General features: G+C 32.6%; 3 protein-coding genes and 1 long non-coding RNA gene across 5 annotated transcripts; 2 read left to right on the top strand and 2 right to left on the bottom strand.

The window, feature by feature from the left end:
* Positions 1 to 12,140: 12,140 nt before the first annotated feature.
* Positions 12,141 to 13,177, bottom strand: LOC133038534 (uncharacterized). Its single transcript, XR_009688056.1, has 2 exons — positions 12,726 to 13,177; positions 12,141 to 12,631 (listed from the first exon to the last, which is right to left on the bottom strand). It is a non-coding gene; the product is annotated as an uncharacterized LOC133038534 (long non-coding RNA).
* Positions 13,178 to 27,872: 14,695 nt separating this feature from the next.
* On the top strand, positions 27,873 to 57,527 carry LOC115717205 (uncharacterized). The gene is made up of 8 exons (XM_061116129.1): positions 27,873 to 28,051; positions 29,692 to 29,725; positions 30,575 to 30,671; positions 30,782 to 30,924; positions 31,278 to 31,426; positions 31,507 to 31,597; positions 56,615 to 56,800; positions 57,032 to 57,527. The coding sequence occupies exons 1-8, from the start codon at positions 27,873 to 27,875 to the stop codon at positions 57,314 to 57,316; spliced, it is 1,164 nt and encodes a 387-aa protein (XP_060972112.1). The 3' UTR covers positions 57,317 to 57,527.
* On the top strand, positions 48,256 to 55,022 carry LOC115716405 (myrcene synthase, chloroplastic). 2 transcript variants are annotated; one of them, XM_061115245.1, is made up of 6 exons: positions 48,273 to 48,587; positions 49,535 to 49,955; positions 50,086 to 50,304; positions 51,272 to 51,410; positions 53,535 to 53,792; positions 54,561 to 55,022. In XM_061115245.1, the coding sequence occupies exons 1-6, from the start codon at positions 48,296 to 48,298 to the stop codon at positions 54,858 to 54,860; spliced, it is 1,629 nt and encodes a 542-aa protein (XP_060971228.1). In that variant the 5' UTR covers positions 48,273 to 48,295; the 3' UTR covers positions 54,861 to 55,022. The 2 variants fall into 2 exon arrangements, with proteins under 2 accessions (XP_060971229.1, XP_060971228.1); XM_061115246.1 differs by lacking the exon at positions 53,535 to 53,792 and having other exon boundaries at positions 48,256 to 48,587.
* Positions 57,528 to 58,507: 980 nt separating the features above from the next.
* On the bottom strand, positions 58,508 to 59,203 carry LOC133038082 (uncharacterized). Its single transcript, XM_061116128.1, has one exon. It carries the CDS (start codon positions 59,201 to 59,203, stop codon positions 58,508 to 58,510), a length of 696 nt encoding a protein of 231 aa, XP_060972111.1.
* Positions 59,204 to 68,621: the final 9,418 nt, after the last annotated feature.

Raw genomic sequence — 68,621 nt, 5'->3', positions numbered from 1 at the left:
AGATATGCTTCTTTAAACTTTTAAGCATAATGAGCTCAAAATATTACTGAAACTTAATTAATAAGTAATTGTAATACATATGCTCGTTTAACATTCACATTTTGTAACTTTTTCTTTTATATATAACTAGTTTAACCTTTCCTGTTATGGATCAGGTTGATTAGATACTAGTTTATACATATTTTCAAAATTTTATGTGAAAAATTTCATCATGATATAGTTTTCTATATCTATAATAAAATTCAAAGCTATCTTCTTTTTCTAGTTGCGACCATTTTAGAAGTTTTTTTCTTCAATTCATGTCTAATAAAATTCGAAGTTATCTTCTTTTTCTAGTTGCGACCAGATTAGAAGTTTTCAATTCAATCCATGTATACAATAAAATTCGAAGTTATTTTCTTTTTCTGGTTGTGACTAGATTAGAAGGTTTACTTCTTCAATTGTAACCACTTTAATTAGTGATATTTGGGCATGCCCCCTTGCGAAGAAAAATTCTAGCTGCTGAGGTTCAACTTGCTAAGTACTGCGAGTTGTTCACTATAAAGTGTCTCCATCTATTCTATGGGTAAACAGATTAGGTCATCTTCAAGCAGATTGAGTCATCTTTATTTATGAGCAGATTTATCTACGAGCACAGTTATCTACGAGCAGATTTATCTCTGATCACAATTATCTACGAGCAGATTTATCTGTGATCATAGTTATCTACGAGCACATTTATCTATGAGTAGATTTATCTGTGATCATAGTTATCTACGAGTACAGTTATCTACAAGAAAATTTATCTATGATCATAGTTATCTACGAGTAAACTTATCTGTGATCATAGTTATCTATAAGCATAGTTATCTACGAGCACAATTATCTACGAGCAGACTTATCTATGAGCAAATTTATCTGTGATCATAGTTATCTACGAGCACAGTTATCTACGAGCAGACTTATCTATGAGTAAATTTTTCTGTGATCATAGTTATCTATGAGGACAATTATCTACGACCAGATTTATCTGTGATCATAGTTATCTACGAGCATATTGTATTTTAGAGCTATGAGCGAACAAGATTTTCTCTCATCACTTTGTCCCAATTTAGCTTTGGGAATTATATATATAAATCCTTTAACAACCATTTGAGTAGTCAATAAGTGAACAACCCAAGCACTTTTTATTATTTATGCAAATTAAATATCTTGAACGTTGTCACCATTCAACATTTCTCTCATAAACATTAATATATGTATTCATTCTGTATATATATGAATATGTATATATATGAATATATGTATATATTCTGTATATGTCCTTTTGGTGGCTAAAGACTTATATATACTTCACATATATAATTATAATATTATGTAAAATAGGCAAGAATTTAAAAATTACTTCCTGCATGCTTTGACGATGATTAGTAGAAGAAGATTCTACTAGACTCTCAATTTTAACCAATTTCATAGTTGAGATTGTGAAGATGATGAATCTGAATCTCTTCCTCTTGAATCTCTTGAAATTTCCTTCTCTCAATACGCAATTTTTCGTCAACTTAATCTAAGAAGATTATTGATTCAAGAATAAATTCAAGAAAAGAAGAGACAAAAATAATAAATGAACACCAGATAATTTTACATAGTTTTGTAGTTAAAATATACATACTCCACGAGTCTATATTATTTTTGAGTTTTGGACGTGTTTACAATTCGGCAAAGTTTCTGCCAATCGGAATCGCCTCCTCCTTTTCCCTTTGAGTGAATCCCTATTTATAGGAATAGGGTGGTGGTTACTCAATCTTGTCTTAGTGAAAAGTTATACAATTGATGGGTGGTTACTGCTCACGTTTCACATATAATTAACAAGATATTTAGATAAGTATAAATAACTGCTTTATATTTAAAATACAAAAAAGTAGTCTTTGAAGTGGTATTTGACTTGGTCACATCATGTTATTTGAGAGCAGGTGCACTGCTGCTGTGTAATACGAGTCTATTACAAGGTGATTCATCACTGACTATGTATTACGAGGTGATTCATCACTGCTGTGTATTACGAGATGATTCATTATTGTGGTAATTTGCACATGCAAGTGTACGTATCATAACAAGTAATAGACTCACCAGGAGTGAGGTCGATCCCACAAGGATTGTAGTTAAGTACTTTAAAATTAAATCTTTACTTCTATTTGGTGAATTTAAAATTAAGAGAAAATTAAATTTAAGAGCACTAAAGAGACAGTAAAATTAAAAAGCAAATAATTCAAAAGAAAAATTAATAATGATTAAAGTTAGGGCTTCGATTTCAATTGTATCTATTGATTATGGCCTAATATGATTATCTTCCTGTTACCAATTTTTATGCAATAACAAGTTTACTAAGGTAATTTATAGTTTTCTCAGATTTATAAATCTCAATTACATGCAAATTTTCTACTCCCGTGATAAATTAAACATGCAAAAGACATTAAACACAGAAACCCTATAAGCTATCTATACCATACAAGTACTCTCGTCATATATAGAAATTCAGTTCTACCTCAGTATAGCATAATTGACACTCACTTCTCAGATCTCACATCAAAATCATAGACAGTTAATTGGTGATCAGGCAATTAAAAGTAATTAAGTACGGATGAAATAGAATACATTGAAACCAAGGGAAAATAAATCATATTAAAACCATAAAATAATATCAAACAAGCTCCATCTAAACCCTAATTAAGTGTTTATCTACTCATGTTCATTGTAGCAAATTCACACATATTAATTTTTTAAAAAAGAAGAGAATAGAGAAGAAAAGAATGCTGAAAACACCGTTGAAAAAGCCTTTGCGATTGATTTTTATCTCTAATTTTCGTCCTCCTTGATTGCTTGTTAAAAACTATTGAAGTCCACTTCTTATATAGCCAAAAAATGGTAAAAAAAAGATAAAAAACGCTAAAAAAAAACCTATTTTTCTTAGGATTAGAAGGGGCGGGCCGCGGCCCATGATTTCCATTGGTTTATTTGGGCAGTGAGTTTTTTGCTACGTCGACTGATCGTATTTTGGCCATAAATATCTCGATATTGCTTAGAATTGGACGATTCAAGATGTTCCGAAAACATGAAAGAGAGATCTAGCACTTTTATGTTTTGACTTTTTTCCAAAATCTAAAGCGCCCCCTTTATTTGGGCAGTGAGTTTTCTGCTACGTCAACTGATCGTATTTTAGTCATAACTCTCTCGATATTGCTTATAATTAGATGATTCAAGATTATAATAAGAATATTATCAGGCTTGAAGTTTTAACTTTATTTTTTGCACAATTTTCTCTATTTTATAGATTATCTTTTTCTGAGATCTTTTTATTTTTTTCCATCTTATTCCTTTGATATTTTCTAATCTTCTATTTTAAATCTGCAAAATAAAAGATAAAAAACGTAAAATTGCTCCAAACAAGAGTAGAACTAAATTAAAAACACACTAAAAATTAACTTAAAAATAATACTAAAAATAACCTAACATTCATCACTGATTGAGTATTACAAGCAGCTAGCTAGCTACAAGATCTTTGTTGCAAGATGTTGAATGTTTATCGAAATAACATCTCGACAATGCTGAAATACCCCACTTCATGAACCTTGTGATCTTTATTTAGATGAGATCACCTCACAGGTTGAGTCCTGAGTTTTTTTTGACCTGTCCCACAATGTATTTATTGTGAGAATTTATTATTTATGCCACGTGTCAATTCGATATTTTCATTAAATAGTTTAAACAATAGGTATAACAATTACTTTTATTTTATGTCCATTTAAGATTTTAATTATATATTTTTTAATTTTGAATTTACATAAAATCATATTTTAATTAACTTTATTTTTAAAACAATAATTATACTTATAGAAAATTACAACATATTCAACTTATAATAGTTTTTACAATAATTAATATGTTAAAACAATTAAAATGTCATGATTTCATTTTTTTAAAAATTTTTTTTTTCTTTTATTTTCTTTCTTTATTTAAATTTAATTTAAGATTTTACTGGGGGCAAATTATGCTACTTCCGAAAGGAGTATTGAAAGAAATTGTTGCTGTTTGCAGAGGCTTCTTATGGAAGGGTACATCTGAGTATCATCGACGGAGTTATATAGCTTGGGAAGATCTCTGTAAGACTCGAAAAGAAGGAGGATTAGGATTTCGAAATGTGATGTTATGGAACAAGGCGGCACTAGGCAAATATATTTGGGCAGTTGCATCAAAACAAGATAATCTGTGGGTCAAATGGGTACATAGCGTCTATATAAAAGGAAACAATTGGTGGGACTATACAAATTCCAATCAAAACAATTGGTATTGGAGGCAAATTGTGCAAGTTTTTAAAAGAAGAATCGGGTTACAATAGTTTGGTATGAGAGACTATTCCATCCAGTAAGGTTATCAATATTTAACTCCTAGTTTCGAGAAGCAGAGTTGGCATGGAGAAGTTTGGGGGAGATTCATCATCCCTAAGCATCGCTTCTTTGCTCGGTTAGCTATCCTTAACAGGTTACAAACTAAGGATAGATTGATCCGCTTTAATATTGTAATGGATAACAAATGTATGACATGTGAACAAGAGAGTGAGAATCATTGCCATCTTTTTTTTTGGCTGTTACTTCAGCAAGAAATGCCTTGAAGTAACAACAAGGTGGCTTGGTTGGAAGACTGCAGCAACCACTTTTCCCCAGCTGCTAAAGGCAACAGCAGGTATTTGCTACTGGTATAGCTGCTGTGATTTACCATGTTTGGAGAAGCAGAAATGAAGTTCTGTGGTGCAAAAAAATAAGCAGAATATCAGTAGTAACAATGCGAATCCAAAGGGAAGTAAAGATGAGGATTGAAGCAATACGACCAAGGAAGATGAAAGATTCAGATAAAGATTGGTTTGCACATTTGTAAATATTACATAGGAACAATTTCAGGCTTTTATTAAGTGCTGAACAAGTTGTAAAAGTTTTGATGCAATACAAATTTTTGATTTCAAAAAAAAAAAAATTTAAGATTTTAATTAATTTAAGAATTTCATGATTCTGTCATATTAAATTAATTATTTACTTTGATTATATTATTTATATTAATAATGCAAGAACTAGTAAATAATATATATTTATAGTATGATTATTCTTCAATCAAGTAATATCGAGGAGCAAACAAGATAATCTGGGGATTAAAATAGCTAGCGACCTAACGCCCAGATTGACATTGGAACTAGGCCCTACGCCCAAGTTAACGTGGAACCTGATTCACATGTTTCTGCTCCTTAAACACAAATTATGCTCCAAGCATTCTTCTATTATTTTGGTCAAAAACAGGTACGAGACCGCTCCTTAAAGTACACATTCTCTTAGTGTATTTTGGTCTTTAACTTGTATCGTTAGGTTATACATATCTCATAGATTATTCTCTACTTATCTTATTGTATTAACCTTAAGCATTTAACCAATTTCAACAACAATTATACAGTGCAATTGTTGATCTTAGGTTCTCCTTGCTCTTTAATGGCTCTCTTCATGGATTCTTTGAACCCAAAAGAGGGCTTAAGCAAGGGGATCCAATGTCCCCCCTCTTATTTGTCTTGGGAATGGAGTATTTTAGCAAGATTATGCTAAAGGCGTGGGAGGAAAAGAGGAATTTGGCTATCATGACAGGTGCAGAGACATTAAACTAAACTATCTCAGCTTTGCAGATGATGTTCTAATGTTGTGCAATGGAGACTTTAAAAGTATATACTGTTGGAATTATTTTACTAGTATCTAGATTTACTACCAAGTATGTTTCATTAACATCCTAATATGAATTCTAAAACAATGAAATAAACAGATAATAGTTTAAAAAAACCTTACATTGGGTGCAGCGGAATATTATGACTCCTTCCATTCAGATCTCTAGCTCTTGATTCCTTTCTATAGCAGAGCATAATCAAGATCTGAATCTGGATCTCCTTCTCTCATTCTTTGATGGTTGATTTTCCATAGTCTTACATACTATGATTGAGGTACTACTTGATGTGTGTGGGCACTACTCTATCACTCAAGGGAAATTCGAAAACAGAGAAGAAAGAGAGAGAGAGGGAGTGGAGGCTTCAGAATGTTTGAGTGAATGAAAATAATACAGTAATGTGTGTGTGAAACCTGAAGCCTTTTCTTTCTATTTATAGAATACCACATAGGGTTAAGGTTGAATTACTTGGAATTTAAAAATGAAAAATAAAATGAGAAAAGGGAAGCAAAGTGGCCGACCATAGCAATATGGAAACAAGCCTCTCACTTTTGCAACTTTCCTATTTTATCATTCCTAGTTTCCCATTCTCTAAAATTGCCAATTTTCTCATTCAACCACATAAATGTCAAATCTAATTATTTAATAACTATAATTAATTATTAAATAATATATTGTCATTTATTTTATTTATTAATAAAAACTAATCAAAGTTTCCCAATTAATAAATATACCCTTTAAACTCTCTATTTACTGTTTTACCCTTAATAAGTGATAAATTCACAAATAGACTTAGTCTAATCTTGAGAATTATAATTGATTAATTAAAATCAATTAAATGAGTCTTACAAGCAGTATGGTCTCAACTAGTATGGGGACCATGGGTCTATATAACCGAGCTTCCAATAAGTCGAACCGAATTTACCAAGTAAATTCCCTAACTTATTAATTCCTTATTGAATCCACTCTTAGAACTTAGAATTTCACTCTCAGTCATACAGAACGCTCTATATGTTCCACGATATAGATACGTTATTAGTTATCCATTGTTATAATCCTAATTTAATCAATGATCCTCTATATAGATGATTTACACTGTAAAGGGATTAAATTACCGTAACACCCTACAATGTATTTTATCCTTAAAACACTTAACCCTGTATAAATGATATTTCAACTAAGTGAAATGAGTACTCCGCCATTTATTTTCGTTTGGTTAAGCTCGAAGGAAATCATCCTTTACTTTCTTTTTGCCAGATTGAAGCTATGGATTCCATATTTATGTTAGCGCTCCCACTCAATTGCACTACCGTGTTCCCAAAATGTACGTATCACCCTGACCCAAAAGTAGGCTTAACTAACAAATCAAAGAACACGAATAACACTCTTGAGATTGAACCTAATCATATCAGGATTAAGATCATTTGATCTAGGATCAACAGGTGATATTGAATTGAATAGATATTACGGTAAATTCTAATATATCTAATCAAAGTTCAATATCGGTCCCTTCCGATGTATACTCCATACATCCGATACTGGTAAACTTTGCCAATGTCCTGGAAAGGACAAAACACTTTTCCAAGGTGTAAGAATACCTATCGCTGATTATACCATGTCACTAAATCCGGTGTTCGACAAATCGTGAATAAACTTTCGAACATATAATTAAGATTATATTCCACTGTGCTGACAACACTATAATCATTAACAAATTCATATGTTCTGGACTTAAATAGAATTCATACATTATATATATAATCATGAAATAAATCATGTGAACCATGCAAGATAAAATATTATTTCTGATCTTTATTAATAAGTAAATCTGATTATATTGAAATAGGTTTTATTTAGGGCACAAAACCCAACATATACCTCATGTTGCAAGGATTGAAGACCTTCTCACTTACTTTAGGGCTTTTCCTGAACATTCAAAAAACTGCTGTGTATTGTTGTGGCATGCAGGAAGAAGAAATTCACAGGGTGTTGAATATGTCTGGGTTCAGTAGGCAAAATGTACCTTTTAGATAACTTGGGGTACCCATGTGTGCCAAGAGAATCTCAACTGAAGAATGTAATGGCTTAGTGCAGAAAATGATAGCAAAGATCAAAGTGTGGAGTTCCAGGAATATTTCTTTTGCGGGTAGAGTGGTTCTCATCAATCATGTGTTGCTCACAATTCACACATATTGGTGTCAACTTCTCATTCTTCCCAAAAGAATCATTGCTGAAATTGAAAAAATCTACAGGAACTTCCTATGGAGCCAAGGAGTGGCTGATAGAGCTGGAAATGTAGCTTGGGATTCATTATGCAAGTCCAAATCTGTTGGTGGACTAGGATTCAAAAACACAGCCATATGGAATGAAGCAGCCCTTTTCAAGCATGTATGGTCAATTGCAACTAAAAAAGGCAATCTATGGATTAAATGGGTGCACAGTGTTTATATCAAGCAAGGAGATTGGTGGGAGTACAAAGCTCCCCCAACTAGCAGCTGGTATTGGAAAAAGATTGTAGAAGCAAGGGATAAAGTGAAAAGCATCATGAGCCTAAACAATTTCACAGCCGAGAAATATTCAATTTCAGGTGGATACAACCTGCTGCAACCGGTTTCAATTAAAGAAGAAGAATTGGAGAAACCTAGTTTGGTGCAGAACAAATGTTCCTAAACACAACTTCATTCTTTGGTTAGCAATATAGGACAGATTGAAAACCAAAGATAGGCTGTACATGCACAATATTATTGACAATGCAGCTTGTCTTCTCTGTTTGCAAGCTGATGAAACAGCCGAACATCTTTTCTTTTCGTGCTCTTTTTCACAAGATCTGCTCGAACAGATGAAGAAGTGGCTCAGCTGGAACATCAAAGCAACAACCTTGGTGGAGATATCAAAGAAAATCGAGAAGGGGAGACACTCAAAAACCAGAAAACAAGTGCTGTGTACAGCAATAGCAGCTCTGGTCTATATCTTATGGATTGCTCGAAATGAAAGAATGTGGAATGGAAACCAGTAAACGATTTCTACCTTGATGAAACAGATCAAATTATTGGTAAAGAATAGAGTGAGTCGGGTCTGTCCAAAAAAAGCTACAGCAAAGGATAAAAGTTGGATTGAAAACTTGTAAAGAGAAAGTTGTGAATCAATTTTAGACATACACAGTTATATATACTGTACAGTAGTATACATGGATGCCTCTTTGGTGTTCTTAGGATGTATTTGTTTGTTTTGGAGTAATGGAACTTCTGATTCATCAAAAAAAAAATTGTTGATATTAAAATATAAGGGTAGCAATTTGATCATTTAGTACATCTGAAATACCTAATAATTATCCAAATTAAGTTGCCATGGAATGTCAAATTTTGATGAGATCAACGATAATTGAGATCATTCAAGTCTTTTTTTTACTGCAAAATTTTCATGTATTTATTATCCATATATCTTTCTTTGGCAAAGAGTCATAACTATTCATTTGAATATTATCTAATAATGCATGTGTTGTTTTATTGTTCGCTATTAATAATGAAAAATTTAAGATTTCCCACCATGGTAATTACAATCTTTAAATTTTTATAGTATAAGAATTGTTCCATATATTATTCTTATACTTTACCAATAGAAATTTCGAAACAAAAAAAAATCATTTTCAAAAATTTTTAAATAGATTTTTTTTTCTTACTTATAGTCTATATGTATTTTCTTTCATTAATATTTTGGATCCGGACCCTGACCAAGACCCGGATGCCAGATGACGAACCCGACCAAGATTGGAACCCTAGACCCAGAGTTGGCCCCAGACCACGACCCCAGACCCGATCCAGATCCTCCCCAGCCCTGGCCCCGGCCGTGGGCCCGACCTCGGCCCGAGACTCTAGACCCAGACCTGGACCTATACCCAAACTCAGACTCGCACATGCACCTAGACATAGACCCCGAATGCAAACCCAGACGCCGACCTTGGACCTAGACCCTAGACCTAGACCCCTACCCGCACCTGGACATGGACCCATATGCCGACCCTAGACTCAGACCTCGGACTTGGTCCTCGGCCCCAGACCCTGGCCCGGATCTCAGATCTCGAACCTAGACCTAGACTTGGACCCTGACTCAAAATGCGAACCCAGTCCCCCTCAGAATGTGGACCTAAACCCTGACCTTAGACCTGGACCCTAGACCCATCCCCAAATCCGATGTCGGGGTCCGAGTTGGGGTTCGGGGTTGCTCTAGGGTCCGGGGTCCAAGTTCTGTGGTCTGGGCTTCGGGGTCCGATTTTGGGTCTCGGTCCAAGGTTTGGGTCTTGGTTGGGGTCGAGTCCGACTTATATAAAAGCAAAAAACAAATATGAAAGATAAAATTTCTAGAACACATTTTTATTTTTAAAATTAAAAACCAAAAGTAGTTACGGAACATATTTTTATTTTCAAAAATAAAAATAAAACAAAATTCTACTTTCACTTTTATAATTTAAAAATTAAAAAAGGGATATTGGCAAAAAAAAACCACCTGAACTTACATTTTTTAATACTTAACCACAAAAATTAATATTTTGACGGTAAAACTTGCTGAACCTAGGTCATGTTTTGCTCTTCACACTTCCATCCAAAATCCCAGTTAAGTGCCACATTGGATTACCCACGTGTACCCAAATGTACACATGACAAATGTTGTGAAAATTTGTATACGCAAGTGTACGCAATCGTAATAAGTAATAAAGTGATAAATCGAGTATCGTCTCCACAGGGATTGAAAATTGGAAATTGATTTATATAACTAATTACTCACAAATTGGTTTCAACAAAAAAAAAAAAAAAACTAAAATAAAGTGATGAGAATATGTAAAAAAAATTAACAAACACAAACTATGAAGAAAACAAGCTAGAACTATTAAATTGACCTAAAAAATACAAAATTGATATAATGGTGCAAATGAGTATTGTTGCAAATTGATGATGTCAACTAGGAATTTAAAATGTCATAATCCTTTTTCCAAAGTATTTATGTTTTGATTCTTTAATCAATTAACATATTCCTATGCCCAAGTGATTTTAAGAATACCAATTTAAGCACAATTCCTTCAAGTCATACAAGGTAAATAACATATTCCTATGCCATTTACAAATTACACTTTTCCAACACTACAAGAAATGTTACTTTTGCCAGCACATTTTTGTGCTGGCAAAAGTTGGTATTGCGCTGGTAAAATAGAATTTACCTATGATGTGTTGGTAAAAGGGGGTTGACAAATCAATGTTGGTATTAGAACTTTTACCAGCATAAAATGAAAAGCGTTGGCAAAAAAGACTTTTCCCAGCGTGTAAATGTGCTGGTAAAAGTTAGATTTTAGCCACTGCAAATATACGCTGGTAAAACTTTGATCTCTTTGCTAGCGCAGTTTGCGAAATGCGCTGGTAAAAGTTACTTTTACCAGCGCAGTAGCGAACTGTGCTGGTAAAAGTGACATTTCTTGTAGTGCAAGGTGATATTCATGCATCATTCAAGCAATTCTACTAACCCTATTTTTTCCAAAATCAAGATTAGCTTGCAACTTACTAATGGTGATCAAGCAAAAGTAAGCTATTACACAATAAACACTCTTGAATGAACAAAATTAATTCACTAAACATATATAGGAACAAAATATTAAATCACAATTTTTAGCCAACAAAATAATTCTAGCAAAAAGAAAAATTAGCTCATGCTTAATTGTGCAAAAATTACAAAATTTCAAATAAAAGAAGGATGAAAAGAAAAACCCATATTGGAGTTGTCACAATACTCCAAGCCTTCTTTGTCAAAATCCTCTTCTTCTTCCTCTTGATTTTTGCCAATCTCAAAATAAAAATACAAAGCTAAAACTCTAAATAACACTTAAATAAAACTCTCTCTTTTCACACCTAAATATAGAAAAGCATATGTATATATGCCATAGCATGCACACGTGGTACATATTTGCACATATATGATAGTCCTTCCAATCATGGGCTGCCTATTTTTTTTGGGAAATTTACATGGTATACTAACTTTTGTTAATTTTTTACAAAAATACTGCCAGGCGGTATTTTTTACTTTTTGACTGTATTTTTTTAAAAGTTTCATACTGCAGTATACTATGTTAAGTTTTCACTGGTGTTCTACTGGTGTTTTGTAGTTGTTCTACTATTGTTTTGAGTTGTTCTGCTTTGTGTTTTATAAAGACACAGTATTTTTGAAAGCTTTTCCGTGTGACAGTATTTTTGTAAAAGTTAATCTAAATTACAGTATTTTTGTAAATTTCCTTTTTTTTTTCTTTATTTTTTCATGCAAGCCCATTTGAATATTAATCACACTTTATGAATATTGTGTAGAAGATTTTTGGGCTTTGATAGTTCATGGACTTTTTTTACTCTATGACTTTTGAGACAATATGCACATAATAAAGTCCAAATTATATTTAAGCTCCTATAAAAATACACAATATTAAGAATAATACTTTTAACATGAGAAACTAAATAAAATTGATAAAATATTACAAAAATTAACTATAATTAATCTAAAAATACTATAACTAATATTTATGGAAAATTAAATAAAATAATTAAAAAGTCACTAAAATAAACTAAAAATGCTTGAGAACAAAATTAATTTAATGGACAAAAAAAGCTAAATAACTCTATTTTCATAGAGTTATCTACAAATTTTTAGTGGTCCACGTAATATTAGTTATTTAAATATTATAAAAAATAATTTAAAAATTATAAAAAATAAAATAATAATAATAAAAAATATATATTTTTTCTTTTTTTTTTCTTTCTCTTTCTTTTTTTTTTTTATCTAAAACCCTAACCTATCTTCCTTGTCCTTCTTCATCTTCTCCAGAACCACCACCACACCACCACAACCATCACTACCGCTACCACCGCCACTACACTCACCATTGAACCAAAACAAAGAAAATGTCAAAACAAAATCAACTACCACATGCTTTGAAAATCCAAAATCAAAATCAAATACCCAACCTAAAGATCGCCCTTGGTGACCTAATCGTACCCCCTGATGACGAACCCAATGGTGTAGATCCTCTAAAACTAACTACAGATCCGTCGGTGACCTAATCACACATCTTCGATTCATGACCAACCAAAGCACAAAAGAATCAGAGTTTTTAGTTTTGAGACCTAGGGAACACGATCCCATGGTCCTGTTGGACCACCTATGACTGTGGACGACTGTCTGGCTGTCAGTCCACCTGGAAAATGGAAGAGAGGGAGAAAGGGAAAGATGGCAAGGAGGAGAGAGGGGGTCGGGTTCTTGGGATTTTGGAATCAAAGAGATGGGTTTTAGGGTCCCCTGGGACCATCGCCGCCCGCAACGGCCAGTTTTCGGTCTTACCACGTCGTCAAGCAAGAGAGCAGAGAGAGGAAGGGAGTGATGGGTAGAGAGAGAGAGAGAGAGAGAGAGAGAGAGAGAGAGAGAGAGAGAGAGAGAGAGAGAGAGAGAGAGAGAGAGAGAGAGAGAGAGAGAGAGAGAGAGAGAGAGAGAGAGAGAGATTGGGTTGGGGTACTTAGGGTGTTCATATAATTTGAACTCTATTTGAGATTGGATCAAACAAATTTGGTGTAAATGGTTTAGTCAATTTGGACCGTCTATAAATTTTTGGTTCAGTCACGGTTTTAACATTTTCGGTAATAGTTCAAACTAAACTAATTCGTATAATTATTTTATATATACTTAATATATATATATATATATTGGACAAAATGTTAATATTTGAGAACAACTTGAGGTAAAATATTGAAATTGACTTGTGTGGTATAGTTCCTCCAAATAAAAAGGTCTCTAAAAGTCATTTCAGATAAGTAATTTGTATTCCCAAGGTTGTTCTCTGACAACTTTCTTGCTATCCAGAAGAAATCTCGTGGATAGGGTTAAGGTTGAATTACTTGGCATTTAAAAATGAAAAATAAAATGAGAAAAGGGAAGCAAAGTGGCCGGCCATAGCAATATGGAAACAAGCCTCTCACTTTTGCAACTTTCCTATTTTATCATTCCTAGTTTCCCATTCTCTAAAATTGCCAATTTTCTCATTTAACCACATAAATGTCAAATCTAATTATTTAATAACTATAATTAATTATTAAATAATATATTGTCATTTATTTTATTTATTAATAAAAACTAATCAAAGTTTCCCAATTAATAAATATACCCTTTAAACTCTCTATTTACTGTTTTACCCTTAATAAGTGATAAATTCACAAATAGACTTAGTCTAATCTTGAGAATTATAATTGATTAATTAAAATCAATTAAATGAGTCTTACAAGCAGTATGGTCTCAACTAGTATGGGGACCATGGGTCTATATAACCGAGCTTCCAATAAGTCGAACCGAATTTACCAAGTAAATTCCCTAACTTATTAATTCCTTATTGAATCCACTCTTAGAACTTAGAATTTCACTCTCAGTCATACAGAACGCTCTATATGTTCCACGATATAGATACGTTATTAGTTATCCATTGTTATAATCCTAATTTAATCAATGATCCTCTATATAGATGATTTACACTGTAAAGGGATTAAATTACCGTAACACCCTACAATGTATTTTATCCTTAAAACACTTAACCCTGTATAAATGATATTTCAACTAAGTGAAATGAGTACTCCGCCATTTATTTTCGTTTGGTTAAGCTCGAAGGAAATCATCCTTTACTTTCTTTTTGCCAGATTGAAGCTATAGATTCCATATTTATGTTAGCGCTCCCACTCAATTGCACTACCGTGTTCCCAAAATGTACGTATCACCCTGACCCAAAAGTAGGCTTAACTAACAAATCAAAGAACACGAATAACACTCTTGAGATTGAACCTAATCATATCAGGATTAAGATCATTTGATCTAGGATCAACAGGTGATATTGAATTGAATAGATATTACGGTAAATTCTAATATATCTAATCAAAGTTCAATATCGGTCCCTTCCGATGTATACTCCATACATCCGATACTGGTAAACTTTGCCAATGTCCTGGAAAGGACAAAACACTTTTCCAAGGTGTAAGAATACCTATCGCTGATTATACCATGTCAGTCTAAATCCAGTGTTCTGACAAATCAGGGAATAAACTTTCGAACATATAATTAAGATTATATTCCACTGTGCTGACAACACTATAATCATTAACAAATTCATATGTTCTGGACTTAAATAGAATTCATACATTATATATATAATCATGAAATAAATCATGTGAACCATGCAAGATAAAATATTATTTCTGATCTTTATTAATAAGTAAATCTGATTATATTGAAATAGGTTTTATTTAGGGCACAAAACCCAACATATACCTCATGTTGCAAGGATTGAAGACCTTCTCACTTACTTTAGGGCTTTTCCTGAACATTCAAAAAACTGCTGTGTATTGTTGTGGCATGCAAAAGAAGAAGAAATTCACAGGGTGTTGAATATGTCTGGGTTCAGTAGGCAAAATGTACCTTTTAGATAACTTGGGGTACCCATGTGTGCCAAGAGAATCTCAACTGAAGAATGTAATGGCTTAGTGCAGAAAATGATAGCAAAGATCAAAGTGTGGAGTTCCAGGAATATTTCTTTTGCGGGTAGAGTGGTTCTCATCAATCATGTGTTGCTCACAATTCACACATATTGGTGTCAACTTCTCATTCTTCCCAAAAGAATCATTGCTGAAATTGAAAAAATCTACAGGAACTTCCTATGGAGCCAAGGAGTGGCTGATAGAGCTGGAAATGTAGCTTGGGATTCATTATGCAAGTCCAAATCTGTTGGTGGACTAGGATTCAAAAACACAACCATATGGAATGAAGCAGCCCTTTTCAAGCATGTATGGTCAATTGCAACTAAAAAAGGCAATCTATGGATTAAATGGGTGCACAGTGTTTATATCAAGCAAGGAGATTGGTGGGAGTACAAAGCTCCCCCAACTAGCAGCTGGTATTGGAAAAAGATTGTAGAAGCAAGGGATAAAGTGAAAAGCATCATGAGCCTAAACAATTTCACAGCCGAGAAATATTCAATTTCAGGTGGATACAACCTGCTGCAACCGGTTTCAATTAAAGAAGAAGAATTGGAGAAACCTAGTTTGGTGCAGAACAAATGTTCCTAAACACAACTTCATTCTTTGGTTAGCAATATAGGACAGATTGAAAACCAAAGATAGGCTGTACATGCACAATATTATTGACAATGCAGCTTGTCTTCTCTGTTTGCAAGCTGATGAAACAGCCGAACATCTTTTCTTTTCGTGCTCTTTTTCACAAGATCTGCTCGAACAGATGAAGAAGTGGCTCAGCTGGAACATCAAAGCAACAACCTTGGTGGAGATATCAAAGAAAATCGAGAAGGGGAGACACTCAAAAACAGTAAAACAAGTGCCGTGTACAAGAATAGCAAACTCTCCGGGGTCTATATCTTATGGATTGCTCGAAATGAAAGAATGTGGAATGGAAACCAGTAAACGATTTCTACCTTGATGAAACAGATCAAATTATTGGTAAAGAATAGAGTGAGTCGGGTCTGTCCAAAAAAAGCTACAGCAAAGGATAAAAGTTGGATTGAAAACTTGTAAAGAGAAAGTTGTGAATCAATTTTAGACATACACAGTTATATATACTGTACAGTAGTATACATGGATGCCTCTTTGGTGTTCTTAGGATGTATTTGTTTGTTTTGGAGTAATGGAACTTCTGATTCATCAAAAAAAAAATTGTTGATATTAAAATATAAGGGTAGCAATTTGATCATTTAGTACATCTGAAATACCTAATAATTATCCAAATTAAGTTGCCATGGAATGTCAAATTTTGATGAGATCAACGATAATTGAGATCATTCAAGTCTTTTTTTTACTGCAAAATTTTCATGTATTTATTATCCATATATCTTTCTTTGGCAAAGAGTCATAACTATTCATTTGAATATTATCTAATAATGCATGTGTTGTTTTATTGTTCGCTATTAATAATGAAAAATTTAAGATTTCCCACCATGGTAATTACAATCTTTAAATTTTTATAGTATAAGAATTGTTCCATATATTATTCTTATACTTTACCAATAGAAATTTCGAAACAAAAAAAAATCATTTTCAAAAATTTTTAAATAGATTTTTTTTTCTTACTTATAGTCTATATGTATTTTCTTTCATTAATATTTTGGATCCGGACCCTGACCAAGACCCGGATGCCAGATGACGAACCCGACCAAGATTGGAACCCTAGACCCAGAGTTGGCCCCAGACCACGACCCCAGACCCGATCCAGATCCTCCCCAGCCCTGGCCCCGGCCGTGGGCCCGACCTCGGCCCGAGACTCTAGACCCAGACCTGGACCTATACCCAAACTCAGACTCGCACATGCACCTAGACATAGACCCCGAATGCAAACCCAGACGCCGACCTTGGACCTAGACCCTAGACCTAGACCCCTACCCGCACCTGGACATGGACCCATATGCCGACCCTAGACTCAGACCTCGGACTTGGTCCTCGGCCCCAGACCCTGGCCCGGATCTCAGATCTCGAACCTAGACCTAGACTTGGACCCCGACTCAAAATGCGAACCCGGGCCCCTCGAATCGTGGACCTAAACCCCGACCTAGACTGACCCTAGACCCATCCCCAACTCCGATGTCGGGGTCCGAGTTGGGGTTCGGGGTTGCTCTAGGGTCCGGGGTCCAAGTTCTGTGGTCTGGGCTTCGGGGTCCGATTTTGGGTCTCGGTCCAAGGTTTGGGTCTTGGTTGGGGTCGAGTCCGACTTATATAAAAGCAAAAAACAAATATGAAAGATAAAATTTCTAGAACACATTTTTATTTTTAAAATTAAAAACCAAAAGTAGTTACGGAACATATTTTTATTTTCAAAAATAAAAATAAAACAAAATTCTACTTTCACTTTTATAATTTAAAAATTAAAAAAGGGATATTGGCAAAAAAAAACCACCTGAACTTACATTTTTTAATACTTAACCACAAAAATTAATATTTTGACGGTAAAACTTGCTGAACCTAGGTCATGTTTTGCTCTTCACACTTCCATCCAAAATCCCAGTTAAGTGCCACATTGGATTACCCACGTGTACCCAAATGTACACATGACAAATGTTGTGAAAATTTGTATACGCAAGTGTACGCAATCGTAATAAGTAATAAAGTGATAAATCGAGTATCGTCTCCACAGGGATTGAAAATTGGAAATTGATTTATATAACTAATTACTCACAAATTGGTTTCAACAAAAAAAAAAAAAAAACTAAAATAAAGTGATGAGAATATGTAAAAAAAATTAACAAACACAAACTATGAAGAAAACAAGCTAGAACTATTAAATTGACCTAAAAAATACAAAATTGATATAATGGTGCAAATGAGTATTGTTGCAAATTGATGATGTCAACTAGGAATTTAAAATGTCATAATCCTTTTTCCAAAGTATTTATGTTTTGATTCTTTAATCAATTAACATATTCCTATGCCCAAGTGATTTTAAGAATACCAATTTAAGCACAATTCCTTCAAGTCATACAAGGTAAATAACATATTCCTATGCCATTTACAAATTACACTTTTCCAACACTACAAGAAATGTTACTTTTGCCAGCACATTTTTGTGCTGGCAAAAGTTGGTATTGCGCTGGTAAAATAGAATTTACCTATGATGTGTTGGTAAAAGGGGGTTGACAAATCAATGTTGGTATTAGAACTTTTACCAGCATAAAATGAAAAGCGCTGGCAAAAAGACTTTTCCCAGCGTGTAAATGTGCTGGTAAAAGTTAGATTTTAGCCACTGCAAATATACGCTGGTAAAACTTTGATCTCTTTGCTAGCGCAGTTTGCGAAATGCGCTGGTAAAAGTTACTTTTACCAGCGCAGTAGCGAACTGTGCTGGTAAAAGTGACATTTCTTGTAGTGCAAGGTGATATTCATGCATCATTCAAGCAATTCTACTAACCCTATTTTTTCCAAAATCAAGATTAGCTTGCAACTTACTAATGGTGATCAAGCAAAAGTAAGCTATTACACAATAAACACTCTTGAATGAACAAAATTAATTCACTAAACATATATAGGAACAAAATATTAAATCACAATTTTTAGCCAACAAAATAATTCTAGCAAAAAGAAAAATTAGCTCATGCTTAATTGTGCAAAAATTACAAAATTTCAAATAAAAGAAGGATGAAAAGAAAAACCCATATTGGAGTTGTCACAATACTCCAAGCCTTCTTTGTCAAAATCCTCTTCTTCTTCCTCTTGATTTTTGCCAATCTCAAAATAAAAATACAAAGCTAAAACTCTAAATAACACTTAAATAAAACTCTCTCTTTTCACACCTAAATATAGAAAAGCATATGTATATATGCCATAGCATGCACACGTGGTACATATTTGCACATATATGATAGTCCTTCCAATCATGGGCTGCCTATTTTTTTTGGGAAATTTACATGGTATACTAACTTTTGTTAATTTTTTACAAAAATACCGCTGTGCGGTATTTTTTACTTTTTGACCGTATTTTTTTAAAAGTTTCATACTCGTTAAAGATACTATGTTAAGTTTTCACCGGTGTTCTACCGGTGTTTTGTAGTTGTTCTACTATTGTTTTCGAGTTGTTCGCTTTGTGTTTTATAAAGACAGCGTATTTTTGAAAGCTTTTCCGTGTGACAGTATTTTTGTAAAAGTTAATCTAAATTACAGTATTTTTGTAAATTTCCTTTTTTTTTTCTTTATTTTTTCATGCAAGCCCATTTGAATATTAATCACACTTTATGAATATTGTGTAGAAGATTTTTGGGCTTTGATAGTTCATGGACTTTTTTTACTCTATGACTTTTGAGACAATATGCACATAATAAAGTCCAAATTATATTTAAGCTCCTATAAAAATACACAATATTAAGAATAATACTTTTAACATGAGAAACTAAATAAAATTGATAAAATATTACAAAAATTAACTATAATTAATCTAAAAATACTATAACTAATATTTATGGAAAATTAAATAAAATAATTAAAAAGTCACTAAAATAAACTAAAAATGCTTCGAGAACAAAATTAATTTAATGGACAAAAAAAGCTAAATAACTCTATTTTCATAGAGTTATCTACAAATTTTTAGTGGTCCACGTAATATTAGTTATTTAAATATTATAAAAAATAATTTAAAAATTATAAAAAATAAAATAATAATAATAAAAAATATATATTTTTTCTTTTTTTTTTCTTTCTCTTTCTTTTTTTTTTTTATCTAAAACCCTAACCTATCTTCCTTGTCCTTCTTCATCTTCTCCAGAACCACCACCACACCACCACAACCATCACTACCGCTACCACCGCCACTACACTCACCATTGAACCAAAACAAAGAAAATGTCAAAACAAAATCAACTACCACATGCTTTGAAAATCCAAAATCAAAATCAAATACCCAACCTAAAGATCGCCCTTGGTGACCTAATCGTACCCCCTGATGACGAACCCAATGGTGTAGATCCTCTAAAACTAACTACAGATCCGTCGGTGACCTAATCACACATCTTCGATTCATGACCAACCAAAGCACAAAAGAATCAGAGTTTTTAGTTTTGAGACCTAGGGAACACGATCCCATGGTCCTGTTGGACCACCTATGACTGTGGACGACTGTCTGGCTGTCAGTCCACCTGGAAAATGGAAGAGAGGGAGAAAGGGAAAGATGGCAAGGAGGAGAGAGGGGGTCGGGTTCTTGGGATTTTGGAATCAAAGAGATGGGTTTTAGGGTCCCCTGGGACCATCGCCGCCCGCAACGGCCAGTTTTCGGTCTTACCACGTCGTCAAGCAAGAGAGCAGAGAGAGGAAGGGAGTGATGGGTAGAGAGAGAGAGAGAGAGAGAGAGAGAGAGAGAGAGAGAGAGAGAGAGAGAGAGAGAGAGAGAGAGAGAGAGAGAGAGAGAGAGAGAGAGAGAGAGAGAGAGAGAGAGATTGGGTTGGGGTACTTAGGGTGTTCATATAATTTGAACTCTATTTGAGATTGGATCAAACAAATTTGGTGTAAATGGTTTAGTCAATTTGGACCGTCTATAAATTTTTGGTTCAGTCACGGTTTTAACATTTTCGGTAATAGTTCAAACTAAACTAATTCGTATAATTATTTTATATATACTTAATATATATATATATATATTGGACAAAATGTTAATATTTGAGAACAACTTGAGGTAAAATATTGAAATTGACTTGTGTGGTATAGTTCCTCCAAATAAAAAGGTCTCTAAAAGTCATTTCAGATAAGTAATTTGTATTCCGGAAGGTTGTTCTCGGACAACTTTCTTGCTATCCAGGAAGAAATCTCGTGGATAGGGTTAAGGTTGAATTACTTGGAATTTAAAAATGAAAAATAAAATGAGAAAAGGGAAGCAAAGTGGCCGGCCATAGCAATATGGAAACAAGCCTCTCACTTTTGCAACTTTCCTATTTTATCATTCCTAGTTTCCCATTCTCTAAAATTGCCAATTTTCTCATTTAACCACATAAATGTCAAATCTAATTATTTAATAACTATAATTAATTATTAAATAATATATTGTCATTTATTTTATTTATTAATAAAAACTAATCAAAGTTTCCCAATTAATAAATATACCCTTTAAACTCTCTATTTACTGTTTTACCCTTAATAAGTGATAAATTCACAAATAGACTTAGTCTAATCTTGAGAATTATAATTGATTAATTAAAATCAATTAAATGAGTCTTACAAGCAGTATGGTCTCAACTAGTATGGGGACCATGGGTCTATATAACCGAGCTTCCAATAAGTCGAACCGAATTTACCAAGTAAATTCCCTAACTTATTAATTCCTTATTGAATCCACTCTTAGAACTTAGAATTTCACTCTCAGTCATACAGAACGCTCTATATGTTCCACGATATAGATACGTTATTAGTTATCCATTGTTATAATCCTAATTTAATCAATGATCCTCTATATAGATGATTTACACTGTAAAGGGATTAAATTACCGTAACACCCTACAATGTATTTTATCCTTAAAACACTTAACCCTGTATAAATGATATTTCAACTAAGTGAAATGAGTACTCCGCCATTTATTTTCGTTTGGTTAAGCTCGAAGGAAATCATCCTTTACTTTCTTTTTGCCAGATTGAAGCTATAGATTCCATATTTATGTTAGCGCTCCCACTCAATTGCACTACCGTGTTCCCAAAATGTACGTATCACCCTGACCCAAAAGTAGGCTTAACTAACAAATCAAAGAACACGAATAACACTCTTGAGATTGAACCTAATCATATCAGGATTAAGATCATTTGATCTAGGATCAACAGGTGATATTGAATTGAATAGATATTACGGTAAATTCTAATATATCTAATCAAAGTTCAATATCGGTCCCTTCCGATGTATACTCCATACATCCGATACTGGTAAACTTTGCCAATGTCCTGGAAAGGACAAAACACTTTTCCAAGGTGTAAGAATACCTATCGCTGATTATACCATGTCAGTCTAAATCCAGTGTTCTGACAAATCAGGGAATAAACTTTCGAACATATAATTAAGATTATATTCCACTGTGCTGACAACACTATAATCATTAACAAATTCATATGTTCTGGACTTAAATAGAATTCATACATTATATATATAATCATGAAATAAATCATGTGAACCATGCAAGATAAAATATTATTTCTGATCTTTATTAATAAGTAAATCTGATTATATTGAAATAGGTTTTATTTAGGGCACAAAACCCAACATATACCTCATGTTGCAAGGATTGAAGACCTTCTCACTTACTTTAGGGCTTTTCCTGAACATTCAAAAAACTGCTGTGTATTGTTGTGGCATGCAGGAAGAAGAAATTCACAGGGTGTTGAATATGTCTTGGTTCAGTAGGCAAAATGTACCTTTTAGATAACTTGGGGTACCCATGTGTGCCAAGAGAATCTCAACTGAAGAATGTAATGGCTTAGTGCAGAAAATGATAGCAAAGATCAAAGTGTGGAGTTCCAGGAATATTTCTTTTGCGGGTAGAGTGGTTCTCATCAATCATGTGTTGCTCACAATTCACACATATTGGTGTCAACTTCTCATTCTTCCCAAAAGAATCATTGCTGAAATTGAAAAAATCTACAGGAACTTCCTATGGAGCCAAGGAGTGGCTGATAGAGCTGGAAATGTAGCTTGGGATTCATTATGCAAGTCCAAATCTGTTGGTGGACTAGGATTCAAAAACACAGCCATATGGAATGAAGCAGCCCTTTTCAAGCATGTATGGTCAATTGCAACTAAAAAAGGCAATCTATGGATTAAATGGGTGCACAGTGTTTATATCAAGCAAGGAGATTGGTGGGAGTACAAAGCTCCCCCAACTAGCAGCTAGTATTGGAAAAAGATTGTAGAAGCAAGGGATAAAGTGAAAAGCATCATGAGCCTAAACAATTTCACAAAGCTCGAGAAATATTCAATTTCGTGGATACAACCCGCCGCAACCGGCTTTCAATTAAAGAAGAAGAATTGGAGAAACCTAGTTTGGTGCAGAACAAATGTTCCTAAACACAACTTCATTCTTTGGTTAGCAATATAGGACAGATTGAAAACCAAAGATAGGCTGTACATGCACAATATTATTGACAATGCAGCTTGTCTTCTCTGTTTGCAAGCTGATGAAACAGCCGAACATCTTTTCTTTTCGTGCTCTTTTTCACAAGATCTGCTCGAACAGATGAAGAAGTGGCTCAGCTGGAACATCAAAGCAACAACCTTGGTGGAGATATCAAAGAAAATCGAGAAGGGGAGACACTCAAAAACCAGAAAACAAGTGCTGTGTACAGCAATAGCAGCTCTGGTCTATATCTTATGGATTGCTCGAAATGAAAGAATGTGGAATGGAAACCAGTAAACGATTTCTACCTTGATGAAACAGATCAAATTATTGGTAAAGAATAGAGTGAGTCGGGTCTGTCCAAAAAAAGCTACAGCAAAGGATAAAAGTTGGATTGAAAACTTGTAAAGAGAAAGTTGTGAATCAATTTTAGACATACACAGTTATATATACTGTACAGTAGTATACATGGATGCCTCTTTGGTGTTCTTAGGATGTATTTGTTTGTTTTGGAGTAATGGAACTTCTGATTCATCAAAAAAAAAATTGTTGATATTAAAATATAAGGGTAGCAATTTGATCATTTAGTACATCTGAAATACCTAATAATTATCCAAATTAAGTTGCCATGGAATGTCAAATTTTGATGAGATCAACGATAATTGAGATCATTCAAGTCTTTTTTTTACTGCAAAATTTTCATGTATTTATTATCCATATATCTTTCTTTGGCAAAGAGTCATAACTATTCATTTGAATATTATCTAATAATGCATGTGTTGTTTTATTGTTCGCTATTAATAATGAAAAATTTAAGATTTCCCACCATGGTAATTACAATCTTTAAATTTTTATAGTATAAGAATTGTTCCATATATTATTCTTATACTTTACCAATAGAAATTTCGAAACAAAAAAAAATCATTTTCAAAAATTTTTAAATAGATTTTTTTTTCTTACTTATAGTCTATATGTATTTTCTTTCATTAATATTTTGGATCCGGACCCTGACCAAGACCCGGATGCCAGATGACGAACCCGACCAAGATTGGAACCCTAGACCCAGAGTTGGCCCCGCACCACGACCCCGCACCCGATCCGCATCCTCCCCAGCCCTGGCCCCGGCCGTGGGCCCGACCTCGGCCCGAGACTCTAGACCCAGACCTGGACCTATACCCAAACTCAGACTCGCACATGCACCTAGACATAGACCCCGAATGCAAACCCAGACGCCGACCTTGGACCTAGACCCTAGACCTAGACCCCTACCCGCACCTGGACATGGACCCATATGCCGACCCTAGACTCAGACCTCGGACTTGGTCCCCGGCCCCGCACCCCGGCCGGATCTCGCATCTCGAACCTAGACCTAGACTTGGACCCCCGACTCAAAATGCGAACCCGGGCCCCCTCGAATGTGGACCTAAACCCCGACCTTAGACTCGGACCCTAGACCCATCCCCAAATCCGATGTCGGGGTCCGAGTTGGGGTTCGGGGTTGCTCTAGGGTCCGGGGTCCAAGTTCGTGGTCCGGCTTCGGGGTCCGATTTTGGGTCTCGGTCCAAGGTTTGGGTCTTGGTTGGGGTCGAGTCCGACTTATATAAAAGCAAAAAACAAATATGAAAGATAAAATTTCTAGAACACATTTTTATTTTTAAAATTAAAAACCAAAAGTAGTTACAGAACATATTTTTGTTTTCAAAAATAAAAATAAAACAAAATTCTACTTTCACTTTTATAATTTAAAAATTAAAAAAGGGATATTGGCAAAAAAAAAACCACCTGAACTTACATTTTTTAATACTTAACCACAAAAATTAATATTTTGACGTAAAACTTGCCGAACCTAGGTCATGTTTTGCTCTTCACACTTCCATCAAAAATCCCAGTTAAGTGCCACATTGGATTACCCACGTGTACCCAAATGTACACATGACAAATGTTGTGAAAATTTGTATACGCAAGTGTACGCAATCGTAATAAGTAATAACGTGATAAATCGAGTATCGTCTCCACAGGGATTGAAAATTGGAAAATGATTTATAAAACTAATTACTCACAAATTGGTTTCAACAAAAAAAATAAAATAAAATAAAGTGATGAGAATATGTAAAAAAAATTAACAAACACAAACTATGAAGAAAACAAGCTAGAACTATTAAATTGACCTAAAAAATGCAAAAATAATATAATGGTGCAAATGAGTATTGTTGCAAATTGATGATGTCAACTAGGAATTTAAAATGTCATAATCCTTTTTCCAAAGTATTTATGTTTTGATTCTTTAATCAATTAACATATTCCTATGCCCAAGTGATTTTAAGAATACCAATTTAAGCACAATTCCTTCAAGTCATACAAGGTAAATAACATATTCCTATGCCATTTACAAATTACACTTTTCCAACACTACAAGAAATGTTACTTTTGCCAGCACATTTTTGTGCTGGCAAAAGTTGGTATTGCGCTGGTAAAATAGAATTTACGTATGATGTGTTGGTAAAAGGGGGTTGGCAAATCAATGTTGGTATTAAAACTTTTACCAGCATAAAATGAAAAGCACTGGCAAAAAAGACTTTTCCCAGCGTGTAAATGTGCTGGTAAAAGTTAGATTTTAGCCACTGCAAATGTACGCTGGTAAAACTTTGATCTCTTTGCTAGCGCAGTTTGCGAAATGCGCTGGTAAAAGTTACTTTTACCAGCGCAGTAGCGAACTGTGCTGGTAAAAGTGACATTTCTTGTAGTGCAAGGTGATATTCATGCATCATTCAAGCAATTCTACTAACCCTATTTTTTCCAAAATCAAGATTAGCTTGCAACTTACTAATGGTGATCAAGCAAAAGTAAGCTATTACACAATAAACACTCTTGAATGAACAAAATTAATTCACTAAACATATATAGGAACAAAATATTAAATCACAATTTTTAGCCAACAAAATAATTCTAGCAAAAAGAAAAATTAGCTCATGCTTAATTGTGCAAAAATTACAAAATTTCAAATAAAAGAAGGATGAAAAGAAAAACCCATATTGGAGTTGTCACAATACTCCAAGCCTTCTTTGTCAAAATCCTCTTCTTCTTCCTCTTGATTTTTGCCAATCTCAAAATAAAAATACAAAGCTAAAACTCTAAATAACACTTAAATAAAACTCTCTCTTTTCACACCTAAATATAGAAAAGCATATGTATATATGCCATAGCATGCACACGTGGTACATATTTGCACATATATGATAGTCCTTCCAATCATGGGCTGCCTATTTTTTTTGGGAAATTTACATGGTATACTAACTTTTGTTAATTTTTTACAAAAATACTGTCAGACTGTATTTTTTACTTTTTTCTGTGTTTTTTTTATAAATTTCATACTGCAGTATACTATGTTAAGTTTTCACTGGTGTTCTACTGGTGTTTTGTAGTTGTTCTACTATTGTTTTGAGTTGTTCTGCTTTGTGTTTTATAAAGACACAGTATTTTTGAAAGCTTTTCCGTGTGACAGTATTTTTGTAAAAGTTAATCTAAATTACAGTATTTTTGTAAATTTCCTTTTTTTTTTCTTTATTTTTTCATGCAAGCCCATTTGAATATTAATCACACTTTATGAATATTGTGTAGAAGATTTTTGGGCTTTGATAGTTCATGGACTTTTTTTACTCTATGACTTTTGAGACAATATGCACATAATAAAGTCCAAATTATATTTAAGCTCCTATAAAAATACACAATATTAAGAATAATACTTTTAACATGAGAAACTAAATAAAATTGATAAAATATTACAAAAATTAACTATAATTAATCTAAAAATACTATAACTAATATTTATGGAAAATTAAATAAAATAATTAAAAAGTCACTAAAATAAACTAAAAATGCTTGAGAACAAAATTAATTTAATGGACAAAAAAAGCTAAATAACTCTATTTTCATAGAGTTATCTACAAATTTTTAGTGGTCCACGTAATATTAGTTATTTAAATATTATAAAAAATAATTTAAAAATTATAAAAAATAAAATAATAATAATAAAAAATATATATTTTTTCTTTTTTTTTTCTTTCTCTTTCTTTTTTTTTTTTATCTAAAACCCTAACCTATCTTCCTTATCCTTCTTCATCTTCTCCAGAACCACCACCACACCACCACAACCATCACTACCGCTACCACCGCCACTACACTCACCATTGAACCAAAACAAAGAAAATGTCAAAACAAAATCAACTACCACATGCTTTGAAAATCCAAAATCAAAATCAAATACCCAACCTAAAGATCGCCCTTGGTGACCTAATCGTACCCCCTGATGACGAACCCAATGGTGTAGATCCTCTAAAACTAACTACGATCCGTCTAAGTGACCTAATCACACATCTTCGATTCATGACCAACCAAAGCACAAAAGAATCAGAGTTTTTAGTTTTGAGACCTAGGGAACACGATCCCATGGTCCTGTTGGACCACCTATGACTGTGGACGACTGTCTGGCTGTCAGTCCACCTGGAAAATGGAAGAGAGGGAGAAAGGGAAAGATGGCAAGGAGGAGAGAGGGGGTCGGGTTCTTGGGATTTTGGAATCAAAGAGATGGGTTTTAGGGTCCCCTGGGACCATCGCCGCCCGCAACGGCCAGTTTTCGGTCTTACCACGTCGTCAAGCAAGAGAGCAGAGAGAGGAAGGGAGTGATGGGTAGAGAGAGAGAGAGAGAGAGAGAGAGAGAGAGAGAGAGAGAGAGAGAGAGAGAGAGAGAGAGAGAGAGAGAGAGAGAGAGGAAATGCTGATTAGGATTCCAAATAATTGTGAGAAGAAGAAGAAGAAAAATAAAATAAAATAAAATATATATTTTTTATTATTGTTTTATTTTTATAATTTTTAAATTAATTTTTTATAATATTTAAATAATTAATATTACATGTATCACTAAAAATTCACCACATGTACATTTGTGTACACGTGGGCAATCAAATGTGGTATTTAACAGAGATTTTTGGATGGAAGTGTGAAGAGCAAAACGAAACTTGGGTTCAGTATGTTTTACCGTCAAAATTTCAATTTCGTGGTTAAGTGTTAAAAATGTAAAATTCAAGTAGTTTTGCCGTCAATATCCTAATTAAAAAAATAAAATTATTACCAAACGCCACCTTAATTAGTTTAATTAAGTTTTGAAAATTTGATTAATGTATCTAACTGAATATTATTACTATCTATAAAATATGAGACATGGTAAGTATATATGAATATATATTCAAAAATAAGTTAGCTATATGAGTGGAAGACTTACTAAACTCATCTTAATTACACTAATTATATTTTCATTAATGTTTTTGCCTAACTCACCATCATCGTACATACAAGGTAAAAGTTCACAAAAATAAATATTAATATATTTTTTTTTCATATATAGCAAAAATGCATTGCATGCACAAAAAATATCACTTTTACCAGCATAGTTCGCTATTGCACTGGTAAAAGTAACTTTTACCAGCGCATTTTGCAAACTGCGCTGGCAAAAAGATCAAAGTTTTACCAGCATACATTTGCAGTGATTAAAATCTAACTTTTACCAGCGCGTTTACGCGCTATTAAAAGTCATTTTTACCAGCGCTTTTCATTTTATGCTGGAAAAAGTTCCAATACCAACATTGATTTGCCAACCCCCTTTAGTCAACACATCATAAGTAAATTCTATTTAGTACTTCTTATAATTCTAAACCAAAATCAAAATCAAGTACTTGTTACCCCATACAATGTAAGGTGATTAATTTTCTTTTATGTATATATTTTACTATGTATATTTTCAACCAATCATTTTTTAATATTCTATAAATAATAAAATTATTTACTATATTATTATATCATTAAAAAAAAAGAAACGAGCCATTTGACCGATAGTATTCGTATTTCGTTAAATAACAATTTAGACTCTGTATTTATTAAATAGATTGAATTGATACACTGAGTGTTCAATTCTAAATAATTTTTCAATATGATTAAATAATCCAAAGTTCTTATTTTGATAATATTGAAAATCACTGTTGAAAAATTGAGGTTATGCAGAGAGAGCCTCATACAAGTCGATTAAATAAGTTGGAGAAAGACATGGAAAAGATGCTAATTGGAGAGGAAAACTCTTTAGCTCAATTTGAGCTAATTGATACAATACAAAGACTTGAAATATCTTATCGTTTTGAGAATGAAATTATTTCTATTTTGAAAGAAAAATTCACCAATAATAATAACAACCCTAACCTTCTAGTTTTTTTTTTTTTTGGAGATTCTAACAACCCTAACCTTAATTATGATTTATATGCTACTGCTCTCAAATTTAGGTTTCTTCGCCAATATGGGTTTGAAGTACCTCAAGTATGTATATTAAATTTATATATATAAACAATTAATTAATTAGTAATTTTGATATAGACTAATTTGTGGCATAAATACTTAAGTTTAACATCCAGTTGCAAATAAATATCTAAGTTTAATTTTTGGCGGTAATAATACCTAAGTTATAATTTTGAAACTTCTGTAGGTATCTGGTTAAGTAAATTGCCACGTGGAAATCCCTGATTGGTCAAAGTCATTAAATTTTTATTATTTAAAAAAATTAGTTCAAATATACCAATAAAAAAATGACACGTGAATTTAATAGCTTAATATTTAACGGTTAGGTACTTACGGAGTTCCAAAAATATAACTTAGGTATTATTACCGCTAAACTTATGTATTTATGCCGCAAATTACTCTTTTGATATATATTTATCTATATATAGGTGCACTTTTAACGGGTATTACCCACATGAATGAGTATTATTAAGAAAATTTGAATTTTTATGCTTAATTTATCCAGAAAATTTCTCATTTTTACATTATATAAGCTGGGATTGTTCCATCGGCTGAAAAAACAAATTAAAAAAAATTATTCGACAAAAAAGAAAGATAAAAAAAAATTAGTTTAACTTAGATATTTTTTTATATAAATATATTTTTGAAGTAGTGTAAAATGAGATATTTTTTGATATTTTGTTTAATTAAATAGATAAATTAAGCATAAAAATTCAAATTTCTCTTTCATTATTCGTAATTGGATCCAAATCTAATAGTTTCATATTTTTAAAATTAATATTTATAGTTAAATTTGTTTAAAATATACATATATATTAAATATATAATTTTTATTATGTTATTATTGCAGAAATTTTCAATAATTTTAAGGATGATGAGAGTGGAGAGATCGAGGCAAATATAAGTAATGATATTATGGGAGCATTGGGCTTATATGAAGCTTCATTCCATGGGAAAAAGGGTGAAAGTATTTTGGAAGAAGCAAGAATTTTCACAACAAAATGTCTCAAAAAATACAGATTAATGTGTCAAGTAGTAATAGTAATAATAATAACATGACATTAATATCATTATTAGTGAATCATGCTTTGGAGATGCCACAGCTTCAATGGAGAATCCTTGATAAGAAGCTAAATGGTCTATTAATTGAAGAAATATATGAAAGAAAACAAGACATGAATCCAACTTTACTTGAGTTTGCCAAATTGGATTTCAATATGGTGCAATCAACATATCAAGAGGAGCTCAAATTACTCTCTAGGTAAATTATACATTATAAAGATAATGATTATCATTGCTATTTAGTAACAGTATTGCAGGTACGCTTGGTACCACCTTGAGGTGCGGCGCCTTGTGATTAGTTTAGTAATAATATTCCATAAAAGTTATTGCATTAAATTATATGACACCTTATACTATAGGTGCCTTTTAGCATTTCTCCTTAGGAACGATTATCAGTAGTCACTACAAATTAGAAGGTTTCTCCTGTTATTCTTACTATATGGCTTTGGGTTTATAATTACATAAATTTCTGTTTATAGTCTCTGCACACTGCAGTACAAGGTCATGAAAGGTCACCTTTGGAAGTTCAAATACAAACACAGGTAAGGAGTTGCTTGTTGCCGTGAGCTTTGGACTAGCAGCTTTTGAAGCAGTAGCTAATAGAAGATCTTCATCCCAAATGAGGCGGTGGGAAGCTTATGCAAGGCTATATAAAAAGGTTGATTTCGATATAACTTTAAATTATTACCCGATTTGAAAGTCGTCGTTAATTGCAGCTTTGCATGTTTTTCGCTTCCAGTGACCGATGAGTGGTGGTGTGAACCAGGACATGGTGATTGGTGTACTTGCCTAGAAAAATACACACTCTCTCGAGACGGTATGTACCACAAGGTATATTCTATCATGTCATATTCCTCAAAAAACAAAACAACTATTAATTTTTGTCGGTGAAAAGTGATCAAAATATTGTCTTTCCCATGCAACAAGATCAATTTGGGCGCTTGTTGCCGACCTTTCTACAGGTCATTGATTTGACAGACGATGAAGAGTCTGACTACTGGGTTGTTGTGTCCGATGTCTTCGATGGTAAACAGCTCGATTATTATACATCAAGGCCGAGTTTAAATGCTGTGACATGGAGCTCCATGGAGACTAGCATAAATAACAAGGTTTGTCTAACAACGAATATGATATTGTTGTGCACTCAAGCACCAACAAGAACACAATGCAAGAAGAAATAGGCTTAGAACATTAAACCAGAAAATCATCAAACAAAAAAAAAAATAATAAAAAGACAAAGAAGAAAATAACGAGGTTCAGTCACAAGTTTTGGATAAAACTTGGACCTAATCCCCGGGTAGAAACAACTCTATTAGTTGTGATATCTTTATTGATAAATGGCAAAGATTAAAACTTACACAAATAGAGAATCAAGGACACAAAGTACTCTAATGGTGATGCACACCAGTTACAAGAAAAGAGCTCAAAAGCTGTTGAAAAACTTGAACCAGAACAGCCTAATAACACCCTCAAAACTGAAGAGAATTCATCTCACAATAGCTCTCTTTTATCTTTTTGTATTATCCTCACTCCAACTTGATTTCTCTCTCTTTTCTGTTGTTGAATGTCTATCTATATATAGCAGTAGGTTAGTAACTACTTAACCGAAATAACTACCAACTGTCAAGGCAGTTAAATTGGTTGTTTAAGTGTTCTAAACCTCACAATTTCCGCCTGGTTTAGGACACTTTAACAACATAGTAATCCAAGCCATAAAAGTAACCAATAGAACTGAATCTAATATCCAATGAATGTGAATCTCAATGAGAGACGCTAGTTTGAGTTGATGTTGAGCAAGTCAAGACAAAGTCTAAACTTGTCTCTAGTCAAGCTCTTTGTGAAAGCATCAGCAGGGTTCTCATGAGTGTCAATCTTCCTTACAAAGACTATTTTTGATTGAATCACATCTCTAATAAAATGCATCTTGATGTCAGTGTGTTTAGTTCTCTCATGAAACATGGGATTTTTCATGAGATGCAATGCATTTTGATTATCACAGTGCACTGTTACATCCTCTGAATTAATGTTAAGTTCACTTGTCAATCCCTTGAGCCAAATTGCCTCTTTAATAGCCTCTGTTGCAGCCATATATTCTGCTTCTGTAGAAGATAGTGCAACAACCTTTTGTAGGTTGGATTTCCAAATGACACAGCCCCCATGGACAGTGAAAACAAACCCTGTTAATGACTTTCTAGTGTCTAAACACCCTGCATAATCCGAGTCAACACAGCCAGTTACCAATTCCTTGAATTTGCTAGTGCCATCATAGGTTAACCCTGTGTTCAGTGTTCCTTTTATATACCTCATTACCCACTTCAAAGCAGTCCAATGAGCATTTCCTGGATTAGCAACAAACCTGCTTGTCATGCTCATTGCATGAGCTAAATCAGGCCTTGTACACACCATTGAGTACATCAAACTCCATACACAACTAGCATATGGAATTTTAATCATTCTTTCTTTCTCTGCATCTGTAACTGGTGACTGTGTGTTAGACAGCTTAAAATGCTGAGCTAGAGGAGTTGAAACTATTTTGGAGCTGCATGTATATTTCTTCATCAAGACTCCCATGTAAGAAGGCAGTTCTTACATCCATTTGCTCAATGTGCAGTTCTTCTCTAGTAGCCTTTGCCATCATGACCCTTATTGAGGTTTGCTTAACAACAGGAGAAAAAATTTCATTGAAATCCACTCCTTCTTGCTGAGTGAACCCTTTTGCAACTAGTCTTGCTTTGAACTTGACTGGTTCAACACCAGGAATACCTTCTTTCTCCTTAAAAATCCATTTGCACCCTACCAATTTCTTTCCTTTAGGTTGCTTAACCACTATCCATGTCTTATTCTTCTTAAGTGAAGTCATCTCTTCATCAATGGCTTTCAACCATTTCAACCTGTTTCTGCCTGTAGTAGCTTCAAGATAGGTAGTAGGTTCTGAAGATTCTAACTCTTCTGCAGTGAGCAATGCATATGCTATGAAATCAGCATATCCAAACTTGCTTGGTGGTCTGGTTTCTCTTCTCACCCTGTCTCTAGGAAGTTGATAGGTGCTTAAATCAGTAGCACCTTCATTTATGTCAATTTCTGCACTGATTTCAGAATTCTCTTCTGCAATTTGAGTATCAGGTTGGTCGACCTCAAGTTGTAGACCTTGAACTGGCATAGCAGGCTGTATATCATTGGGAATTTTGGTTTTCATTGCCATTTCATCCTCTTTGAAGACAACATATCTACTTATGATGCACTTCTTGAAACCAGGTTCCATACACCAAAGTTTATAGCCTTTAACTCCATCAGGGTAACCAAGAAACATGCACTTCAGTGCTCTTGGCTGTAACTTATCTTGTTTTATGTGTGCATAGGCAGTGCACCCAAACACTCTGAGATGATCAAGTTTGGGAACATGCCTTGGCCACATTTCTTGTGGAGTTTTAAACTTGTTTGCAATAGATGGACATCTGTTAACAAGATAACAAACAGTTTTGAGGGCTTCACCCCAAAATTTTCTCTCTAAACCAGCACCAAGTAGTAGACATCTCACTCTTTCAAGTAGTGTCCTATTCATTCTCTCAGCCAAACCATTTTGTTGTGGTGTTTTGATCACTGACTTGTGTCTCATTATACCTACTCTGGCACAGAAATTTTTGAACAGATTTGAGCAATACTCCAGGCCATTATCTGTTCTTAGCATCTTCAATTTCTTCCCAGTTTGATTCTCAAGCAATGTCATACAATTGACAAAGGTTGCAAATGCTTGATCTTTGCTTTTGAGTAGATAGACCCACACTTTTCTACTATAGTCTTCTATGATGCTTATGAAGTAACTAGCCCCACCAATTGTTTCCACCTTAGAAGGACCCCATAAATCTGAGTGAACATAGGCCAGAATCTTACTTGTGTGATGTTCCCCCTTTCCAAACTTAACCCTGCAACTCTTACCAAAAGAACACATTCTTCACAAAATTCAAGTTTGCACTTCAAGCCACCCTTGAATATGTTGGGTTTTGTGCTATAAATAAAACTCATTTCAATATAATCAGATTTACTTATTAATAAAGATCAGAAATAACATTTTATGTTGCATGGTTCACATGATTTATTTCATGATTATATGTATATAATATATGAATTCTTTTTAAGTCCAGAACATATGAATTTGTTAAAGATTATAGTGTTGTCAGCACAGTGGAATATAATCTTAATTATATGTTCGAAAGTTTATTCCCTGATTTGTCAGAACACTGGATTTAGACTGACATGGTATAATCAGCGATAGGTATTCTTACACCTTGGAAAAGTGTTATGTGCTTTCCAGGACATTGGCAAAGTTTACCAGTATCGGATGTATGGAGTATACATCGGAAGGGACCGATATTGAACTTTGATTAGATATATTAAAACTTACCGTAATATCTATTCAATTCAATATCACCTGTTGATCCTAGATCAAATGACCTTAATCCTGATATGGTTAGGTTCGATCTCAAGAATACTATACATGTTCTTTGATTTGTTAGTTAAGCCTACTTTTGGGTGAGGGTGATACGTACATTTTGGGAACATGATAGTATAATTGAGTGGGAGCGCTACCATAAATATGGAATCTATAACTTCTATAGGTATTTAGAAGTGAAACGATGATATCCTTCAAGCTTGGCTAAACAGAGATAAATGGTGGAGATCTCATTTCACTTTGCTGAAATATCATTTATACGGAGCTAAGGATAAAACACATTGAAGGTGTAACGGTAACTTAGTTCCTTTTCAATGTAGATCATCTATTAGAGGGTCATTGATCACATTAGGGTTATAACAATGGATAACTAATGAAGTGTCTATATCATGGAACATATAGAGCGTTCTATATGACTGAGAGTGCAATTCCAAGTTCTAAGTGTGGATTCAACAAGGAATTAATAAGTTAGGGAATTTACTTGGTAAATTCAGTTCGACTTATTGGAAGCTCGGTTATATAGATCCATGGTCCCCATACTAGTTGAGACCATACTGCTTGTAAGACTCAGTTAATTGATTTTAATTAATCAATTATAATTCTAAAGTTAGACTATGTCTACTTTATGAATTTTCACTAAGCAATGGCGAAATGGTAAAAAAAAAGAGATTCTAGGTTTATTTATTAATTAAGAGACTTTACATGTCTAAATTAATAAATATATTAAATGGCAATATTATTTAATAATTTTTTTCAAGTTATTAAATAATTAAAATTGGCATTTAAAAGGTTAAATTGAAAAATTGGCATTTTTGAGAAAATGGGAATGGAAAATAACAAAATGGGAAAGTTGCAAAGTGAGGCCCAATTCCCTTTGTATGGCCGGCCACATGCACTAGAAATTACCATTTATAGTTTCCATTATTTTAATGCCATTCAATTCTAACATAAACCTAGAGGGTATTCTATAAATAGAAAGTGTTGACTTCAGGAAACACACAACTTTGAACATTGGTTTCTTTCAGAAAAGCCACACGCGCCTCTCTCTCTTTTCTTCTCTCTAAATTTTGAAACCCTTGTGTGATAGAGTAGTGCCCACACACATCAAGTGGTACCTCAATCATAGTATGTAAGACTATGGAAAATCAACATCAAAGAAGGAGAGAAAGAGATCCAGATTTAGATCTTGATAATGCTCTGCTACAGAAAGGAATCAGGGGCTAGAGATCTGAATAGAAGGAGTCATTATATTCCGCTGCACCCAATGTAAAGTTTTCTTAAACTCTTATGTGTTTATTTTCATTGTTTTAGAATTCATATTAGGATGTTAATAAAACATACTTAGTAGTAAATCTAGATCCTGGTAAAATAATTCCAACAGAATATACCTTGTCTGTTGAGTTCATCCATACCCCTTTGACTAACATGTCCTAATTTAAGTGCCACAACTACCTCAGAATTGTGAGTCACAACTGGTGATGCATTTCCAACAACTGTTTTACCATCAAGGTAATCGAGTCCATTGTTCAAAAGCCCTTTGATCACAACCTTTGAACCTCTGAAAATTCTGAGTATTCCATCTTCAATCTTGACTGCATATCCATTCTTGTCAAACATTCCAATGGATAACAGATTTCTCTTTAAATCTGGCACATATCTCACATGTTGCACAACCCTGGAAACACCGTCATGCATATGCATTTCTACTGAGCCAATTCCCTTAACTTCACAAGCTCTGTTATTACCAAGTAAAACGGAACCTCCATGATCTTCTGAAAAGGAACTGAATAGTTCTTTGTTGGGTGTCATGTGGAAAGAGCATCCTGAATCCAAGATCCAAGCCCCATCTGTTGTGTTATTAGACACAACTAGAACCTCAGCTGATTCATAGCCATTTTCTATGTTAGCTTCTCCATTCTTTCCAAGATTCTTTTCTCTTTTCAGTTTAGCCTTAAGTGCCAAACAATCATCACGAAAATGACCTTCTTTCTTACAATAATAGCATTGTTTACCTACTGCAGACTTAGGTTTGAACCTGTCATTTTTGTCTCTGCTATTGTTGTAAGAATTCTTGTGCCCCTTGTAATCTTTCTTCTGAAATTTTCCTTTTGCAATGAACACTCCATCACCACTGTTATCTGCTTGATCATCCTTCTTCTAAATTTCTTTTGAGGGCATCCCGAAGGTCTCTACCCCCTTGGGGGCCTACATGTTTAAAAACTGACCCGGTTCTTGCCTACCTCCTACATTTTCACTTCAGCCCTTCCATCGACCGGGGGTGGTATTGTTGGGTTTTATGCCCTAAATAAAACTCAATTTCAATGTAATCTCTATTATTCAAAATCAATAAAGAGACAGAAGTATTTTTCATTCATTTGTGTGTTATTTGGTTCATGTTATCAATTACTTGTTTATTTGACTTATAAATTCATCCAAACCCTTTTCACATTTATATTCTTGTTTATTGTGTCGTCAGGACAGTGGAAAGTAATCAAGACTATGTGATTAAAGATATTCCTAGATTTATCAGAACATAAGGATTTTACTGATATGACAATCTACAACATAGTTTACTTGCATCTTGGATAAATGCTATGTTCTTTCCAGAGCATTGGTTAAAGTAAAGCTTGGGTTGGATGCATGGAGTATGCATCGGAAGGGACCGATATTGAACTTTGATTTAGATATATTAAACTTACCGTAATATCTATTCAATTCAATATTACCTAGTTGATCCTAGATCAAATGATCTTAATCCTGATATGATTAGGTTCAATCTCAGGAGTATTGCACATGTTATTTAATTTGTTAGTTAAGCCTACTTTTGGGTCAGGGTGATATGTACATTTTGGGAACATGGTAGTGCAATTGAGTGGGAGCGCTAAACATAGATATGGAATCTATAGCTTCTATCTGGCAAATAGAAAGTAAATGATGATTTCCTTCGAGCTTGGCTAAACAGAGATAAATGGTTGAATATTCATTTCACTTCGCTGAAATATCATTTATACGGGGCTAAGTGTTTTAAGGATAAAATACATTGAAGGGTGTTACAGTAATTTAATCCCTATACAATGTAGATCATCTATATAGAGGATCATTGATCAAATTAGGATTATAACAATAGATAATTAATAGCGTGTCTATATGGTGGAACATATAGAGCGTTCTATATAGCTGAGAGTGCAATTCTGAGTTCTATGCGTGGATGCAATAAAGAATTAATAAGTCAGTGAATTTACTTGGTAAGTTCTTGATCTGCTTATTGGAAGCTCGGATATATAGGCCCATGGTCCCCACACTAGTTGAGACAATACTATTTGTAAGACTCACTTAATTGATTTTGATTAATCAATTATAATTCTAAAATTAGACTATGTCTAGTTTGTGAATTTTTCACTAAGCAAGGGCAAAATTGTAAAGAAAGAGTTTCTAGGGTATATTTGTTAATTAAAAGACTTTGGCTAGTCTAACTAATAAATATATTAAATGACAATATTATTTAATAATTAATTTTAGTTATTAAATAGTTGAAATTGGCATTTAAATGGTTGAATTTGAAAATTGACGTTTTTGAGAAAATGAGATGTAGAAATGATAAAACATCAAATTGCAAAAGTGGGGCCCAATATCCATAGCCTTGGCCGACCACTTATGTAGGATTTATCATTTAATATTTTCATTATTTTAATGCCAAATTATTCAAACCTAACTCTAGGTGGCATACTATAAATAGGTAGTGATGGCTTCAAGAAAAGATGATGCATCTAATTCCTTCAGAGAAAAACCTGAGTGCCTTCTACCTAACCCAGCCGCCACCTATCTTTCTCTCCTCTTCATTATTGAACTGAATCCCTTGAGTGAAAGAGTAGTGCCCATACACATCAAGTGGTACCTCAATCATAGTGTGGAAGATCGTGAAGAATTCAGATTCAACAGAAGGACATTCGGGCTCAAATCTTGGTGATACTCTGCGACAGAATGGATACAAGGGTTAGAGATCTGAGTGGAAGGAGACATATTATTCCGCTGCAACCACTGTAAGGTTTCTCATACTTTATATGTGTTTATTTATAATCGTTTTAGAAGTTCATATTTAGGATGTTAAACAACATACTTGTGAGTAGATCTAAGATCCTGGTAAAATAATTCCAATAGGTACTTGATCATCATCTCTACCCCTTTGGGGCGGATTCTCAAGTTAATACTGCCTATTAGGGGCATACGACCCTCCGACTTGATAACCCTTAGCTCAGGATTTGGTTGGTTGTTGGCCCGACTTTCAACTTCATCATCACCGTGACCGTTAGGGTAGTTTGGACGGTAGTCACTATTGACTTCGGGGTCTTCCCTTCTCCCCCTGGACCTACTGTTTCTCGGGCGATCATCGCCCTCTCGTGGTTGGCCGCGTTGGTCACGGGGTTGCCACTCCCTACGTTGGGGTATTCTTCCACCGTTTCTGCCACAATCACCATTGTTGTTTCTAGAGTTTCCTCCACTACTCTGCCTTAGACGGACATTGTGGGAGTCATCACGTCCCATATAATGACTGGGTAGAGCTTGTTCATCGGCAGAGAGCGGTCGATTATTTTTGCGAGGAACCCTGTTAGAGGGGTGACTCCTAGCCCTCTCTTGGTTCCTTGGGCGCTCTTCAGGACCATAGATCACCCTCTCCCGCTGGTTTCTCAGGGTACTTCCTGTGGACAAGTGTGAGGTATATGTTGATTGTGGGTGTTAGTACTCAACCCTTGAGTATATTGGTTAAAGTAGCTTCGTATTAAGTCGGCAGCCTCTTGGGTGCAACGATCTTGGTCGTCTTGGTGTCTCCTCATCTCATGAGCATGATCTTCCAACCAAGATTAGAATTCTCTCCTTTGGTTAGCAAGGCTCTCGGTCAAGGCCGCCCGAGCTTCAGTTCGCTCTTGGTGCACAGTCTGGAACTGGCCTTGCATTAAGCTTATTGCATCTCGTAACTGATCCATCTCGGGGTAAATCCCCTCGATCTCCACATGGGGTTCATTCTGTGGTCTAAAGACGCTAGGGCCCCAACTAGTTTGAGTTTGGCCTATGCCGTTATTAGGTGGGATAAAGTTTCCAGCACTACCCCTTCCAGTGGCACCGTTGGTAGCGCCGCCTTCGGCGGCGGTGGCGTTAGTGGTATGCCCAGTGGCAACAATTTGGCCAGTTGTTCCATGGCCAACAGTAGTCTGGGCATTGGCGTGAATGGTGGTTGCCCTGCCATTATCAACGGGGTGGCTCTCCATTATTTCCGGCAAGATTGCTTGTTGACAGAACTTAATGGACATTATCCATCTCCTCATTAGGTCGTTCTTGAGATCTTCGGGTTAACACTATTTTTTCTCGTGAAAAACTTCAAGATTTTAGTTAAAGCTCTCAATGAAAGTACCAAAATGTTGACTGGATTTTTAGCCAACTGACGCGGAGTCATAATAAATGAGACTTAAAATAAAATCACAGTAATAAGTGCAGTTAATGAAGCCGTAACTTGCAATAAATGAAATAAAAGACACCAAAATTTAAAGAGGTTTGACCCGGATTTCGGTAATAGCCTACTCTCCTTGTATTTTATTGATCTGAGTTGCAAAAGTCAAGAACAGGCTCTTGATTGGAAAGAATGATAAGTGTTTATTTTTCTAAGTCTTTAAAATTGCGGATCCTCCTCCCAAGTTATGGATGACCCTTTATATAGGGGAGGGGGTCGGTGCTTCTCGCTTCAAGAGACGCGACAAACGCGCAGCCACCTCAATTGTGATCCCCTTGATTTTTGGAGGCAGTTGAAGTCTGATTTTTATGTGATAATATCCCACTATTTTTGTGGGTTGACAACTGTCTTTGAGCCTTTCATGGGATTTGAACATTTGAAAGAGTTACTGATGACGAGGGTCTCTTATGGGTGTGACATGGTCGTCAACCACCTTTAGGGATGAAGCCCATACTTGGGGGCAATACTCCCGAGACCTAACTTGAGGGGGGTGACAATCGTCATCGTTGGGTGACCCCTTGAGACCTAACTTGAGGGGGGTGACCGTCGTCATCGTTGGGTGACCCCTCGAGACCCAACTTGAGGGGGTGACCGTCGTCATCGTTGGGTGACCTCCTGAGACCCAACTCGAGGGGGTGACCGTCGTCATCGTTTGGTGACCCTCCGAGACCCAACTTGAGGGGGGTGATAATCGTCATCTTGGGGTGATCTCCCAAGACCCCTTGTCCGTTGATAGTAGTTATATATGGTGTGATGTCCCCGTATACCTTTGAGAATATCATTATGTCTATGGTAAAATGCATGACTTGTACCATGCGTGTGTAGGGGTAGGGGTATACCCCTAGACTAATCCTTTAGGGGTTAAGGGGTGTACCCCTAGACTAAACCCCATATAGATCATTGCAGTTGAGGTAGGGGTAGTAGTATATATTCCCTAGACTCGCTTGACTCCTGTAGGTGTGTGGTGATCGTTCATTCCGCTTACGAAGGTATTAGTCCATCATTTTTCCTTCTTGGAGAAGCCCTCCTTACTCAACCTAGGGGTAAGGGTGGCCGTCTGACTTCCACTCTAGCGGTCATGACACCTTTCATGGTCGACAGTCATCCCAACAGTCATGACTTAATTTACATATTCTTCATTAATTTAGTCTCAATATTTTTGTGCCACGTGTTTCTACTTTTGACACGTCATCGTCGTTAAAATTTGGGTGAAGAAAAAGAATAAGTGGGATGTATTTCCTTTGCTTTGTATAGTTTTGATATCAATGAAACTTTTCTTACTAACTAAAAAATAAAAAAAAATGTTTTAACCTAAAGCTAGCAAATTATTTTTCAACTATGCAATTAATTTTGTGTGTACTCTCGAATTAAAATAGATAAATTATTGAGGAGTCTTACATTAGTAAATCGTTAGCAAAAAATAAACAAAATGCAACCGAAAGGTAAATTTGTAATTATTTTTATGCTTCAAAAGAAATTTTATTACAACGGAATAGTTTGGGTTGTCAAAGTTCGGAAATTTTTTTATTGAATTATTCTTTTAAATATGATGAATACCAAAACAAGTAAAATAAGATCGAAATCTGTAATAATAATAATAATAATAATAATAATAATAATAATAATAATAATAATAATAATAATAATATTTTCAATAATACTCATGCCTAATTATTTAGGTACGTACTCTTCCTCAAAAAAAAAAATTATTTAGGTACGTACAACCATATTAAATAATCTAAACACATGTTAATAAACTTAATTATATTATCATACTTACACTAATATTTTCATTAATGTTTTTGCCTAACTTACCATCATCATCAACATATATAAATACAAGGCAAGGCAATGCAGATCTTCATCACAAGAAATTAATACATACATATAATTATTTGTTTAGAATTAATTAATTATATAATTATCAAAAATGCAGTGCATGGCTTTTCACCAATTTGCTCCATCATCATCCCTCCCTATTTGGAGTAGTATTAATAATCACAACAAGCTAATAAACTTTTCGTTGTTGATTGAGACCACTAACACATCTCACTCGTAGGTACCATTGCTTCTAATTGATATTGGTGCCACAAAGTGAAGAAATCAATAATCAATACTTCACAAAATATAGGATTTTTCAAGAAAATAAAATGAAGATACGAAGCTACTTGATCTTTAACCAACAAAATAAACACTTTCACAAAGTTGTTCTACATTTAGCAACAAAAATCATCAAATTGAATTTATACAGATATATAAAACATAAATACAACTGTTGTATTCTTTTACAATGAGTCAATGACTACAATAATGATCACAATTGTTTTTTTATTCATTAAAACCCAATAGCCATATTGGAATGTCAATGTTCCAGAACCATTCCTATAAAACACACATAGATTACCTACATAAATATTTCTCTCAAAAGACTCAAATCTTGAAACATTAAACTGAATCATTTATCATAATCCACCAATTTTTAGAGTTTCTAAACAATCAAAATATTAATCTCAATATTAAGTATTTATTGAGATTAAAAGAAATAAAAGATTGCAAATAATTGAAACACAAAGAGGTAAGCATAAGAATTTTAAAAATATTGAAGAATCATTATTCGACTTCAATAGATCCTTTTGTTTCTGTAAAATGTCAATTAAACTAAAACACTAATGTTCTATGATCATACATATATATATATAGAGAGAGATATATATAGAGAGAGAGAGAGGGGATTTTCTTAGTCTTTTTGTTTTCCTTCTCAACCTTTTCAACTTTCGGTTTGAACTAAAGGCACCGTTCAAGCAACTCCATAGCTATCTTAGCTTAGTACTTCTCCTCGTAAGGCTTCTTTCCTTTAGCAGTGACAATTTTTTATTTTGAACCCACAATATTGGTAATCTCTCTCAGAGATTCAAGATACTCCTTCTAAATCTACTTTTGAAATACCAGATAGTTTTACAAAAACGTTCAATAAAAACTTCACAATTTCTTTATAAGTTGAATATAAAGTGATTAAAAAATCGGCATAATACCTTCTTATCTTCAATTATTAATTCACGGAACCGCAGTTGCAAACCAAGAGCATAATTGTAGATCTTGTGATATGAAATTAAGTCGTAAAACAAGTACTGAAATATTCTATATATCTGAAGCAATTTCATAATCTCCATGCTAGACTTAAATGCTTCCTTTTCTCATTTAATATAAATATTTATGTATGATAACTTTTCTCATTAAATACTTCGTTTAGCCTTTCCTATAATAAACAATAAATACTCATAATTTTTCATTTTGAAATTATATTGTTTACTAAAAAAGAAAATTAGATAACCAATGATTCAGTTTTAAGATCAATATCATCTCGAATATATAATATGTGCAACTTGTGTTATGCAACTTCTTTTAAATAAAAATAAAAATATAGTCAAGCTACTAATACCACTTCAAATCTTAAAATTGAGTTGAAACATACCAAGAACGAGCTACTAAAGCAGAGGACTAAGAGAGGAATTTTAGTGCATGGGAGAGAAGAATCGATTACCTCGTGTTTTATAAAAAGAAAATATCAATTCAAATATTAATGAGATTTATTTTATTATTATTTTATTATATATAAATAATATTTTATTATTTTATTAAATAAAAATAAAAAGTCATTCCATGAATTTCTCATAAACCAAGAATTCAGTTATATAGGCACACTTTATATAGAATAGATATATGCTACAATTTTTCCCATATGATGATAATCTTTAACTATTATTATACATAGTACAAAATTAAAACAACTTTTCCTAGAGCAAAGAGTATCGGGAAAAAGTTTAGTGAAAAATTCATGTTTAGGGTTTTGATCGAATAACTCGATTAAAAAAACATAAGAAAGAAGGTTTTTCCTAAAAAAATACGAATTTTGAAAGTTTTCGCATTATATTCACATGTAATATGAGAAAGACTAAAGGGTATCAGTGGTACCTAGCACCCTCTTACGTGTCAATATATTACTATTGGTTCAACTAAGTATCGAGTCCCATATAGTTTAATGTAATAACGTTTAGGTGAGTATCGCTAGCCAATCGCAAGGTAACACGTCTAGAATTAAAGTACTTAGCATTACTGATACCTAATAGTAATGATCTATGTAATACTTTCATGTACATATATATGACATATTAGTTTGCTTAATAACACGTGCTCCCTATATCATGTATTTCACTTATATTTAGTTATATATTTTTTTAGTTTATATCTTGGTTATGTGTACATGATGGTTATATATATAGCTATATTTTTTTTAAAATATAGGAGCGTTTTGATCAATTTAGAGAAATTATATTTTAATTTTTTTATATGATAGTGTACATGATGGTTATATAGCTCTATGGTATGTTTTCAATAAATTTTAAACAACTAAAGACATCAAAAATATATAAAATTCAAAAATATAGTCACTTACACTCGCATAAAATAGAACAACACGCATGCAACTAACTACTTTTTTTTTTTTTTTTTTTGAAAGAGAACCAAAGTCCTTCATTAAACCGAAAAAAGGTTCATGGGATTCACAGGGGGAAATCCCTCCCCTTGACAATTCAAAAGTTCTACAGATGAACTTCTAGCTTCCTTAGCTAACAAATCAACAAAGGAAATAACATCACGGGAAACAAAAGCACAAGAGCAATTAACTAAACTATTTTTAAGATCTAGAACACTAGAGAAAAGAGTCCAACATTTCTAGCTAGGAGAAATTCCTTTCAACAAAGACTTCACCACCACCTGAGAATCAGAGAAGATGCACACATCTTCCCACTGTTTTTCCTTAGCCCAAAGCAGAGCTAAATGAACAGCTTGAAGTTCAGCTGCTATCGGGCAATCCAATCTTCCAGCAATGGTCTGGATAAACCACTTCTTGTTGGCGTCATCAATAGCCACAATAGCTCCTCCAAAGTTCCCGTCCTTAAACGATTCATCAGCCAAAATCACCTTCGAAACAAACCCCGGAACTGGGAGGCCGTTAGAGACAGGAAGCATCTGTTCAAAAGATGGCTTATGAGTGTCACTCATTTCCACAAAACGGTTTAAGGCATTATTGAGCATCTCATCAACCAAAATATTCACTATCCTCCCATATCGAGCTCTATTCCTCCACAACCAAATGGTTTCAAAGACAGAGGCCATCCAGATAAGGAAGGACAGCTTCGAAGACCCTTCTAACAAAGGCAAGATGGAACAAATCACTTCAGAAAGAGTGGCACCAGGGATTGATTCTGTTCTGAGAGGAAAGGGTCCCCCAAACCATAAAGCTTTAGCCATCGAGCATTTTACGAAGATATGCAAAGGACTCTCATTATCAGAGCAACAGAACAAATAGTCATTAGTAGAAATCCTACCATATTTATCAGATGTGGGAAGAGCTCCGACCACAGCCCTCCATAACATCATACTCTGTCTTGGATGGATTTTACAATTCCATATCCAATTCCACAAATCCTGCTTCTCAACAAGCCTCGACTTCTGGCTACTCAAATAAGCCCCTTTAACCGAGAAGGCACCTACTTTCGAGTCCTTCCAAATGATCAAATCTTTCTCAGCATAGGCATTAATCTAGATAGAGCTAATCCGATCCCCCATCTGATCACTTCCAAAAACAAAGTTCAGGAAGCCACGGTTCCAGGTCCTGCTTCTTCTAAACATAAGATCTGCCACACAACATAAAGATGGAGCTTTAGCTCGAGCTAGCTCCATGGTTTCCCTGAATTCCGAGTAATCAAGCCACGGGATCCAAGGTTGCCACCAGATATTAGTGTCTTCGCCATTAGCAAGCATAGTACAAGCTCCTTCGCAAATCAACTTCCGAGCTTCCAAGATCCCTTTCCAAATTGGGTTGTCGGTAGGGCGTTTCTGAATACTCCAAAAAGAATCCAAGGGAAATATTTAGCTTTTAAAGATACAGCCCAAGGTCTGTTGTAGTTATTTGCCAAAAACCAAGCCAACTTGGCCAAAAGAGCAACATTCATATCACTAAATCTTCTGAAACCCAAGCCACCACAGCCTTTAGGTTGACAAAGCACATCCCAGGCTTTAGTAGCAAGAAACCGAGAGCTATCCAAATTACCTTTCCACCAGAATTTTCTGACAATGGCATCTAATTCCTGACAGGAGGTAGTAGGGATTTTACAAGAGCTCATGGTATACAACGGCATAGCCATATCCACCGATTTAATAGTCACCATTCTCCCAATGGTAGATAGAGTTTTCATACGCCAACCCTCTAATCTATTACAAAGATTGGTTTTGAGGAATTGAAAGTCCTTCTTCTTGCTACGGGAAAAGAGGAAAGGATTTCCCAGATGTTTCTCATTACCTTTCACCAACCCCACTACCAATTTCTCCATAATCTGACTTCGAGAATCATTTACACAATTTCTTGAAAACAGAATATTCGATTTGTGCTAAATACATTCTTTTTTGCAGAGCCAATGTGAAAGAGGCTGAATCTCTGCAGCTAAATACTTGAACACTGCAGAAATGAGTCTAAAGTATTTTCGCGCGATCGCTGAAATTTGATTGCTAAATGCTTTGAATAGCCATTGATGATGCATGTTTAAAAGCATCGCGCAAAAATACTTTCCATGACCAATAAATGACCATATGACTTTTTATTTATTTATTTTTTTGTAAAATCCAATCTTTTTTGCAACGAGATATTATTTTATATTTTATGTTTTGGTAAAAAATATTTCGTCTCTAATAGTAAAATTTACATATTTTTATTTTAATTTATTTGAAAAAAAAATATTATTATATATCCCACAAAAAAAAAAAAAAAACACAAAATTTATAATAAAAACAAAATATTTATACAATGTTTGTAATTAAATGTGCCGACAAAATATATTACACTTTAAAGAGTAATTTCTAACATGAAATCCTATTAGAGTGAATCCAACATGAGTATTTCTCGAAAACAAACAACATATTTACTATTTATATAATTATAATGTATATTGTTATATAAAAAAATTACAATTTCTCTATATACAAATAAAAAATAAGAAATATCTCACCTAAAATTTAATCTGAGTCTTATAAGATATATATATATATATATATATGATCATTAATTAAAATTGTATGGATGGTTTGATTATACATGTTATTATTTGGTCTAATTTTAAAATAGAATACTAATAGTTTTCTTATACCATGCATTATATTAAATTAAGCTAGGCTAGTTTTCTTTGCATATAGAACTATTAATTAATACTTATATATATTTTTAGGAAAAATTACACAAATTACCTTAAAATTGTACATTTTTTTTAAAAAAAAAAATTACGATTTTTTTTTTCTTTATATTTTTACAGATTAGTGATTTTTTAAAGGAAAAATAATGTTGTTTTCATGTGACTGCCTATGAAAATAACGTGTAAACAACAATTTTTTTTAAAGCAACCTAAAAACAACAGTCTATAAAAAAATTCCATAAAATGTAAAAAAAAAAAAAATCAGAATTTCATAAAAACGTAAATTTTTTGTTATTTTTGAGTATTTTTGAATTAATCACATATTTTTATGCATGCAGGGAGAATCCTATACAAGGCAATTAAATAAGTTGAAGAAAGAAGTGACAAGAATGGTCCTTGGACTGGAAATTAACTCTTTAGCCCTACTTGAGCTAATTGATACATTGCAAAGGCTTGGAATATCTTACCATTTTAAGAATGAAATAAACACTATTTTGAAGAAAAAATACACTGATAATTATATTAACAATAATATTATTATTACTAACCCTAATTATAATAATTTATATGCCATTGCTCTCGAATTTAGGCTTCTACGCCAACATGGCTATACAGTACCTCAAGGTACGCATGCATAATTTAATGATGAGAATAATCTTTTAAGTAGAAATATCATTTTTATCTTTAATTAAAATATCTATTTATATGATGATATGAATTGTACTTGTAGTATGCATATCATCATTATGGTGCCGTTTGGTAACACTTTTGTTTTTTAATTTTTTAATCACAAAATGAAAGTAAAATTTTTGTTTTTAAAAAATTTGTTTTTGAAAAACAAAAATGCGTTCTGTAACCACTATTGTTTTTCAATTTTAAAAACAGAAAACAAAAGTGTGTTCTGTAAAGTTTATTTTTATTTTTATTTTTTGATTTTATTTAAGTCGGGTCTAGGTCCGGGGTCGGATTCGGGTTCAAGTCAAAAGTCGGGTTTAGCGCCAGAGCCGTAGGGAGGGGATTTGGGTCCGGGTCTGGTCCTAATCTAAAAGATTGATTAAGAAAAAAAACTGTTTAAAAAAATATTGAAAGTGATTCTTTTTGTTTTTAAAATTTTAATTTCTAATTATAAAATTGAAAAGTAAAAACAGTTTTATAGAACATGTTTTTGAAAAATATTTTCACTTTTCTACTTTTAAAAACAGAAAACTGATTAAAAAAGTGTTACCAAACGCCACCTATATATATTCTAAAATTTTCAAAAATAAACAAGGTGGAAATAAATTATAGTTCAAACAGTCGGTTTTACATATATAAAAAAGATAGAAACAAATGAATGTGATTATTTGAATCATGTACTAACTTATTATCAAGCATTTTTAATAACTGGCGAGATATCTGCTAAAATTTTGCACGTGCTTAAAATAAAAATCGACGACGAGTATTTTTCTTCTCTCTTCTTCTTTTTTATTGACTATTTCTTTTTTTTTAAAAAAAAATAAATCATTATGCATGGTTTCTTTAGTAGATGTACAATAAATAGTGATTGATATATCTTATGAATTTTATTGCAGAAATTTTTAATGCTTTCAAGGATAAGAGAGGGAAATTTAAAACATGCTTGAGTGATGATATTATGGGAGTATTGTGTTTATATGAAGCTTCATTCTATGCTATGAAACATGAAAATATTTTGGAGGAAGCAAGAATTTTTTCAACTAAATGTCTTAAAAAATACATGGAGAAAATGGAGAATGAGGAAGAGAAAAAAATATTATTATTAGATGATAATAATATTAATAGTAATTTGCTATTAATTAATCACGCTTTCGAGCATCCGCTTCATTGGAGAATAACAAGATCGAAAGCTAGGTGGTTCATTGACGAAATATATGAGAAAAAACAAGACATGAATTCGACTTTGTTCGAGTTTGCGAAATTAGATTTTAATATAGTGCAATCAACACACCAAGAAGATTTACAACATTTATCGAGGTAATAATTATGACTATATATATTAGGTATTAGTAACATGCAATGAATGTTTGCTAGAGATAGATTATGTATATTTATTGAATAATTATATATGCTCTATTTTTCTAATAATATATTTGTATATTTTTAGGTGGTGGAGGGATTGTAAACTTGGTGGGAAATTGAATTTTGCTAGAGATAGATTGATGGAAGCTTTCTTATGGGATGTTGGACTAAAATTCGAGGGAGAATTCAGCTATTTTAGAAGAATAAATGCAAGATTATTTGTGCTTATAACAATAATTGATGATATTTATGATGTATATGGAACTTTGGAGGAATTAGAGCTTTTCACTAGTGCTGTTGAAAGGTTAGTATAATTATATATATTTTTAAATATTATGTTTATATCAAATATTATGGACTCGTTTGGTACGTCGTGTTGTATTTGTATTGTGTTGGATCGTATTGTATTAATATTATTTAATACAAACTTTAACTTGTATTAATAGCTTGTGTAAATTATATTATATTTGCCATAAACTCGACTCCAACTCCTAACCCTGTTCAGGGCCAGGGTCTGAGATTAAGGGTTCAGGTCGGGGGTTCAAGTCTGGAGTCCAAGATTGGGGCCGAATCCGGGTCTGGGCCGTCTAAGTTTGAGTTTGAGTCGGGGTCTGGGTCCGTGGTCAAGGTCCGAGTCCGGGTCCAGGGCCGGTCCTGGGATAGAGTCGGGTTCCGCGTCCAGGGTTCTAGTCCAGATCGACTCTGGGATTTGGGTTTGGCTCTAGGGTTTGAGGTTAGGGCCAGGTCCGAGTCTTGAGTCTGGGGTCAAAGATTTGGGACCGGAGCCACGGCCCTGGGTCGGGATCCCCAACCCCGGACTTTTTATAAATATTATAATCTAGGCTAATACGAATCGTTTGCTATGTGTAAATTAAATACTACGATTCATATTGTATTAAAATTTATAGTCATAATAATTAATACAATATAATATTTTATCCAAACATAGTGATATTTGTTATTTCATTATACGACCTACCAAATGAGTCTTGTATTAATATGCCCAAAAAAAAATAAGTATATAACTACAAACTGAAAAATATTATTCATTTATGACTCTAATTATTTTAAATATATGCAATAATTAATATATATATATATTTATATATATATATTGGATACTTATATCCTGGCTATTTAGATTATAAGTTATTGTTGGATACTATATATAATAAACTTTTTGTTCATAAATACAAATTCCTAGCATCCCAAATGACATACACTAATTTAATTTTTGTATGTAATAATAATAATTATATTTGGTTTTGTAGATGGGATGTGAAATTAATCAATGAGTTACCAGATTACATGAAGATGCCTTTCTTTGTTTTACACAATACCATAAATGAGATGGGGTTTGATGTATTAGTACAACAAAACTTTGTCAACATTGAATACCTTAAGAAATCGGTATGTACCATATATACTAAGTTAATATTACGTGAATGAATTTATATTTAGTTATATTTTTTAATTTTTATTTTAGTTGTATAATTAATTTTTTTAAAATTATTCAATAAACAAAACTTATTTTTTATTGAAAAATATTTAATTTAAGTGTTAATTATAGAAAGAAAACATAATAATATTCAAAATTTATTATTATTTATAATTTTAGTTTAACAGCACAAAATGTAATTTTATAATTTTTTAATTGAAGAACTATAAACATTTTTTTATTTTATTATTTAAAAATAAAACAATAATAGAAATATATTTTTAACCCTATGATAGAATTTTGATAACTGGATAAATGTTATGTTTGGTATGATTTTATCAAAAATAAAAAAAAAATATATTTTTAGAAATATAGTAGAAAATATGTTTTGTGTGATAAATGATAATAGAAAGATATTTTTTAAATTTGTGAAATGAGTTTAAATTTTAGTCGTATTGTTAAGAAAATATTTTATGTTATTATAGTTGTATTTAATGTAAGATAAAAGATTAAAAAAAATGTGTAGTATGTTTAAGTTTTAATGCTAATATTTTAAAAAAAAAAAAAGAACAACAATTTCTGTTAAATTTATATAAATATTTCAAAAAGTTAAAAAGAGGTTTTAAAGTACTTACACACCTCACAAGTAATAACAACTATTTGCACCCTACAAAATAATAAGTACAACCTTAATATTAAAAAAAGCTTAAAATAATTTTGAAAAATCACTCTTAATATTTTTTTTTTTTAAAAAAAAAAGTTCTCACATTTTGTGCTAACCTCAATACTTATTTTAATTTTATTTTCATGTTTTTTTTTTAAAAAAAAATCATGTATAATTTTTTTCTAATAAAATTTCATATCATTTTTATTTCATTTTTTGTTATAATATTTAAATTAATATAATTTATTTTTTGTATAGGAATAATTTTTAAGAATATGAAAAAAAAAATTAGTATGATTAAAGATATATATTTTCCTATATAATAAAAATGATTAAATAGGGTGTTATATAAGTTTTTTGGGTGCAAATTAAGCTCCCCAATACTTTAATTTAGGGGTGTTCATCCGATCCAATCCGCACTTTTTTGGTCAAACAACATCCAATCCGCACTAAGTGCGGATTTCATATTTTGGATCCAATCCGATCCGCATAAGAGTTTAAATCCAATCCAATCCAATCCGCAATAGTGCGGATTGGATCGGTTATTTTGGATCGGTTATTTTTTTTAATAATAAATTATTTAATATTTCATAGAAAAAAAATTTAAAAAAAAAAACTATTGTTTCTTAATCTCCAATAATAATCTATTTCCATCTCTATTTATATACAAATTAAACCAATATACATATATATATATCAATATATGTATACTTATCTTTAGATTTACACTAAAATATATATGTATCTATTACTAAAATAAATAAGTTAGTATGTATATATATTTAAACTTTATGTGTATGTGTCTATGTGAATAAGAATTATTTTTCTTGTGTTTATTATTACAAAATAAATAAAATACACCAACTCAATATATTACTAAAAAAGACTAAGAAATTTGAAGTTTGTATCTTTTTCTAATTAATATATATTATATATTATAATTTTTTAAAAATATATATAATTAAGTGCGGATTGGATTGGATACTTTTTGAGGTCAAACAACATCCAATCCGCATAAGTGCGGATTTTAGATTTTTCAATCCAATCCAATCCGCACAAGTGCGGATATCCGCATTTTGCGGATTGGATTGGATTGGATCGTGCGGATTGGATTAGATCGGATACTTTGTGAACACCCCTACTTTAATTAATACACATATAATTTTTTTCCAAGTTAAATTAATATATATATTTATATATATGTATATTACATGTGTTAACTAAATTAGTGGCAACTTATATTTAAATACTATATTGTTTAGCTACAAGTAACTTTTTGTTGCTTAAAAGATACATTTAGTCACAAAATTTTTATGTTGTGACTAAAATGTTATATTTTTTTGTTGTGTTTTTCGCAGTTAATTAATTAATATATATTTATATAACATGTACTGTTAACTTAATTGTATGTAATTTTTATTTTATTTTGTAGTGGGTAGATTTATGTAAATGTTATTTACAAGAAGCAAAATGGTATTATAGTGGATACCAACCAACATTGGAAGAATACACTGAGTTGGGTTGGCTTTCAATAGGAGCATCAGTAATTCTTATGCATGCTTATTTTTGTTTCACAAATCCTATAACAAAACAAGACTTGAAAAGTTTGCAATTGCAACATCATTATCCCAACATAATTAAACAAGCATGCTTGATTACAAGGCTTGCAGATGATTTAGGAACATCTTCGGTAAGTACTCTTAATTATCACATTAATTTTACGTATTAGACCTTCTGTTTTATTAAATAGCTTCGATCAACTCAATTTTTATCAAAAATAAACTTAGGTGTTATGACCAGACTAGTTATAAGTTTTTCATCTGATTGTGCTAGACACTGACTTCAGATTTGTTATTATGTTAAAAAGAAAAAGAAATTGATGAAAATTGAACTTAGGGTTTTTTTATACCATTTTGGATAAGGGACGATCCAAATTTTCATTTAATATTTACTTTATAGAGAAGCATTGAAAATAAATATAATGCTTCACTACATGTAGAAAAGTAACTAATGTAAGCTGAGCTTTTTTTCTAATGTAAAATAAGGAAAAGCACCTATTCTCATCTGATGTAATTAAGTATTCTAACATTTTATTCGTACTCGCGATAGCATAATTTTTCAGTTGTAGTTTTATTCGTACTCACAACATTTTTGTGAGTACAAGGCTTGAAGATGATTTAGGAACATCTTCATAAAGTACTCCTAACATTTTATTTTTACTTGCTTTTATATTTTTATTTACTATATATATAAGTAAAATAAAAGAAAAACACTTATGTACTTCATTTGATGTAAGTGATATAACCTTTTAGTCGCACTCTTGATAGCATAAACTTTTAGTTTTAGTAACAAATATCTATATAGTTGAAGATATGTTTTTAATCAATCACAATTTTTTACCTTTACTTAAAAAAATATTTATCCTCAACAACTAATTTGATTTAATTAAATTGACCAGGATGAATTGAATAGAGGCGACGTTCCTAAATCGATTCAATGTTACATGTACGATAATAATGCTACCGAAGACGAAGCTCGTGAACACATCAAGTTCTTGATAAGTGAAACATGGAAGGATATGAATAAGAAAGATGAAGATGAGAGTTTTTTATCAGAAAATTTTGTTGAAGTTTGCAAAAATATGGCTAGAACAGCACTATTTATATATGAGAATGGAGATGGACATGGTTCTCAGAATAGTTTATCAAAAGAACGTATTTCAACCTTGATTATTACTCCAATTAATATTCCTAAATAATATTTAAGATAAGAATATATCATAATATTTATGAGATAATAAGATAACATGATATAATATGTCATAAATAACTTTCTTATTGTCATGTCACTAGGTTTCGTTGTGTACATGTTCAATGTAATATTTTTTTTTTATTGTAAAACATGAAATTGTTATATTATTTATTATTTTATAATATATTAAAATATAATATAGATTAAACTATGAAATATGTAATATATATTTACTGTTTGAGCTTGTTTTCGATCGATACATTAAAATTTCTTGAATTTCTTAAAATTTTATAAAATGTATTAAATAACTATAATGTAAACAATCATAAAAAGAATTGGACTAAAAAATTCTCTCAAATGCCCGCTTATATAGATAAAAAGTTTTTAAAAGAATATATTGTAGAAATATCTTATATTATATATATGGTGATTAAATTACATATTATATAATGTAATATGACAAAAGTAACATGTAAAGCCCGCTTAGTTAATTTGGAAATTAGCAGTTGATTATGATTATTTATGAAATTATTTATAGCTATTTAAATAATTTATTATACTGTTATTTATGAAATTCAGAAATGCATGGTTATGTTATTCAGTAGTTTTCATATTTTGCATTTCCGGTGCCCAGTATTTTGGAACTCGGCGTTTGGCTCAGTAGAAATCACAACTTAGCATGTTATTAGTTTGGGACGGTTTATTAGACATTGAGAATGTCGGGAATGGCCGGGAATTTAGAATTTCCCAAAAATACCCCTTTAGTATGATTTATGTGGTTTTATGGTGGAGGGACAAATTGGTCTTTTTGCCCCATTAGTGTTTTGTCCTTTAGTGACTTGTTTATTTGAAAATAAATATTTATTTAATTGTTATTTGGCTGAAATGGATTTAATATATGTTATGTGATTTATATTTTATTTTCACAAAAAAAAATCAACACTTAGAAAATTTGAGAAAAGCTTTCAAAACCCCTCTCTTTTCCTCCTCTCTTTTCGGTTGGGTGCATGTAATTCAAGGGCTGGATTTTCTTCAATTTTCAGGCTAGATTCATCATAGTTTTGTGAACTCTTGATTGTGGTAGGTGTTTCTTAATTTTCTTCCTTTATTTTTTTGATTTAAATGGTGAAAAGTTGAGTAAATGCATGCTTTTTGTGGCTGTTGTTATTGCTGTGTTTTGTTGTTGATTTCTAAGGTTTAAAGCATGTTTAATTGAAGTTAATTGAGCTGTTTTGAAGCATGTTAGTTAGCTTGTGTGAAGCTTTGAGTTTTCTATGCAAAAAGTTATGATTTTTGAAAGAAATGGTTTAATTTGTTGCTGTGAAGTTGCTGGATGTTCTTAGTTGTTTTCAGAGGGTTAGATATGCTTGTTTGTGTGGATTTAAGCTAGTGGAATGCATGATTAGGTGGTTTTGCTCAAGTTTGAGTTTGGAACTCAAAGCTTGAGCTCCAATGGCATTTTTCGTGTTTGAGGTTTCTGGGTTGTTTTGATGCCTTGGATATGTTCTAGGGAAGGTATAGAACAGGTCTGGAAAGTTTGAATCAATTTGGGGTTGATTTGAGCAAGATATGAAAATTTGAATGTACTTGCCTAGAGTGAACCAGGACACGGTGATTGGTGTACTTGCCTAGAAAAATACACACTCTCTCGAGACGGTATGTACCACAAGGTATGTTCTATCATGTCATATTCTCAAAAAACTAAACAGCTATTAATTTTTGTCGGTGAAAAGTGATCAAAATATTGTCTTTCCCATGCAGCAAGATCAATTTGGGCGCTTGCTGCCAACCTTTCTACAGGTCATTGATTTGACGGATGATGAAGAGTCTGACTACTGGGCTGTTGTGTCCGATGTCTTCGATGGTAAACAGCTCGATTATTATACATCGAGGCCGAGTTTAAATGCTGTGACATGGAGCTCCATGGAGACTAGCATAAATAACAAGGTTTGTCTAACAACGAATATGATTTTTTTCTGGGCATTTCTTATAATATCAAGTGTGAGCGTCTATTAGAAAAGAACCAGAAAAACTTTCTAGTTATGAATCAGGAATAGAATCGATGAGATTTACCAATCTAGACCAAGTTGTTGATCATTACTGGCATTAAAATTTGTTCATGATAATTTTACATGATTAGTGTTCGAAATCATCAATGTTAGCCTTAAATTCTTATAGGTACGTCTGTTAAGGACAATGTTGCGGTGGGAAGAGCAACTACACACCGAAGCAAGTTTCGGACAAGATAAGCCAAGAGGAAAGTCTTACGGCTCGGTTGTTCTTGGGGAGGTGGTGATTGTTTGTTGGCCCCACGGCGAGATAATGAGACTGAGTACCGGTAGCACCGCGGCCGATGCTGCTAGACGCGTCGGACTCGAGGGAAAATTGGCTTTAGTTAATGGCCAATTAGTGTTGCCTAATACCAAGCTAAAAGATGGTGATGTGGTTGAATTCAGAATTTGATGATGATCACAAAAAATTTGTATTTGTGAAAATAATTGGGGGAATAAGCAAAAATGAAATTGTATAAAAAAAATGTATCTTTATTGTTCTTTTTTTGTTCTTTCCCCTTAATTCAAGGAATAATGTATATAAAAGAATTTTCAATATTGTACATATAATGTCAAAATTCCACACCAAAAATATTTAATGAAAAATGAAAATTCTTTGTGAATGTCTTTTTAAATTTTGGGATATATATTTGCAATTATAAAAGCAATAATAAAATACAATATATGCAATAATATACATGTGTTAAAAGAGAAAGTTTTATAGGGAATATACTCATCATGCTCTCTATTTTGTTGAAAAAATATATTTGGGGATTCTGTATTTTCATGTTCATTGTTACCTTATATTTAAAAATTGTAAATTACATAAATAAAAGTGTGGGTTGAATAGGATAAAATTTGGTTAAGTAATTTTGTTCTTTATCTTTGAGGGGTTTTTTTTTTTAAATCAAATTCCATTCTAACCCTAATTTTATGCCTCTCTCTCTCTCTCTCTCTCTCTCTCAATATCTCTCTACTACCGCATCTCTCTCAATCTCTTTGCTTTATCTCTTTGCCTCATCAAATTCAAATTCAATAATAAGTTATAATATTTTATTATCGGTCGATGGATAACTAGATGTACATCAAATTTAGAGTTAGTATTTTATTATCCATCTACTGCTGCATCTCTCTCTCTCTCTCTCTCTCTCTCTCTCTCTCTCTCTCTCTCTCTCTCTCTCTATCGCCCAATGACCCGAGCTCACCGGCGTTGATGGTGCAAATGGAGCCTGAAACCAAGCTCACCGGCAAGCACAACCAGACCAGTGGCTCCCATCTCCATGCTCAACTTGTTAAGTAGTTGTAACTAACTATTTACTAGCTACTAAAAAAAAAAATAAAAACACATGAATAAAATTGAAAATAGAAAAAAAATTGATACAAAATAGAGTTAGTTTCTAAACTTTTGTTTCTAAATTAATTTTTTAGAAATTAATTTCTAAACTTTTTTTTTTTGATGAATCAGAAAGTTATATTGCACAAACCACTTTACAACCTAAGAGCACTCCAAAAAAAGAGCCTCAATGATTTTTAATCTATGCAAATATTGTATTTACATTATTACAATCCATAAAACCAATCCCTATCTTTACAACTCAATTTTTTAGGCAAAAACATAGTCACCCGAGTTTTGATTCTCCACCGAACAACCTCCATCACTCTTCGGCTGCTCATTTTGCCATTCAAGCTTGTTTCTAGCCTCCCAAATTCTGTACACCAGACCTACAATTACAGCTGCCAATACATTCTTTCTAAACTTACTTATTTTAGCTTTCCTAATCCATCTCAAGATCAAGGGAAGCTCATTAGCAGCCGTGCCCCACACCAGCCAATTTTTGGCTGCTTGTAAGCACTTTTCAGGAAAGGAGCAGTTGAAAAATAGGTGTTGTGTGTTCTCTGAATGAGCATTGCATAATCGACACCTACTTTCAATTTGAATTCCAAACTTGACAAGCCTTTCCTTTGTCTTTAATCTATTCAACATGGCCAACCAAAGTATCACACTATGTTTGGGGATGTTTAGTCTTGCCCAAACCTCTCGGCTCCAAGCTACTTTATCATGATTTGGCTTGAGTAAGTCATAACCTTCAGCAATCACATATTTTTTCTCTTGGAATTCAATCGGATTCTGGATGGTTTTCAGAGGTTCCTTAACAGCTGCAAGCTTCCTCCAATACCAGCTCGAATGGATAGAAGCTTTGTAACTCCACCAAGAATCTCTTTTGATATATACACTATGCACCCATCTCAACCACAAACTTTCTTGCTGATTTGCAATAGCCCAAATATACTTACACATAGCAGCCCTATTCCACTCTTCAAGTCTTTTAATACCTAAGCCCCCATCCTTTTTTGAGAGACAAACATTTTCCCAAGCTACTGCACCACCTCCTTACAAAGTAGCTTGGCCTTTCCAAAGAAATGCTCTACAGATAGCCTCAATGTTTTTCAGGATCTTCTTAGGTAGAATCATCATTTGACTCCAATACGCTTGAATGGCAATGAGCACCGAGTTGATTAGAGTTATATATTCTCCCTGCAAAAGACAAATTTCTCGAACTCCAACTCTTAATTCTAGCTGTCATCTTTTCGACAAGGAATTCACAAACATTCTTTCCAAATATCTTTTTAGAAGAGATTGGGATCCCCAAATAAGTGAAAGGCAATACCTATTGTTGGAATCCAGAGAGAGCCAGCAGCTGTTGGACCTCTCTTTGAGACATATTACTACAATAGCAAGCAGTTTTGGAGGCATTCAGGCATAAACCAGAAGTTCTTGAAAACAGCTTCAGGGCCAGTAGCATATAGGTGATACTCCTCATATCTCCATTACAGAATAAGAGCACATCGTCCGCAAAAGCAAGGTGATTAAGCTTGATATTTGAGCAGCCATTATGAAATTTAAAATCAGCCTTCTCCCCAATTTTCTTCATCAATCTAGACAAATATTTCATACCTAGAACAAACAAAAGAGGTGACATAGGATCCCCTTGTCTAAGTCCTCTCTTAGATTCAAAGAATCCATGCAAAGATCCATTGAACATAACAGAGAATTTAGGAGTTCTAACACAATTCATAATGAGCTGAACAAATGACATAGGAAAATCAAGTCCAACGAAGCATCTCTTCAAGAAAATCCCATTCAACAGTATCATAAGCCTTTTGGAGGTCTAATTTTATCATACAACTTGGTTTATTTTCCTTCCTTCCATAATGTCTAACCAAGTCCTGACAAATCATGATATTATGCCCAATATATCTTCCTTTAATAAAACCCCCTTGAGAAGGAGAGATTATTTGAGGTAAGATATTCCGAATTCTAGTACTCAAGAGCTTAGTTGCAATTTTATAAATAACATTACAACAAGCTATTGGTCTAAAATCTTTAACTGTATTTGGGCATTTTATCATGGGAATCAAGGTAATAATTGTAGAATTTATCTCTTTTAAAATATTACCTGACTTCAAGAAGGATAGAACAGCATTAGAAACCTCCTCTCCAATGTAGTCCAATTATCTTGATAAAAAAAGCTCGAGAAACCATCCGGTCCAGGAGATTTATTTCCAGGAATACTAAAGACGACCGCCTTCACTTCCTCTTTAGAGAATTCCTAAAGCAACATGTTTTTCTGCTCCTCAGATAATTTGGAACCTTTTGCAAGCACCCCAGGATGAACCTTCCTTCTATTGTCCACTTTTGAGCCAAGCAGCCTTTTATAAAAATCAAGGAAGGTTGCTGTAATGTGGTTTGGGTCATGAGTTCTAAACTTTTATTTTAATACTCTCCTATCTCATTCTCATTCACAATATTTAACAAAACTATTAGTTTAAAATACTCAATATATACATATACAATATATAAAATACTCTCCTATATCACATTTCTCATTCACAATATATATAGACACAATATATATTCAATACAACACAATACATATTTAATAATATAGAAAAACTCTAAAAAAATTATAAAATAAAAAATAAAGCAATGTACATTACTAAAATTTGTAGAAATACTCTCATATTTAATAATATAGAAATTAGATTTATACCTTAATAAATGTTGAGATACAATGTTTTCTCCACTAAAAACGGTGGCCGGAAGTATAACCACCACAACCACTACCTCTACCTTCGGTTTACCCTAAAAAATGAGGAAAAATATGATCTTTTCAGGTATATAGTTTTAGGTATGAAAAATAGAAGATTTAGAAACAAAATGAGCTAAAATGGTAAAAAAAATGGTGAAATGGGGGTGGTTTTCTGTGGTGGTTGGTGGAGAGGGTTTGAGGTTTCTCTGGTTTAGGGGGGTTTTTGGGTTGGCTGATCGAATGAGGAAGACGAATGGCTGGGCTAGGGTTATAAACCCTTTTTGGCGTCAGTTATTTGGAAATAACCGACGCCATAAGTGGCGTAAAATTTTCTTCTAAAAATTTCCAATCCTATGGCGTCGGTTAATTATTATTACGCTAAAAAAAGCGCCTCTAAAATCTTGTTTTGTAGTAGTGTGTTCTAAATTATTGTTGTCTCTATTTTTATCAAACAAGCACACATGCCACCCTAAAAGAGGGCCATAATTAGGGTCAGCCTAGGTCGAAGCTTTGATAAGGGTCCAAGTGTAACAAGGACCCGACTCGACACCCTTTGCTCCCAAACAACAACTATCCTCCCGGACAGTAACTATCCTCCCAAACGACCATTATCTTCCTGAGCAGCAACTATCCTCCCCGACAACATCCTCCCAGACAACAACTAAACTCCCGAACAACCATTACCCTCTCAAATAGACCATATGACAACATTTAATGCCTATAGTCATCTCTCATTGTATTTTCTTCCATTAGTAATTAGACTAACTAAACTCTTCATGGCTACCAATAAATAAGATCATGGGTATTAAGTTTATACATTGCCAAATTTTAGAGAGAAAACTTTATAAACTTTGTCAAGTGATTCGTGGATTAAGACTTGTTAACACACCAACTACATAAAAATCATAATCTATATATATTTTTGTTTTATTTTTTTAGCTCCAAAACTTTACTTATTTTCTTAGTTGCCAAAAAACTTGATAAACAATTATAATTAGTTATACACTTTTTAATTATGTTTGAGCCATATTAAAAAAATATACTTTTATATAATAATAATAATAATAATAATAATAATAATAATAATAATAATAATAATAATAATAATAATAATAATATCCTTCATCATCCTTATCTACTATGTATCATGAGATTACTTATTTACAAGATAAAATATTTTTAAAAATTAATATTTTTTTTCTTTTTAGATCTCGAGATAGTAAATCAATGTCTTAAACAACTTTACATAAATATTTTTTGAAAAAGTTATTAGGGAGTTCTTATTCTTACGATATCATTTCTTTTAAAATTGATACTTTTGGGTGTTGAGATTTTCTTTTTCTTTTTTCAATCCCACTATTTAGTTATATAAATTAAAATATACAATTAATTTAGTCCGACATTTATTTTTATATAAAGATTATTTATGTAGATACCTATAATGATAGCTAATTATTACTAATAAAGTTTAACACTGTAGATTACTTTCTCTCAAAGTTTCATCAGAAAATTTAAGAAAGTGAAAATGTAATGAAATGAAAAAATAAAATAAAAAAATGTTTTCTTTCCCTTAATTAATCAAGTCACCAAATTAAAAATTATTTTAAGAGCGCATTGCGATTGAGAACCAGTAGTTTACGGCAATTTTTAATAGGTGACGTTCTACGATTGGTTAGCGATATTTCTTAAGAACTATTTTCTTAAATTATATGAGACCCGATATATACTTAATTACATCAATAGCGGTATGACACTGAGAATAGTGCTAGGCACCACTAATGCCTTTTAGCAATTAATTCTCTTATTTTAATTAGTTTTTACATTACACAAAACCAAACCTAATTAATATCCCATGTGTATAATTAGGTTTTTTTTTTTTTTTTTCTTTAGAATCGAATCAATTCAGTTTAATGTTACACCAAACCATCAATTATTACCCTAGCTTGAGATCGAGACAAACAATTAATTGTATAATCAATTATTACACTATTTTAAGTGGCAATTCATGACATTTTTTTTAAGTTCATATTTCAAACTCAAAACTGTACAAACAACAAGTTAGATTTAGCTACACATAAACATTACTTAGAGTTTATATATATATATATATATATATATATTAAATTATTATTACGTGCTTTCCACCTATAATTAGTTATATTTTTAACTTTTAGTTTTGTTATGTGTATTTTTAAATTATATATTTATGAGTGCTATTACAGTAGAAATTGGATATTTTACCTATTAATAAAAATAATAATTTATAGCCTGAAATTTAATCCTATAATTCATATTAATTATTCAAAACTACAACATAAATAATAATTATTAATTTTTTATTATTACTGTTGACACGATTTTTCGTCAACTTAATCTAAGAAGATTATTAATTCAAGAATAAAATCAAGAAAAGAAGAGACAAAAATAATAAATGAGCACCATATATTTTTACATAGTTTTGTAGTTAAATTCTACATACTCCACGAGTTTATATTATTTTTGAGTTTTAGATGTGTTTACAATTTGGCAATATTTCTCTCAATCATAATTTTCTCCACCTTTACCCTTTGAATGAACCCCTATTTATAGGAATAAGATAGTGGTTACTCAATCTTATCTTAGTGAAAAATTATACAATTGATGGGTGGTTACTGCTCACGTCTCACATATAATTAACACGATATTTAGATAAGTATAAATAACTGCTTTATATTTAAAATACAAAAAAGGAGTCTTTGAAGTGGTAGTTGACTTGGTCACATCATATTATTTGAGAGTAGGTGCACTGTTGCTGTGTAATACGAGGCAATACATTGCTACATGTGTATTACGAGGTGATTCATCACTGGTTATGTATTACGAGGTGATTCATCATTGCTATGTATTACGAGGTGATTCATCACTAACTCAGTATTACGAGCAGCTACAAGATCTTTGTTGCGAGATGTTAAATGTTTATCGAAATAACATCCTAAAAATACTAAAATACCTCACTTCATGAACCTTGTAATCTTTATTTAGATGAGATCACCTCACTAGTTGAGTCTTGAGTTTTTTTTGACCTGTCCCACAATGTATTTATGTGAAAATTTATTATTTATGCCACGTGGCATTCAATTAGACTTTTTCATTAAATAGTATAAAAATGGGTGTAACAATTGTCCCCTAAGTTAGTTTTTTTTTGGTTTACACAAAGCTGACTTATTATACATTGTCTTCCCATTATTTTTGACACCACTCCAAGCAACTCGTTTGTATTTCTCATGATCTATGCATGGCAGAGTAGGTGCTATGACCTGAAGCATGTAAGTATGTACTACGACTAGATGCATGGGAGAGTGTACTGCGACCAGATGCATGGGAGTGTGTACTATGACCAGATACATGAGAGTATGTACTATGACCAGATGCATAGGAGTATGTACTACGACCAAATACATTGGGAGTATGTAATACGACCAGATGCATTGGGAGTATGTACTATGACCAAAAGCATGGGGAGTATGTACTACAACCATAACTCCATAAGCATGGAAGTATGTACGATGACCAGATGCATTGGGAGTGTGTACTACGACTAGATGCATGAGAGTATGTACTACAACAAGATGCATGAGAGTATGTACTACGACCAGATGCATGAGAGTATGTACTACGACCAGATGTATGGGAGTATGTACTACGACCAGATGCATGTGGGTATGTACTACAACCAGAAGCATTGGGAGTACGTACTATACGACTATAACTCTATAAGTATGGGAGTATGTACTACGACTAGATATGCTTCTTTAAACTTTTAAGCATAATGAGCTCAAAGTATTACTGAAAATTAATTAATAAGTAATTGTAATACATATGCTCGTTTAACTTTCACATTTTGTAAATTTTTCTTTTATATGTAACTAGTTTAACCTTTCCTGTTCTAGATCAGGTTGATTAGATATTAGTTTATACATATTTTCAAAGTTTTATGTGAAAAATTTCATCATGATATAATTTTTCCATATCTATAATAAAATTCAAAGTTATCTTCTTTTTCTAGTTGCGACCATTTTAGAAGTTTTTTTTCTTCAATCCATGTTTAATAAAATTCAAAGTTATCTTCTTTTTTTGGTTGCGACCAGATTAGAAGTTTTCAATTCAATCCATGTATATAATAAAATTCGAAGTTATTTTCTTTTTCTGGTTGTGACTAGATTAGAAGGTTTACTTCTTCAAGTGCAACCACTTTAATTAGTGATATTTGGGCATGCCCCCTTGCGAAGAAAAATTCTACCTGCTGAGGTTCAACTTTGTGAGTTGTTCAATATAAAGTGTCTCCATCTTTTCTATGAGTAAACAAATTAGGTCATCTTCAAGCAGATTGAGTCATCTTTATCTATGAGCAGATTTATCTACGAGCACAGTTATCTACGAGTAGATTTATCTCTGATCACAATTATCTACGAGCAGATTTATCTGTGATCATAGTTATCTATGAGCACAGTTATCTATGAGTAGATTTATCTGTGATCATAGTTATCTACGAGCATAGTTATCTACAAGAAAATTTATTTATGATCATAGTTATCTACGAGCATAGTTATCTACGAGCACATTTATCTACGAGCACAGTTATCTACGAGTAAACTTATCTGTGATCATAGTTATCTACAAGCATAGTTATCTACGAGCACAATTATCTACGAGCAAGCTTATCTACGAGCAGATTTATCTGTGATCATAGTTATCTACGAGCACAGTTATCTACGAGCAGACTTATCTATGAGTAAATTTATCTGTGATCATAATTATCTATGAGCACAATTATCTACGAGCAGATTTATCTGTGATCATAGTTATCTACGAGCATATTGTATTTTAGAGCTATGAGCGAACAAGATTTTCTCTCATCACTTTGGGAATTATATATATAAATCCTTTGACAACCACTTGAGTAGTCAATAAGTGAACAACCCAAGCACTTTTTATTATTTATGCAAATAAAATATCTCGAACGTTGTCACCATTCAACATTTCTCTCATAAACATTAATATATGTATTCATTCTGTATATATATGAATATGTATATATATGAATATATGTATATATAGTCTTTCTCTCATATATATATGAATATATGTATATATTCTGTATATGTCCTTTTGGTGGCTAAAGACTTATATATACTTCACATATATAATTATAATATTATGTAAAATAGACAAGAATTTTAAAATTACTTCCTGCATGCTTTGACGATGATTAGTAGAAGAAGATTCTACTAAACTCTCAATTTTAACCAATTTCATAGTTGAGATTGTGAAGATGATGAATCTGAATCTCTTCCTCTTGAATCTCTTGAAATTTCCTTCTCTCAATGAAAACACCAAACTGTTGACGCAATTTTTCGTCAACTTAATCTAAGAAGATTATTGATTCAAGAATAAATTCAAGAAAAGAAGAGACTAAAATAACAAATGAACACTAGATATTTTTACGTAGTTTTGTAGTTAAGATATACATACTCCACAAGTCTATATTATTTTTGAGTTTTGGATGTGTTTACAATTTGGCAAAGTTTCTGTCAATCAGAATTGCCTCCTCCTTTTCCCTTTGAGTGAATCCCTATTTATAGGAATAGGGTGGTGGTTACTCAATCTTATCTTAGTGAAAAGTTATACAATTGATGGGTGGTTACTGCTGTAATATCCGCTTTTCTTGAAGGGTAATTATTTTTTTAATACTGAGTTTATTTTGTTTGCTAATGGAGATAATTTATCATTTTGAATATTTATAAGTTTAGTGGAGTATGAGATTTTTTTTAGTGACAATAATTTTATTTTTATTTTTTTTTATTTTGAGGGTGTGTATAATGTTAGATAAATAATTAAATTATTGGAGATAATTTAATATTTAATTATAAGTGAATAGTATTATAGGTATATTAATAATATTAATATGAGTAAATATATTGTAGCATATTATTTAGATTATTATTATTATTATTTTTTTAAGTTGTTGATCTAGGGTTAAGATTAGAGTTTGGGAGTATATATAGGGTGCTTATGAGATATTTTTAGGGTTTAAAAACGCATAAAGAAGTTGAAGAGAGGAGGCTGTGTGCAGAGAGAGAGGGACCGATAGTCTCATGTGAAACTTAGAGAGAGAAAGAGAGATTTTGATTTTGAAACACTTAGAGAGTTTCTGGGTTTGTTTGATCACTTTAAATAGCTTCTGCACGATCTAAGGAAGCTAATGGTCGTGACCAAACACGCTAAGATTGTAGGTTTCGAAATCCATCATTATTCATGTTCAAGTTTGTTGTTCAGAAAAATCTAAGTTTATTTTCTATGATTGGTTATGGATTATAAACTGTTACAAAATTGGTAGATTTGAATTTTAGTCAATTTTTTATTTTTCATGAATTATTTGTGTTATTTATAAATTTAATTATGAAAAATACCTAGACTATTCAGAAAATTGAAAGTTAATTATTTAGGGCTTAGTACAGACTATAAACTGAGTTAGATTGGTTAGATTTGGTTTTCAATCATTTTTTGTATTTTTCATGAATTTCTTTAGTTAATACTTAAAATAATTATGAAAAATAGTTAAGTGATGCTAAAACAGTAAAATGTATTTTTGTAATGCTATTTACTAACTATAAATAAAAAGAGTTTTATAATTTATTGGTTGATGTAGGTATTTATTATAATTATTTGTGACTAATTAACTATTTAATTGGATTTTAAATGGAATAAATAGTGAAAAAAGTTGTGTTTATTGTTTGGGTAACCTTCAATATAATGCTAAGATATAATTAGTGTCTAAAATTAATTTGAGACTATGTTGAGATGTTTTTCTATTTTTGGTTAATTATTTAGGATTTTATTTATTTTTAACAATAAATTTATACATAATCATGGATAGTATTCCACACATATTTCTAAGCAGATTGAATATGTTTTATGATCTGTATAAATGGTTAAGAAATATGCTAGCTTCTGATTTTGATAAATAATTACATAATTGTATATTTTGTTAATAAATAGTATTTTAGTAAAATTTCACGTAAAAAGTATTTGTATGAGTTCATGTTTTACGTTAAAAATATTCATATGGGTACATGCAATGTGTTGGTGTGAATTATAGTGGTAAATGATTGTGTTTGGTCTGTCATGCAAGTAAAATTAATTTATGTGTTACGTATTTTTACGTAAGTTTATGTATGAGTACAAAGATTCATCCTTGAATGTATTTGAGTGTATTGTTGTGTTAATGCATGTTTAGGATCTTATTCTCAACGAGAAAATTCATTGAGGTGCTTGAAGTAGCAAAAATGTGTTCTCAACAACTGAGGTAAGAAGAGTGGACATCTGTTCACAGGGTGTATGTTGAAAACATACGACTTTATTGTGGGTTTGATGTTCATGTGTTTATGAGATTTTGTACTATGAATTGTTGTGTATGTTAGTATTGTTAGTATGTGATAGTGATAAGGCTTCTGACTGTTTGTGTGAGAATAGCACTTATAGGATAGGTTTTCTGCTGCTGGTGTGAGCATAGCACTGCAGGATATATTTTGGCTGCTTGTATGGGTTTACTTGCAGGTTATCTTATCATGGGTGAGTACAACTTGT

Source organism: Cannabis sativa, chromosome 5, assembly GCF_029168945.1.
Source record: "Cannabis sativa cultivar Pink pepper isolate KNU-18-1 chromosome 5, ASM2916894v1, whole genome shotgun sequence".
Classification (NCBI taxonomy): domain Eukaryota; kingdom Viridiplantae; phylum Streptophyta; class Magnoliopsida; order Rosales; family Cannabaceae; genus Cannabis; species Cannabis sativa.
Note: the sequence above shows the minus strand (reverse complement) of the source record. Positions and strands in the feature narration are given on the sequence as shown.

What these genes read in the sequence shown, in the direction of transcription:
- LOC133038082 (XM_061116128.1), bottom strand. Translation starts at nt 59,203, where the DNA reads ATGTGTAAGTATATTTGGGCTATTGCAAATCAGCAAGAAAGTTTGTGG.
- LOC115717205 (XM_061116129.1), top strand. Translation starts at nt 27,873, where the DNA reads ATGGAAGAGAGGGAGAAAGGGAAAGATGGCAAGGAGGAGAGAGGGGGT. An exon ending in ATGGGTTTGAAGTACCTCAA is followed by an intron (nt 29,726 to 30,574) that starts GTATGTATATTA and finishes AATAATTTTAAG; the next exon opens with GATGATGAGAGTGGAGAGAT. An exon ending in GAGACGGTATGTACCACAAG is followed by an intron (nt 31,598 to 56,614) that starts GTATATTCTATC and finishes TTTCCCATGCAG; the next exon opens with CAAGATCAATTTGGGCGCTT.
- LOC115716405 (XM_061115245.1), top strand. Translation starts at nt 48,296, where the DNA reads ATGCAGGGAGAATCCTATACAAGGCAATTAAATAAGTTGAAGAAAGAA. An exon ending in GATTTACAACATTTATCGAG is followed by an intron (nt 49,956 to 50,085) that starts GTAATAATTATG and finishes GTATATTTTTAG; the next exon opens with GTGGTGGAGGGATTGTAAAC. An exon ending in TTGAATACCTTAAGAAATCG is followed by an intron (nt 51,411 to 53,534) that starts GTATGTACCATA and finishes TTTATTTTGTAG; the next exon opens with TGGGTAGATTTATGTAAATG.